At 39.7% G+C, this 72,089-nt stretch overlaps 2 protein-coding genes across 2 annotated transcripts; both read right to left on the bottom strand.

Moving 5' to 3' along the window:
* Positions 1-39,136: 39,136 nt before the first annotated feature.
* On the bottom strand, positions 39,137-40,078 carry LOC138877465 (uncharacterized). Its single transcript, XM_070157076.1, has one exon. It carries the CDS (start codon positions 40,076-40,078, stop codon positions 39,137-39,139), a length of 942 nt encoding a protein of 313 aa, XP_070013177.1.
* A 130-nt stretch (positions 40,079-40,208) lies between these two features.
* On the bottom strand, positions 40,209-43,904 carry LOC138877464 (uncharacterized). Its single transcript, XM_070157074.1, has 2 exons — positions 43,554-43,904; positions 40,209-40,274 (listed from the first exon to the last, which is right to left on the bottom strand). Exons 1-2 carry the CDS (start codon positions 43,902-43,904, stop codon positions 40,209-40,211), a joined length of 417 nt encoding a protein of 138 aa, XP_070013175.1.
* Positions 43,905-72,089: the final 28,185 nt, after the last annotated feature.

The following is a 72,089-nucleotide window of genomic DNA, read 5'->3' as shown; positions in this document are numbered from 1 at the left end:
ACTAGATATGGCCATTATGAGTTCCTGGTGATGTCCTTCGCCTTGATTAACGCCCGATGACATTTATGGATTTGATGAATAGGGTGTTCAGCCATATATTGATTTATTCATCATTGTTTTAATTGATGACATTTTGATTTACTCACGTAGCCTGGGGGAGCACGAGCAACATTTGAGAGTGGTGCTTCAGACATTGCGAGAATAGAAACTATATGCTAAGTTCTCCAAGTTTGAGTTTTGGCTAGAGTCTGCGGCATTCTTGGGACACGTTGTCTTAGGAAAGGGTATTAAGGTGGATCCCAAAAAGATTGAGGTATTTAAGAGTTGTCCACGTCCCACTTCGGTGACTGAGATCAGGAGTTTCCTAGGGTTAGCATGTTATTGTTGCCGGTTTGTGCAGGGCTTTTCATCCATTGCAGCACCTTTGAATTGATTGACCCGGAAGGGTGCTCCATTCCATTGGTTCGATGATTGTGAGACGAGCTTTCAGAAGCTCAAGACAGCTTTAACTATAGCACTGGTTCCAGTGTTGCCTTCCAGTTCGGGGATGTATACTGTGTATTGTGATGCTTCACGCGTTGGTTTGGGTTGTGTATTGATGTAGGAGAGGCGAATTATTGCATATGCTTCATGCCAGTTGAATATTCATGAAAAGAATTACCATGTGCGCGATTGTTCATGCTCTTAAGATATGGAGGCATTATCTGTATGGGGTGTCATGTGAGGTTTATACTAATCATCGCAGCTTACAACACTTGTTCAAGCAAAGGGATCTCAAGTTGAGGTAGCATATATGGCTTGAGTTACTAAAGGATTATTACATCACTATTCTTTATCATCCGGGCAACGAAAATGTGGTCGTGGATGCCTTAAGCAAGAAGGCAGAGAGTATAGGTGTCGCGGCCCCTTTTTCCTCGCGGAGTTCGGGTTTCGACATTTTCGGGACAACTCCTTTCCTTTTGGAAATTAGGTATGCAATTTGATGAGTCGCCACCTAACAAATTAAGGTGCATTAGGGCATCTAGAACAAATAACTCATGTACTAGTTTACATCACCAGAGGTTGGGTAAGGACTCGAAATTACCTTGAGGGGAAGGTGTTAGGCACCCCTTGAGGTCCACAATGGTGGGTCCCGACCAAACTCAATTTATGCGAATTAGTTATAAAGCAATTTAAACAAATAGAGATTATTTTAAAACGAGAATAAAGGGGTTCCTAGGTTTATTAGCATATAGGATCACTTCTGTGCAATATTCGGTAACCTTCCTCAAATAGAGGTGTTACACATAGCATTAGCGCACATGTCATCATATACTTTACTACCCGATTACCCTCCCCTTAGTTATTACCTAAGCGTTCTAACATCGAATATGCATCTTATGTGTGCCCTACCCGTCCCTTACATGTGGCCTTGGAGGTGTTTAGGACCTCTATTTAAGGTGGTTCTAGACTCACCTATGGTGTTTAAAAGGAGAAAACTAAGCGACAAACAAAACAAGTAGGACTAACACATAAAGATCACTTAAGGGGGCTCATATTTACCTCTACAAATAGACAAACAATTGCACGCTATTCAAACAAGCAGTTTTAAATGATTAGGGTCCTATAGGCAGGATATCTAAATGAGCACAAAATATGCAACAGTTTATTAAAACGAGCAGACAAGTACCTATCAGTTACCTACTGATTTTCGTTAGAGCACTTGAACCTATAGGCAGGTTATCTAAGTGACAATTGACTACAGAAAAGCTCAGAATTATTACTTACTCCTATAGGCATGCTTTCTAGTGAAGTTAGTAAAGCATTTATGCAGAATTCCAGTTTTAGCACAAAGGACAGTTATCCTATGAGCGTGAGTTCGACCTTTGGTGATTGCATGTTTATTACCTCCTAAGGAGTTGTGTATTATCTAAGCGATCATAAAAAAATTGATTAGGCCTATAGAAATGGTTTCTGAGTGAACGAATATGAATTTGATTATTGCATCTCCTATAGACATGGTATCTAGGTGCAGTAGTGTGAATATTCAAGGAATATTCAGAATTATTTTTATCCTATAGGCATGACATCTAAAAACATGGATCAGACATGTTGAACAAATTAAATGATATAGGCAGGTTATCTAACACACAGTAACAGAATGTATCGAATGAAATAAACATATAGGCATGTTATCTACTGCACACAATAACAGAACGTATCGAATTAAAAAACACATATAGGCATGTTATCTACTGCACACAGTAACATAACGTATCGAATGAAATAAATATTTGTAGGCATGTTATCTATCGCACACAATAATAGAGTATAACTGAGCAAATAAATAACCTATAGGCAAGATATCTAGCATATAGTAGCGGAAAATATTTGAAAGAAATAGACCCCTATAGGTAGGTTTTCTACCCATTCTCATGCAAACGTTAAACTAAGCCCGATTTTCCCAAATCACTATTGCCCAATCATTATTACAAATAATTATTACAGACCATAAGCGAATAAATAAATTACAAAGTATATAGTTATAGGAAGCCTGCAGCAGGCCCAAATGCAACCGCATTGCCCAGGCCTTCAAACCATAACAACTCCAAGGCTTAGAGATACATAGTAACCATTAGCAAAGCACACAGAACTCAAATCTCTAGTGTGTCAGAGTTCCCAAGGCCTTCGAGAACCCAAGGCAGTGCTCACACTAGAGAACAAATGTTTAGAAATAGTTGAAGAAAGATTAGGGACCGAACCCTAGTATGTTAGAGTTCACAAAGGTCTCACATGGACCCCGAGTAGTGCTTACACTGGGGAGGCCAAGGTCAAGGGGGAAAATTTTCTAAAAGACCTACTTGATTTAGGGAGACAACATAACAGATTTCAGAGCACAGAGTAATGGACAGCAAGATCTAGACATATAAATAGAACTACATTGAAAGATCTAAAAAAAGTTGGCAAGTTAGCAAAGTTTTTCATGCATGGCATTTAATAAGTAAAACCTAAAAGGTGTACATGCTAGTATTAACGACAAATTGTGTTTGCTTACAACCAGTATTTAAACATGATATGCACATATAGCCTAGTTACCTAAAGTTAAACAATCATATGAGATCGAATGAATTAAAGACATGCTGAAAGACAAGTCATCAGGATACATGAGTGACAGAACTAACGAGACTGCATGTAGAAAATAAATTAGAAGGTATTAAGCTAAACACTTAAGAGGATTCATATTATTCAAAAAATCAGTCTCAGAACTAACATTATTAATTAGAGAACTAAAGAGACTCGAAGAAACATGCAATTTGACATAATCATGCTCGAGAAAAATAAACTTTAAACACACAGGATAATAGACACAAGTCACAAATGCATAAGGATAAACTGGCAGAGGTATAACAACTCACCAGTTAAGCGAGAAAAGTGAGAATAACACCACAATAGCTGAGAACCCAGAATATTGGCTTTGGCTTTCAGCCGTACAAAACAAGAGATAGAACGAAATAGCAAAGAAAGTACAAAACTAGAACTTAAGTTTTTCTGTGAGATATAGTGATTCCTGGTCTGATCCTAAAGGGGGATGGGGAGGGATTTATATAGTAGCAGAGATTGAACGAGTAAACAAAGATAACTGTAAAATTAAACACAAATAAGGAAGCAAATAACATACGAAATCACTAAAAGATCGCATTTTAGAAAAATAAGTAAACCCTAATTTTGTTTTGAGGAGAAACAAAGATTGCAGAATGTAAATAAACACAGTAGCATAGCATAGACACAAATACACTAAGAAATCAGAGAATCAGACTAATTTTGGTCCGATATAGAAAGATCTGAGAATCCTAATTTAGAGCAAGTAAGAGAAGTCGACAGAAATAGACCGATCTTCACATAATAAGGTAAATAGAAACAGAAAGATGCCAAAAATAAAGGTTTGAACCAGCTTAAGTTCAAATTAAAAGAGAATCTGAAACCCCAAACTTTAGCGTTAAGTGCGAATCAGTGAGATATGAGAGAATCGATACGAAATAGCGTGTCTGGACTTAAGGTAGTTCAGATTCAAGAGATAAACACTGATCGAGACAGAATCAAAATGGGGTAGTTGTCATGTTTAGGCAAGTACCTACATTATTCCATTGCATAGCACCAAATAAGGAAAATTTCTCGAGATGGTAGGTGATTGGGGAAAGGATCCCATTAGGAACAGGATTTGGGAAGGTTTGAGTGAGGCGGCGGAATTAGGGTTCATCAGAGATGATGGACGAGACCATTCTTGGGCGGCTGTTTGAGAGTGAATGGGAAATTAGGGTTAGGGTGTTAGGTTTAAAGGGGTGTGAGGGATATGGGCTGTTGATCTTAGAGATCAATGATTAGGATTTAAGGAATGTTTGGGTTGGGTTGATTAATGTGTTACCGGGTTGTGGGGGATTCAGTTAATTGATTTGGGCTAGTGCATGGGGTATTGGGTCAAATTTAGGTTCAAAATTAAATAAAAATTGGGCAAAATTTTAAATACCAAATTTTAAAAAATAAATAATTTATAAAAATAATAAATGAGTACCAAAAATATCCTTTGTGCACTAAAATGATTTAAAATAGTTATTTAATATTTTAAAAATATAAAAGATCACTTTATGCATAAATAATGTAATATTACATTAATATGGGCTATTATTGCAAAGATATGCAATTTAGCTTTAAAAATGCAAATGTAATTACAAAAATGTACTAAAAATATTTAAACACTATGTTGGCATAAATAATGAATTTAGATGGTTAAATCATCACAAAAATAGTATGAAGGATAATTATTGGATATTTATATATTAAAGGGGGCATACATAAATTGATTAGGAGCCTTTAAAATTATAAACAAATTATAAAAAATACTTATGCATGCTTGTAACTGCATATGCACTATTTTGAATGTATATATATATATATATATATATATATATGAGAAAAAAATTAGGTATCAACGGTTGCCCCACTTTACCCAGAAAGGATGAAAGAGTTGTTGGGTAAAGAAATGATGACCGATTTTGACTGAATGGGGTGATTTGAAAAATATATGTCGTACTCTGGTCTCTGAGCTACCTACATATCCCTGGTTTTTACAGGAATCATGCCACGTGTAGTTCTGGACCCAACGGTGAATGAGGCCGATGGATTTGTTACAAAAATGATTGCTTCAAAAAAGATTCTTTTGTGAAGGGTAGTATCGGATGGGTTTATGCGGAGTTATGATTATGAGTATGAAGTGTAACGGATGTGTTATAGAGCAAGTATGTGAATAGCCATAAAGTAAGAAGTGGGAATTGATGGTGGTTGGTTATGTTTAAGAACATTTGCGGAATGGGATCGCTGTAAACGGAAACCGGAGCGAAGATTGCTCCCGTTTGAAGAACAATTACCTCTTGGGTTTCCTGCAAAACATAAAACACGATGCATGCAAGTATAGAGATTAGTGCAAAAATTTAAACATGATGAAAATTCCCTTTGGACCATGAAGGTTGTCTTTGGACAGAGAGGATGACGTCCGTATGCGGTGAAATCGGAGGGTCCAATTCCTAGTTATCGAGGCACCTCAGAAGATCATCTCGAAGGCTCGAGGCTACAAGGCTATGGTCAAGTTTCCTCCTTCTAGGTTCGTCGAGGCTCGACCTTGGGACAATGTTGACCATGGCTATGGTAAAAGTGGGGAGTTCCCAAGGTGTGCATCTAGAACCGACCAAGTCTGTCAGACTAGGCCTAGACCCGAACCAGAGCGTCAACTAGCTGTCCCATCTCCATATCTTTGCAATTAATGTATTTTGTGCTAGGTTGGGATTCCCCTCATATATAAAGGGGATCCTTGTCATTTTGTATTCATCTGGTGCTTCACACGAAATACACAAGAACATTCTCTCAGCTCTTTAACATATTCTCTTGATATTATTGCTTCCATTTATTGTCTTCATCATTGTTCTTCATTTATTGCTTATCATTGGCCATAAAGAGCCTTCATTGTTTTTGTTATAACTGTTAGTCATACTTCGATCACCTTCGATAGCTCACAGCCGAGCATCCAAACCAACCTCAAGGCCCCGAATCGATAAGCTCGAGGCCCTGATTGTTAACCCATCGGTTTGATTATCACCTTATTCCTAACTCTTATCTCGCTTCTAAGTCTCACACATAACATCAATCGCTTAACAACTAGCATAAAAATAGATCACGTATTTTTAGAGTCCCATAATCAAATTTAATTGTTATTACCATTTTCACGTTAAACAGTTTGGCGCCCACCGTGGGGCTAAAAATAATAGTGATTATTTTCTTGTTGGTTTTACTACATAACGCAAGTTATCTTTCATGATTTTTCTTGTCCAAGATCTTCGATTTCAGGTCGAAATGTCTAACTCAGTGAATGGAGGTGAAAACAACAATCTTGAGGACCACGGAGAAAACGGTGTGGGTGTTCAAGGTGTTGGTGTGCCACTACGAAACCCTGGGAATGCACCAGAACCAATCTCCGTGGACGCGGTCTCACGAGACGCCCAACACATCGACATAAGCTCCGACACTGATAGGAGCGTGCACCTAGGAGATCAATAAAAGCTTAGAAAACCCCAACTAGGGAAGAATGAGAAGTTAGCCTTCATGTTATTTTTGAAATGTTGCAGGCACAACAACTGGCTATCGCTTAGCTGCAAAGTCACCAGAAAACTCTTAGCACGGTAGCACCAGGGACAACTCCCCTAGCCGAGCAGGTACCGGAGAGATCAAGTAACAACGGGTCGGTAGCCGACCTCGCCATCATGAAGATGCTTGAGGACCTCACCAGAAGGATCGAATCGGGCAAGAAAATGATGAAGGCCAACGATAAGAAGGTCGAGACTTACAACTCCAGGGTCAACCAAATTCCAGGAGCGCCCCCGATCTTGAAATGTGTGGACTTAATAAAGTTCGTACAGAAGCCGTTCCCGCAGGAAGCGGCCCCGAAATCCATACCAAAGAAGTTCAGAATGCCAGACCTTCCAAAATACAATGGAACCTCGGAACCCAACAAGCATGTCACCGTTTACACTTGTGCAGTAAAGGGCAACGACCTAAAAGACGACGAGATCGAGTCCGTCTAGCTAAAGAATTTTGGGGAAACACTCTCTAAAGGAACCATGATGTGGTATCACAACCTAGCTTCTAACTCCATAGACTCATTCGCCATGCTAGCAGATTCTTTCATAAAGGCACATGCCAGTTCCATCAAAGTAGCAATAAGGAAATCTGACGTATTCAAGATAAAGTAGAGGGAGAATGATGCTACGAGAGTTGATGTCTCTCTTTCAAATGGAATGAATGGAACTACCGCCGGTCTCTGATGACTGGGAAGTGCAGGCCTTCACTTAAGGTCTGAATGAATGAACCTCGGTGGCTTCAAAGCAGTTGAAACAGAATTTGGTCGAGTATCCCGCTGTGACCTGTCAGACATCCATAACTGATACCAGTCAAAGATCAGGGTTGAGGACGACCAACTAGGAGCCCCCTCGAGCTCGGTATACCCAAGCAGGCTTCTGGCGAAGGAGCCCAAGCCAAACAAAGAAAGATATCGGCCATACACCAAAGACAAAACGAACGCCCCGAGGTGTAATCCACCTCGCAATGATCGAAGGATAGACCAAGGACAGAATCATCGGGAACTCATCAACACAGCCGGGTTCGATAGAAATACGGGGCCAAAGGAGGCACCTCGCCTATCAGAATACAACTTCAACGTCGATGTGTCAGACATCGTGTTCGCCATCAGCAAAATCAGAGACGCCAGATGGCCCGGGCCTATACAATCAGATCATTCACAAAGGAATCATAACATAGTGTGTGAATTCCACAACACGCACGGCCACAGGACCGAAGATTGCCACCAGCTCCGAGAAGAAGTAGCCAAACTACTCAATAAAGGTCACCTTCGAGAATTCTTAAGCGTCCGGGCCAAAAATCAGTTCCGGGAAAGAGAGGCGACACATGATTTTGGGTGGCATTGTTTCCCCACAGGAGCCCGCAATGAGAAGGACGAAAATATCCATCACCACAGAAAAGCGAACCCGGGGATACATACCAAAGGATGCCCACACGTTCAGCGAAGAGGACACTGAGACCTTGTCTCAACCTCATAATGATGCACTGGTAATCTCTTTCCTTGTAAATATATTTCAAATAAAATTTGTACTCATGGATCTAGGTAGCTCGACCAACATTATCTGGTCGGGGTGATTGTCATTTGTTTTGCTATCCGGGCTTGCTTTGTGACCCCCGCACACGATCTCGACTTGATTTATTTAGCTTTTACTCAGACTTCAAAGCCCCAAATCAGTCAAATTCATCCCAAATTTATTTTTTAAGTCAGATTAGCTTCCTGAAAGGCATAAAGCATGAATTTAATACAATTCATTATTATTTAAGCTCAAACCTTTGTAAAATACAATAATTAAAGTGTTGTTACAATGACTAAAACACGAGTTTTTAGCCTATGATCAAAATGTTACCCTTCTTTTATTTTCAGATCATGCCATAGAGCTGAGTTATAAAAAGTCAGTATGAAATTTACGCCAGATTTTGTTTGCACTAGACGTGCATGTATTACAGTAGAGCTTTAAGGCATAATTTCCACTTATGTGGAAGGGAGCTTATTAAGGCGACAGAAGATGCGATGCGAGATTCAAAGTTTAGTAAGGTTAAGGTGAAGAATATACAAGATACTTAAGTGCAAAAGGTTGTAAATAGTCGAGACATCAGATATAATTTAGGTTCTAGTTTAATATACACATGAAACCTTAGTGAAAATTTTGTAAATCTTTAAGAGTTAACATTCGAGGACGAATGTTCTAAAGGGGGAAGGATGTTACATCCTGTATTTTAATATTAGGATGAGTCATAGTAATCTATATGAGTTCGAAGGGGTTAAGACCATTTATGAGATTATAGAGGATTCGTGACTAGGTTATTATAAGACCCCGTAAGTTTAACAACCTTGATACCGTCATATACATTTGATATGGTATTTTGAGTGGAATATTTTAAAAAAAAATAGTTTGAAAAATATGATTTTATATGGTTGTGATAAGTTTTAGATTAAATACATGACATGTGGGAATTTATAAATGAGGTTTTATTTATTATAAGAATAGATAGTATTTCATCATAAGAAAAGTTATCCCTTTTTTCCGCTTTAAGAATTTATAGTACAAAAAGTATTTTCTTATGGTAAAGATATAAATTATTTTCTTACAAGAAAAGAAAGTTGTCCTTTTGCCTAAGCATACGAGAATTGTTACTCTTTATATGAGATTAGGAAAATTATAAGTTGAGAAAATATATGTATTTTTACATGGCTGTTTTAATAAAAATAATAGTGTATGTATTTATTCTATGTGGTACCACATGACCATGATAGTAGGATGTATAAAGTGTAATAAAAATAACTAAAATTTTAAGTAATTTGAGACAATTCTTAATTATGTGAATAATTTAGTAATTATTGTTTAATGGGGGAATTAACTAGTTAATGAAACTTAGGGGTAATTAGTTAACCATCTTGGATAAGACCAAGAGGCAAAAACGTGGAAGTTAATCCTTTAATATTGAGATGACTCTTAGAGCCATATGAAATGTGGCAAAATTAGAGATGTAAGTGCAGGTTATTAATGGTCATTATGATTCCATTTGTTATTTTTTGGTGTCCTGCAAAATTGAACGGCTGTGAAGCCCTGTAACATGTAAAATGTATTCAATGCAATATAAAAGCATATTGTCTGAAAGATTTGTGCCAAGATTTCTCCTTTTTTCTTGTTCTATAATTTAATAAATTATAGTACTGTACTCATGCTCGACTTTATAATGTTAGGATGCCCAACAGTGTATAGCGTCTCATGCATTTACTTCTTCAGCACTTTTGGTTGCTGCTCGTGGTCCTTTTTCTTATTTAAGCAGAACTATAGTAGAAACTGCTTTCTAGTTTCCACAGACTAAGGTTTGTACATCACGGTGATGGAAGGTATCGAGTTGAAAAAAATGGGTAGTTGCAGGTCGGAAGAAATTTGGAGGTCCCCTTACTTTTAGGTATATCTTGACTCTTGAGGAAGGTGCAGGATGGGGCTACAAAGTAAAGTTAATTATAGACATTACTAAGAGATGGCTGAAAGGCATTCATAAAGAAAAGGAACTAATTGGAAGTGTAGTGACCGTGAAATAAGTTGAAAAGTAAAGTGCAACTTTTCCAAGAATATCATACGGATTTTTTTCCAAATTCAGCTATGTTAAGGCTATCCCTTCTTTCTTTTAGCATGATCCATGTAACAATACATAAACGTAATGTTATTCCATAAGTGTTTCTACTCTTAGCAGTTAAGGATGTCTATGTTATTCATTCTGGTAAAGGGATATTCAAGCATGTCTAAGTATGTATCTAGTCCCTATTGAGGTATATGATAGAAATGTTAATATTTATAATATAGTGATTTATATATAAATTAATTAAATCTCAGATTCTCAATGTTATAGACTTATAGCTAAATTTGAAGTTGGTCTACAAATTTCTGAATTTTAAGTAAAGTGAGTGGAACATCAATACGGGCTTTGTAATTTAAACTACTATGATCTTAATTTATGTACTCCTTGCCCCAATTATATGTCACTCTCTCCATTTCGGATGTCCATAATTGTTTATAATTTCTATACAGCTTGAACTTTGAGGTAATAACTCCACATCAACTAGTTTTTCAAACGTTGCTTCAATACTTTCTTGAGGTATCACGAATATAACATATTGGTCAAATTGATTACTAATTGTGCTTTATGTCTAGTTGTGTACTGTTATCTAAAATGAAATGGAGTGAGTTGTTTCGAATTCACATTACAAGCAAAAAGATTAGACGAAGGAAAAAGTTTACAAAATCTCGAAATCAAAGATTAAACTTTCTTTTGGGTCAAACTAGGATTCCATTTATGATGCATATTCATTTCTTGTTGAGGATAACTAGAAGATTGACCATTTTTAGCTCCTTGTTCTATGTGTTGTGGCAGGCACCACCGGTTGGGCAGTTATGTATCATTATTTACCACCGGTTGGTCAGTCATGCATATTCATTTACCACCGAGCTACGGCCGATCAGGCAGTCATGCATTTACCACCGAGCTACGGCCGGTTGGGCAGTTATATATTTACCACCGTGCTACGGCCGGTCGGGCAGTTACCACCGGTTGGGCAGTTATGTATCATTATTTACCACTGATTGGGCAGTTATGCATTTACCACCGCGCTACGGCCGGTCTGGCAGTTACCACTAATTAGTTGGGAGTCATGCATCATACGATATAGATAATAGTCTTAAAGAGAAGTATTATATATATAGATAATAGTCTCAAAGAGAAGCATTATATATATATGTAAGTATAATAAGTATGAAAATACGGTGGTACTTCAGAGATTCATGTTGATTCTTATATTTTATGGTTACATTTCAGTTCTGCCTTACATACTCAGTACATTATTCGTATTGATGTTCTTTTGTTGGGGACGCTGCATTCATGCCTGTAGGTATAAGTTATCAGTTTGACGAGCCCTCATAGTAGACGAGGTTGGCATTCAGCGAAGGATCGGTAAGACTCCCCCTCATTTGGAGTGCAGCCGAGTCTATGAGTCATCATGTCAGAGTTTTACTACATACTTATGGGTAGGCCGGTACCCTATCCCATTTGATGTCAAATAATCGTAGAGGCTTGGTAGACAGACGTTCATTTTGTACAATTTGTCAGAGGCCTTGACGACCCATATGTATTCATGTTTTAAGAAAGATGGTTCATTGATACAGTGTGTGACCACTTATAACTATACATTGTGAGTTGTGGACATATTGGCCCATGATGGTAACAAAAGGAATGAATGAGTTACAGAGTGGTTTGCTCGGGCCACTACGGCACCGGGTGCCAGCCACGCCTCCCCAGGTTCGGGGTGTGACATGTTTTGTGGCTAAATATATGGTTTGTGGTGGCTAGAAATTGTGAGAATAATTTTATAATATTTTGGCTGCTGTTGTTAAGCTTTTATTGGTGTTAATCAAGTTGATTTAAGAATAAATGATGAAAAACAAGTGATTGACGATAAACATTAAGGTGCTAGACGTATGGGGCCATTTTGGAAGGCATTTTGTGGAAGTTTTGAATTAGAAATTATATAGTATATATAATTATGATGTTTTGAAGGTTGTAAACTAATTTATGGAATAAGAGTTGGATTCAATTTATATCTTGTTATGAGTAAAAACGATCTTGTCGCTCAATATGATTGTTAAGATAATTGGAGAAACTAGTATTGGATTATATTGTTGTTGTTGCTATTGTTGGTTATAGTTGTTGTTGTTGGAATGACCCTTAGTGGTCTTTGGGATGTATTAAAATAGGGGAGTTGCTGACCGATTTTCCTTAAGCCATACGACTAGACAAATACGATGGTACGACATTATATGTTAACGATAATATCATTTCACTTGTTGTAGATGCAAGAAGTTGTGTCGAGCTTGGTTGAGTAATAAGGAAGAGATCATATGGGTATGTTAAGGCTATCTCATATTTCCTTTTGGAATGATCCATATGATGTAACGAAACGAGCAAGCGCGCAAGTTTCACAAATGATTCTATTCTTAGACGTACTAGGGTTTCCTATGTTATTGATTTCCCATATGTCCTACTATCATATCGTCTATTCCAGGCTCTTTGACTATAGAAACCAAGGTAGGTGCATTTCTGGATAGCTCACCAAATCTGATGGCATATTTTTGCACTGTCATAGCACCCTAACACAACTGCTCAAACTCTGTGCGCCATGCATCTCGAAGGGTCTGGGGAAAAAACTCTCTCAAGAACACCTCTAAAAATTGAGTCCATGTAAGTGAAGCTTCATCGATGGAGAAATCCTCCCCGTAATCCCACCACTACTGATACACCGCTCCTGAATATTGGAAGGTAGTAAAAGCAACTCCGCTCGTTTCCATAATACCCATGGCGCGAAGACTATGGTAGCATTTCTCTAGAAAACCCTGTGCATCCTCTGAAGTTATGCCACTGTAAGTAGGAGGATGATACTTCTTGAACCTCTCAAGTTTAAACTGCTCCTTCTTAGATGTCATTGCCCTAACGTTGGGCTAAAATAGAACAACAGGTTGCACTGGCATAACCTCTGGGACCTTATCAACATGGATCCTATGCTCTGGAGTACGGGTCGTAGGAGTCTGAGCTTCTCCCGTAGCTTGAGATATGGAAAGTGCAAGTGCAATCAACTCCTCCTGAGCTAGAGTATCGAACATGCTCAAAAACTATGCTAGGGTCTCCTGAAGTGTAGGGGTGACTACAAGTGCCTCAGGTTCCTTCCCCCAACTAGAGCTACTGGCGGCTCCTCGTTCGTAGCTTCGGCAGGTGCTCTAGCTTCACTATGTGCCCCTCCTCGACCTCTGCCCAGCCTTGGCCTCTTGCGGCTCTAATTGGGGGCGCGGGTGTCTGATCTTCGGATCTAGCAGTGCGTGTCCTCACCATTTGTGAGAGAATAGAAAGACAAAGATTCACATTTTGATGTCAACCAATCACGATGAGGAATCAAAGAAGTGTAAGTTTCCTAATAGTTCTATAGCCTCTCAAAAATAAGTACACACGTCTCTGTACCGATCCGAAGGACTCTACTAAACTTGCTTATGACTCGTAACACCTATGAACCTAGAGCTCTGATACCAACTTGTCACGACCCCCAGTTTATCACCTTAGGTTGTTGTCATGGTACCTAGACTAGGTAAACCTAACATGCATAGAGAAACAACGAAATTAATATTAAAACCTCAAATTAAACCATTACAATATTATAATAAAACTCAACAGTACAATAGCCAACACTTTCCCAAAACCTGGTGGAACAGAGTCATAAGCTCTACAAGAAAGTCCTAATAGTCTTGTAATACAATACTATTTTGGGACAAGAAATAAACAGTAGAAAGTCTAAAAAAAGAAGGTGATTAAGAGGCCTGCGGACGACATGCAGTTATACTTTGAAGTCTCCGGAAGGCAGCTAACAAGTCATTCATTAACGTCTATGATGGTAGGCTATAATCTCATGTTTAGTCGCTTATTGCACTGTAATTTATTGTACTTTAATTGAGTTTGAGCTTTAGTCGCTAGTTTTTTGCACTAATTGTGTGTTTCATGCCTTGTAGGAGTGATTCCAATCAAAGTAGATGTTGTGGAGCTAATTCGAGCTATTTGGAGCTTTGAAGTTTGAGTAAAATCCCTAAGGATTAAGCCGGGATCATATTTAGGGATCAACGGATGCTAGTGCACTTAAAGAAAGAAATGAAGAATCAAGCAGGATGCCACCCAGGTGCACGAGCGTGCACTTTGCGCGTGAGGTAGAACAATGGCTAAAGTTCGCGACCATATGCGCGAGCACGCTCCCAAGTGCACGGCCGCGCATGTCTAACTCTGTAATGTGTCCTATTTCGTGTAGAAAAAGGTGTTTTCACTCGAGCGACCCTACTTAGGGTCTATATATATATGGAAAAATGGTATTTTCTAGACTTTTGATACATCTATGACCTAAGGAGGCTAAGGAGAAGTGGGAGAAGCAAGAGCACAAGGAATCAATCATTCAATCCCAACTGAAGGTACGGGTTTGGATTGTTTTATGTTTTACTTTACTTTAATTAATTTTGATGAATTACTCCATATCTATGGAGTATTTACCTTTAGGGTTTGATGGATTTTGTCTATTGATATTTGTTTGTAGATTGTAACTCATGTTTAGGTATTGAATCGTTTTGGATGTGTTAATTGTTGCATCTATATTTACTAGTTAATGTAATCGAGAGAGGCATAACTTGTGATATTTTTCTGTTATATTTTGTTGGGTAACTTCATTAATTCTTCTTAGTAATCGAAAGAGACTAGTTGAATTGTTGATTAACTTAGTTAGGAGAATAATCGAAAGAGGTTTTCCTAAAGAACAATCCATTACGAATTCTTTTATATCTTCACTAAGCTTAATTTAGTCATATTGTGAGGTTGAAACTTAATCGAGAGAAGAGTTTATGCTGAGCGTGTGAACAAATAATTGAGTGAATTCGAGAGACTCACTTAACATTATAAGTGAATTATCTAGAGTTAGATACCAAACATTTATCTTGTACCTATCCTATCAACCCTATTTTCTCCCATTGATATCTTTCCTTATTCATTACTTGCCTAGAGTGCCATTAGTCAAAAAAAAAAATAGTGTCTTAGTTAATTTTAGTTTTAATCACATAATTCTCAATTGTTGATCATATTGGATATAAATCAATCTATAAAGTACGAAAATAATATTATACTCTATTCCCTGTAGATACGATATTATAATTTACTACATTCAACTAGTGAGTATATTTTAGTGTGTGTTTTGAGCTCGTCAGTCTAACACGGACAAACATACCTAGACCTGTAAAAAATGATGTGCAGAAGCATAGTATGACTAGACCACAATGGTATTCGATAAGTATCAAGCCTAACCTCGATAGAGCAGTGACAAGGTCAGGTCAAGAAACCTACCTGGACATAAAAAACAGAATGAAAATATAATAACGAGAAGTAATGGAAACAGAGAAATGAATGATAACAAAGAAGTCTAATAATGTAAACTAATGACAGAATTGTAAGGAGAAAGACAACAAGAAGTAAGCAATTAATGAGAACCTCAAATAATCAAATACAGACAAAACTGGTATGACAGGGAAACATATAAGCAACAAGAATTTCAATCAATAACTCTTTTCAATATGAAGTGCACAACAAGAATCACAACCGAGGTACAACCTATTATTCACGTTTCACAATTTCAATCACAATCTTTCCTTATATCACCGCGGGAGCCTTACATTTAGTTTTGAAATCATTTTTCATGAAATAGTTGCCCGCGTTTTATCCCACCTTATCACACCACGTGGCTTCTAGTAGTTTACCTACTAGCAACATTCGTATCAAGCCCACCTTATCTCACCGCATGCATATCAACCCCTAGACTTATATCATCTAGAACTCAAGACCTTCCTTTTGAATCAGGACTGCAACCTTATCCTACAATCTCAATCCTACAGGGCGCACCACATCTGTCATTATTACAAAATTCTCATAATCAACTCTGAATGACAAGTAGGATGACACTCCATTAACCAAGAACCATCCACTTAACTCAATCTAGGAGGACACAATAACACGCAACAACCTCCCAAACCTACAGAAGACATCAACCTCAAGTTATGATCAAGCCTATTATGAACTTGTCGGATCTTGCTAGCACCTAGCCAAGCCATTAGAACCAAATCTCTCTAAATAAACAAAGTCACGAAGACTACTAAACCAAAAAGTAACTCAAACCGAAATTTTTGTTCTGAAGAGACCTTCTGCGAATATGAAGTTGTTTCTTTTATCTCTCTAAAATTGCCATGTAGAGTCAATAATGGTATAGAAATACTACAAGTCTCGGCAACATTCAATGCAATATTAGATCTCAGCCACAAACAAATACGAAATCCTTAGATACCACACATGAATCTTGGACCTATTAGAATCATTCTCGAGAGTCATCCATTCTGTTGTTTCTTCGATGCACAATCAATACACACCAAACAACCTATGCTCCACCAGCACATGAATATCCAAAAGAAGAAACCAAGTGATTCCTTTTCCTTGCACACTACATCCACAACGAATATCAAACTCAAATCGTTCCAATATTTTCATATACCCACAAAGTACAATACCATGCCTTCAGCCAAACCTTTATTCGAATCATCCTCGACGTCACCTTTTCCAAGTCATATTTAGTCCATAAGCATCCCTTATTCCAGAAATTAATATAACATATGATTATGCGATCCTACTATCGATAGTAGACTTCCCCACTTGGATCAAAGCCATAGAACACATCATTAGTAACCCATAGTATACTTCCTTTATAACTACCCCAATCTCGCATTGTTAATCAACTGAATACTTCATAAACTCATATAACACAAGTCATAAAATACTCCAAAGGCTCTTCCAAGTGCATATTCATTCTTGTGGAAGTCATGTGAACTCCACCAAGCGATCCGACCTTTGGTAGTAGCACATGCACTCCACTAAATAGAAGGAACAACTCATCATAGATACCTTATAAGGAACACACAACCTTACACCCTTTCACAATAGATAACCCACCTTCTAATCCTCCAACCGACATCTTTCTATGACTCCCTCCATTGTTATAGCTACTATGCAATCAATTAATCCTCATGTGTTCGTACCATCCACCAAATATAAGAAACACTTTATATCACCAATAAACAACTGAATGATCTATTAATGCATCTATATACAAGACTAGACAACAGATCACGATGAAAATCAAGCATCCACAGACCTTTACAGCTCATCTGCAACATCACAAGCCTTCATGCACATCTGAGTCTGAGTGCTCAACATCACATATGGATGAATGGGAAGAAATTGAAGATACAAAATTCAAGTTGAAACAAGATCACACGATAATGAAAGAAAGAAGAGAAGTTCAAAGATGTCTTGTAGCCACGCGAAGATAGGTATAGACGTCAGCATATCGATTCGGAAGACTCTACTAGACACTTTCTCATGACTCGTAGAACCTATGAACCTAGATCATGACACCAACTAGTCGCGACCCAAAACCCCATCACGTCATGATGGCACCTAAATCGACCCGCTAAGTAAACCAAATAGTATAGGTTATAACTATAATAAGAAATCATCAATTTTAATAATAAAAAGAACTGTATAGAATTTGATCAACTATCCTAAAGACTAGTAGTACAAGTTATTATCCACTATGATTAGATCATAATGCTCATTAAAGAATCAATACAACATCTATTTGAAGTTTAAATAAACAGAAATAAAGTCCTAAACCACCATGAACAAAAGGTAACCTGAATCTGGTACACTAATATGTCTCCAATGTTTGAATGACTGAAACATTCTAACATGTTTGCCCTGTGTAACGTATTATGACTGATGTAGATCGCTGGTTTTGATTTTCAGGAAAAATCGGAATGAATTTGAAGGAACAGTCTCAGTTGAAAACTTTGAATTTGAAAGGTTGACTAAGAGTTGACTTATTTGTATATGAGCTCGGATCGAAAATTTTACGATTTGGGTAGTTTCTTTGGGTGATTTATGACTTAGGAGCGTGATCGGAATGCATTTTGGAAGTCTGTGGAAGGATTTGGCTTGAATTGACAAAGTTACTATTTTGGAGAATTCCGGTGGATAGGTGAGATTTTGATCCGAGGGTTGGAATGGAATTCTGAGAGTTGCTGTAGCTTCGTTATGTCATTTGTGATGTGTGTGCAAAAGTTCAGATCATTTGGACATCGTTTGGTCGACTTTTTGATCGAAATCGGATTTCGGAAGTTTTGGAATTCTTAGGCTTGAATCCAAGGGTGATTTGATGTTTTGATGTTGTTTTGAGCATTCCAAAGGTTGTAACAAGTTTGAATTATGTTATGGGGTGTGTTGGCATGTTTGGTCGGGGTCCCATGAGGCTCGGATATGTTTTGGAAGAGTTTTTGGAAGATTTTGCCGTTTTGAGCATAAGCATGTAATGATCCAAAGGTCCATTTTTAGTTCTAGAGATCAAAATTTGATTTGGAGACTTCTGGAATTTTGATAATGAATTATAGGACTAATCTGGAAAGATTGGTCTAATTTCATCAAGTCGCGATTGGGTTTTTGACACGAAATATGAGTTAATTGTTTAACGAGCGAAATGGGTATTGAACTGAGCAAATGAGCTCCGAATTGAGTTTAGACTGAAGGGCTATGTTTGTATTATTATTTGTGACTCATAGGAACAAGAATCATCAAATTCCAAGTTCGTATGATGGAGTTAGAGCCTTTTTAGTGAAAAGAAAAGCTGATGCAATTTTCTGGGCAATTTCTACATTTTCGCAAGTGTGAACAGTAACCGCACCTGCCTGAACAGTATCCGTGTACAGTACCATGTACAGTAAAATATGAACAGTATCCGTGAACAGTACCCGTGTACAGTACATATGAACAGTACCCCGTATACAGTACCCATGAATAGTAAATTGCGTGAACAGTAACCACGAAGTTCTGAAAATGGGACTTCGTCTCATTTTCCATTTTTACCAAATTGGAGCTTGGGGAGAGGCGATTTTCGGGAGATTTTCAGAGAAAACAACGGGGTAAGTGTTCTTAACTTAATTTTGGTTAGATTACCCGAATATATTACTAGTTTTGGCATTTAATTGGTGATATTAGTTGGGAAAATCTTGAAAACCCTCTTGGTTTAATTTGAAGATTTGAGGGTCGAGTTGATGTCGGATTTTAGTAAAATTGGTATGGTTGGACTCGTGGTTGGATGAGGTTTCATATTCCGTAACTTTTGTCGGGTTCCGAGACATGGGCCCCACAGGCGAATTTTGAGTGCAATTTCGGATTTTAATGGAAAATGTAGAATTTCATATGGAATTAATTCTTATAATTTTTATTAACTGAATCGAATTATTGTGGATAGATTAGAGGTATTCGGAGGTCGATTTGAGAGACAAAGGCATCGCGAGCTAGAGGATTAGCCGGTTCGAGGTGAATAATGATTGTAAATGATGTCCTGAGGGTTTGAAACCTCGGATTTGCACATCGTAGTGCTATATTAAGGTGAGACACATGTTGGATGATGAGCGCAGGGTCTTTTACTATAGGGGATTGTGACTTGGTCCATCCTGATTGATGATTTTACCGCATATTTGATTGAAACTTATTTGTTATCATCATGATTTGGGCTGATTGCCATACTTGGGCTTCGTGCCAATTATTTGAATCCTTTGGGAATTTTTATCACTATTTCCTCACTGTTTTGACTTATATTTAAACTCAGTCCTGTTGATAATTATTGTTTTACAAACTCAGCCGCTTTTATGCAGATTTGAAAACTCAAATGATATTTCTAAATGGTATTTTGGGCTGAGAACTACTGTTTTACAAATGCCCGAGGGGCTTATTATGATTTCCGGACTAAGTGAGGCTGAGGGCCATATCTGAGGATATGCTAAGTGATATGAGGCCGAGGGCCTAAGATACTATTTATGCCACTCGGTGGCTTGAGTGATGTGAGGCCGAGTGATATGAGGCCGAGGGACTGAGATACTTTATATGCCACGCGGTGGATTGAGTGATGTGAGGCCGAGGACCTGAGATACTTTATATGCCACGCGGTGGCTTGAGTGATGTGAGGCCGAGTGATATGAGGCCGAGGGCCTGAGATACTTTATATGCCACGCGGTGGCTTGAGTGATATGAGGATATGCTGAGTGATGATGCCACGAGGTGGCTTGATATAGCGCTTGGGCCGTAAGGGGCCCCTCCGGAGTCTGCACACCCACAGTGAGCGCGGGTACCCATTGTTCTGAGTGATTGATACTATGCCCGAGGGGCTGATATGAGTGATTGTGAGGTAGCCCGAGGGGTTGATACTATTCTGAGAGTGAGCCCGAGGGGCTGTTACTGATCTGATATTGAGCCCGAGGGGCTGTTACTGTTCTGATATTGAGCCCGAGGGGCTGGCACTGTTCTAATATTGAGCCCGAGGGGCTAGTTCTTTTGATATTATGCCTGAGGGGATGGTTCTGTTGATATAATGCCCGAGGGGCGGTTTGTTGTACATGTTTTGCCCGAGGAGTTGTTTACATTTCTATCATTTTTGTTACTCACTTGTAAACTACTTGTTTTACTTGTTGGAAAAAGGGATTTTCACTTGATTTCTCACTACTTTACTGTTTAAAGTGATTTTACTGCTTCAGTATGGAATGCCTTGTATTTTTGCGTGATTTCTTGCCTTCAGTCTTTATTTATTATTATTACTCACTGAGTTGGAGTATTCACATTACTCCCTGCACCTTGTGTGCAGATTCAGGTATGTTTTGGCTGATCGGAGGTAGAGTCATCAGGGTTTAGCAAGGTAGCTGCCGGCGTTCGCAGCACTGCTTTTCTCTCTCCTCATTTCATTAGTCTGTATTTGTACACTCCAGGCTTTCAGTTGTATTTATACCCTAGTAGATGCTCGTGACTTGTGACACCCCGGTTAGGGCTGTGTCGGGTTGTGCTTCCGTTAATTATATCATTAAATCATATTTAAGCTATTTATTAATATTTTACTATTTTTGAAAAGGCGATATGGGTTTGTTGGCTGGCCTTGTCTTCACGAGAGGCGCCATCATGACCGGAGCGGGGTTTGGATCGTGACAGGCATGCCAACACCCAATTAATCTGCCCAACATGTCCACATGTGCCCTAATAATAATAATGCAATATACCAAATTACCACAAAAGACATGCTCATAACTTGTCAACAAGGTGCATAAGGACAAGACAATAAATAAATACGGATGAGTGTTCAACATACAAAGCATGACTATGGCTATATGAATAGTAGCAATTAAGTTCAAGTAGCCATTCAAAGGATCAAATATGTGTCACAGAGTGTACACATCAAAATCAAGGCACAACACAAGAACAAGTACGGATGTGTGTTCATAACATATGTATATCTACGTCTGAGGCAAGTATAGCACAAATCTCAAGATTTGATCATCATGCTCAAAATAACGTACCAATAGCCTCACATTATCTCTAGCATAATTGATCGTGCTCGCGTAGTCAATCAATTGAGTAAAATATAGAATCAAGTAGAACAACCGACCAAACAAGGCATAGAGTAATCTAGAATCCACCCAGAGCATGAATACCCATAGCAAATTTATATACGCTCATCAGCTTATATATATCACCCCCGCTTGTACCAAACAATATCAATTATTAAAAAATTCCCTCAACCAAAGACATGCAAGCACTTACCTCATCCGGCTAGACAAAAGCTCACAATCACAATTCCTTGAGAAATCATCTCTAACCAGCTCCAATCTGGTCAAACATCATTCAAGGAAGCCAACCAATGCCCAAGGAAATAGTAATAATCAATAAAGTATCGACCTTTGAAGAATTCCCCAAAAGTAAACCTGGGGACAACGTGCTTGAAACCCAGAACCAATACAAAAATCTGATGAAACATAACCTGTTGAGTCCAAATATGTGATTAGATTCCAAATCTGAGTCCAAATATATACTTAAACTCCCAAATTACACTCTCTTAAAGTGTAGGCAAACATTCCATTTTTTTCATCCAAATTACACTCTCTTAAAGTGTAGGCAAACATTCCATTTTTTTCATCAAAATTCCACGATTAAAGTGTGTAAATCCATGGGAAATCAATTTACATAACCCAATCCAAGCAGAAGTTACTTACCAACGAAATAGTAGTGAAAATATCCTCCAAATATCGCCTCTTACCAAGCTCTAACACCTAAAATAATGAAATATGAGTCAACTCTGGAAATATAATAAGTTGCTAGTAACTCTGCATTTGCAGACAATAACGTCGCACCAGTGACCTCACATCTGCGAGCCCTTGCTCGCATTTGCAAACCTCGCTGAGTCTAACCAATCTCACATCTACGGACCAAGAATCGTATCCGCGGATCCGCATGTGTGCATATACTATCACAAAATCGTGTTCATATCTGTGCTACAAGCTCTACAAAAGTGACCTCTCATCTCAGGTCTCAAACACGCATTTACGAACTAGACATCGCAAGTGCGACCTTGCACCTGCGCCCCCTCATGTGCAGAAGTAACAATATCCTAGACCACCTCTTATTCGTATAAGAGAACTACATTTCACATAAACGACATTGCACTTGCTACTAATCCTGTGCAGGTGCGAAACACCTGTGACGACCCGGCGAATCGTCTCATGAGTTACCACTCCATTTTCCCCATTTCAGCTTTTTTATGATTCGTTATCCTTGTTTTTGTGGTATCGGGTTGGTTGGATCGAGTCCTGAATGAGTTTGGTGAAGTTTGAGACACTTAGTTTCTTTTAAGAAGGCTTAAGTTAGAAAAGACAACCGGATATTGACTTATGTGTTAGAAGGCTCGGAAGTGAGTTCCGATGGTTCGGTTAGCTTCGGGAGGTGATTTGTAACTTAGGAGCGTGATCGAAATGGGTTTTGGATATGTAGAGAAGATTTAGGCTTAAATTGGCGAAGTTGAAATTTTGGTGATTTTCGGTTGATAGGCGAGATTTTGATATAAGGGTCGGAATGGAATTCTGAGAGTTGCAGTAGCTTCGTTGTGTCATTTGGTATGTGTGTGCAAAATTTCAGGTTATTCGGATGAGATTTGATAGACTTTTTGATCAAAAGCATAATTTAAGAGTTCTTGGAGTTCTTAGGCTTGAATCCTATGTTAAATTGATGATTTGATGTTGTTGTGAGCGTTCCGAAGTGTTGAACAAGTTTGAACGATGTCATGGGATGTGTTGGTACAATTGGTTTGAAGTTCAGGGGGTTCCGGGATATGTTAGGCCGAAAATCATAGCTATAGTAGGTCCAGAAGGGTTGCAGGCCTCGGAACCCACCAGCGCGGTCCGCACAAAATGAAGTGTAGCCGCGGTAGGTGCTATGCGGACCGCACAAAATGCAGTGCGGCCGCAGTGGGGAGAATTTCACCGGTCCTACTTTGTAAGCTCATATATTTTGATCTACACGAAATTTTGAGATGATTCAAAAACAAAAGTTGTAGATCTTCGTGTCTAGTTTCCAGAAAATTAAATATATCACAATTTGGACATCTATAGCGAAAGTGATGGCCAATATACTAAAGCCTATCACTGCAGATGAAAACCTGTGCAACCGCAGTCGTTTTTTGTGCGGACCGCACTGGTTTTGTGCCGACCGCGGTCGTTTTTGTGCGGTCCGCAGAGGTGGAAATCTGTGTAGTACTCTATAAATACAAGATTTTGGATTTTATTTAATATTTTGACCTAGAGAGATCGGATTTTGGCGATTTTTCGAAGGTTTTTCAAGAAATTCGTCGGGGGTAAGTGATTCTAACTCAAATTTGGCTAGAATACATGAATCTATCATTGAATTCATCATTTAATTAATGATTTGGGATGGAATTTGGGAAGAAAAGTTGTGGAATCTTCCAAAAATATAAAACGATGATTTGAAGGACCAAATGGTACCAGAATTGGATAATTTTGCTATGGTTAGACTCGTGAGGGTATGAGGATTCTGAAAATACAAATTTTACCCAATTACGAGACATGGGCATGGGGCTCGAGTTTTGGTATTTCAGGAATCGTGCACTTTGTTGATTGTTCTCGCTTGGGATTTGTTCCCTTAGCATATTGTGACGTATTCGTTGTAATTTTGGAGGCCGATTCGAGGGGCAAAGGCGTCGCGAGCTAGAGTTTTAGCCGGTTCGAGGTGAGTAATGATTGTAAATGATGATCTGAGGGTTTGAAACCCCGAATTTGCACATCGTATTGCTATATTGAGGTGTGACACACACCCGATGACGAGCGTGGGATCGTGCACTATTGGGGATTGTGACTTGGTCCGTCCCGATTGATGATTTTACCGCGTATTTGACTGAAACTTATTTGCTATCATCATGATTTGGGCTGATTGCCATATTTGGGCTTCGTTCCAACTATTTGAACCCTTCGGGGATGTTTATTACTATTTTCTCACTGTTTTGACTTATTACTTGAACTCAGTCCCGTTATTTTCCACTATTTTACTACTCGGCCATCTGTACTCAGTTTTGAGACTTAAATGATAATTTAAATAATGTTTTGGTCTGAGAAATATTGTTTTACTATTGTCCGAGGGGCTTGTGATGATTTTGGACTTAGTAAGGCCGAGGTCCTAGTTGTGAGGACACACTGATACTAATATGAGGCCGAGGGCCTGAGATGCATATATATGCCACGAGGTGGCTTGATTGATATGAGGCCGAAGGCCTAGATTTGATGCCACGAGATGGTTTGATATTGCGCTTGGGCCGTAAGGGGCCCCTCCCGGATTCTACACACCCCTGAGCGTGGGTACCCATTGTGATGTGAGATTGATCCCGAGGGGCGAAAATTGTTGATATTGTGCCCGATGGGCAAACTTCTATGTGTTTACTTTATTATAACTATTTGTCAATTACCGGTTTATTTGTTGTAGAAGTACTTTATTTTGATTTTCATTGGTTTACTGCTTACAAATTACCTATTTAATTGCTTCATTATAGAATACCCTGTGTATACGTATTTTCTTACTTTCAGTCATTATTTATCTTTATTACTCACTAGGTCGGAGTACTCACATTACTCCCTACACCTTGCGTGCAGATCCAGGTGCCCCAGAGGCCGAGTGAGAGCTTTTTAGTCGTTCAATAATTGCTGGGGATTTCGAGGTAGCTGCATGGCGTCTGCAGCCCTGATTTCTCCCTTCTATCTTATTACTTTTCCGCATTTCTAAACTATCTATGTAGTAAGTTGTCCAGACATGTATTAAAAGCTCTAGACTTGTGACACCAGATCAGTGTGGGCTGTGTAGTTTCTATATATTGTTGACTTCCGCATGACTATCTTGCTGTTTTAAACACTTATTATGATAATTGGTAATTAAACCGTGTTAGCAAATGATTTATTTAAAATGAAAATGGGTTGTGGTTTATAATTGGTCTGGCTTGCCTAGTAATGTGATAGGCACTATCACAACCGATATTTGGGGTCGTGACAACACCAGTAACAGAACTGCCAAACAAGATCAAATTATTATGAAAAACATCTGAAACACACCTGTTCCCATTGGGACCCTATCCAAACATACCAACCAGTCCCAAAATGTTATACGAGCCTACTCGAGGCCTAAAATCATACAAAATAATATCAAAACAACAAAATCATAACTCAATTCAAGCTTAATGAACTAATCGAACCTCCAACTTTTAAAACTCGTGTCGAACCACATCTAACTAACATGGAATATCTCTATATTTTGCACACAAGTCACAAACTACATATAAACCCTATTCCAAATCCTGGAACAATGATCTGAACCTGATAGCGACAAGGTCAACTATCGGTCAAACTTATGAACCTCCCAAACCTTTAAATTTTCAACTTTTGCCAATTAAGGTCAAAATAACCTAGGAACCTCCAAATTTAAATTCAGACATACGCCTAAATCAAAAACCACCATACGAAAATATTGGAACTATCAAAATATAAATCTGAGATCATTTATACAAAAGTCAAAACCTTGATCAACTCTTATAACTTAAAGCTTCAAATTGAGAATTACTCTTTAAATTTAATCCCTGACCACTCAAAAATCAAAGCAGACCCTGCACACAAGTCAAAAGCTCAATACCTCAAACCATCGAACAAAATGTCAATGCTCAAAATACCGGTCAGGTTGATGTATACCTTCGAACGGGGTGGAAAGAATGACTCGATGTGCGAGGAGTCCCCCTCCTGATGATTTGGGTGGCAAGCCCGTAGCCAATACTGTAAACATTTTGAGAGCACAACATCAATAAATTATGAAATATCTCTCAAGATAGGACTGGATATTTATTAAACTTCAACAAGCGTTATCGATGGCTTCAAATAATTCAAATGGTTGAGTTCGAGCCCCTCCTGGCGTGCCTATAAATCAAACTGCACCAAGAACAAATAAAATCAATTCCGGAGGGGACTTTTGGCTAAACAACCAAGCAGGCGATGCAGGTAATGGATCTGAAAATGAAAACAACACATACGATCCTTTCAAGACCGAACTCATGAGGTTCATGAGAGAAATAAATTCTTGAATTGATCAGAATGCCAAGGAATATTAGGCTCGGATGGATCAAATTTTAGGGGCATCTCTGGTCTTAAAGGGTCAGGACTCGAAAAAGTATATTAGAAGAAGTATATACAATTGCCATTCAAACCTAGTCTAGCTCTAGAGTTGATCCCAAAGAGATTCAATATACCTGATATTCCAAAATACGATAAAATATCAGATCCACATGAACACATTACAACTTACACCATAGTTGTGAAGGAACAATTTGGATCCATGTGAAATCAAATCAGTCTTGCTAAAATAATTTGGCGGACCCTAACGAAAGGGGCTTCACGCTATTGAAGAAGAACTAGTAAAAAGTTAGAGCAGTAAGTGCATGGAAAATCACGTTTTGAAGAAGATTTCAATGGTGCAAAGGCGAATGATCCGTGGAAGTATGAGATTGATGATATCATGTGGTATGACCTTATTGATGATATGTTTCTACATGCAAATGAAGCAAAACTTGTACCTCAATTTTGTAAGGTTAAGAGTTTAAGTGGAGGTATAACTCAAATTGAAAATGAATATCGCCTTTTTAATCACTCTTTTTATGTGAAATTTTGCCACTATGTGATGAAAGCGAGGGACAAGAAAAGTTGATGAACAAATCACATGCTTGATAGAGGATGAATGTTGTTCATATTCCGATTCACTAACTCTTTTTTGTTTAAGTGTTGTTTCTCCTTTCATGCAAAAAATTGAGGAAAAAACTTAGAGGATAATGATGGTGCCTCACATGATGATTAAAATATTATCAAGTAATATTTGAAATTTTATAAAAACCTATTAGGAAAAGAAATTGGTGAAGACATTAGAGCGTTTTCTAATTCCTTATGGTTTGAAAATATCAATGGATAAGTTGCCAATGAAAACAATGAGTCACGTGAAGATTTTGGTGCCATAAATATTGAGGATATTGAGCTGGATGCGGAATATAATGACTCAAATGTGGAGAAGGATGAGTACTCACATGGTTCTAACTTCACAATACATTTACCATGCTTTGAAGAACCTTTTTTGCAGGTTTAGTCCAAGCCACTTTTCTAGGAAATTACTTTTGATCAATACCTTGACTATGGTATATCTAGTGTTGAGGTTTAGTTGTTTAGAAAGAGAAAATATGGTATGTTTTCCTGGTATTCATATGGTTTTGGTCTAGTTGATGATCCTTGAATGTTTAGAGAGCTTATGAATCGTGTCACCTGACTCCGCGAAGACTGATCCATATTCAAGCGTTGTTGCGGCATGCAACCCAATCCAATCATAATACCATCAATAGTTGTGTTTACCTTGAAAAATATGAGTAACAATTAAAGATAATTTGTGGTTTTAAAGATATGTGGTATATTCTAATACTAGTGATTATACAAGTAATATTAAGCTCAAGTAAGAAGAAATGATGAACCAAATCAATATTGTTGGAGCAGTAGGGGACTCGAGTTTGGTTATCCGGGGACCTCGAGGTCAGTTAAGACCAATAAAGTATGAACACTAAAGTAAAGGAAATAAAGCTGAAGAATAATTGTTGAGCACATTAAAAAAGAGTAGAATAAAATGTTCTATTGAAGTGAATAATGTGATATATCTTACAAGATGATTGGGGTCCCCTTTATATAGGAGGAGAAAACCCCAATATTTTACATTCCTCATTCTGGTAAAGAATTCAATTAGTACAGGTGTATAACGACCTAGTACAGACATGTACTATTTTGTACAAATCTTATCCTTTAATCTATGCCCTGATCCACGTGTCCTTGAGAAATTTCTGCTCTTTCTTGATTGACTTCGAGATTGTGCTACCCTCGATGTAGGTTGTGCTAGGCCTTCGATCAGCTTCCGCAAGGTTTGTTCCCCTTAGACAGATCTGACCTCCTCTCCGAGTCGCCCGAATTCGGACCCATAGTTTGATTTAAGACTTCAAATTCAAGCTCCTCGATTTTGACCGTATACAGACAGTCCCCTTGTTTCTTAGAATGGAATGATATGAAATGATTTGGACCTTGATTTTCCCGAACCTCTAGTAATGATGTCAATGTTCGAAGTGACCGAAACGTCCCATCGGCCCACTTCCCCAAAAATATTGAATGCACGCCAGTGTTGGTCGGCCATTAACGCCACTTAACCGTCGCTGCCCCATTATAAATATTAGGCATTTTCCCTTAGTAAAGAACTTTACCTTTCTTCAATTTTTTCCAATCCTCATCTCTTTCTTCAATCACCTGCTTCCTCCGCCTCTTAAACACCGAAAAACACCAAACTCTTGCCGGAAACACTACATCCCTGTGTACCTGCATTCCTTAGCTTACAACCATGGCCAAAACTTCCAAGAAGGTCCCTAAAAAAGATAAAGCATCATCTTCCTATGCCTCCTAGCCGGCCAAACCGGTGGTGCTACAAACACTTGAAAACATCACCCCTGGTGATTGCATCATCAAGAAGGACTTCAGTATCAAGAATCCTCCAGATATCGAGGGCTGATGCGAGCATGTATCCAGATATATTAGCCTGATAACTAAGCAGCTCGTCAATGAAGTAAAGGAGGACTATCAATGGGGAGATGAGGTCGAGGTTCATATCCCGAGGCTTGATGAAAGCATAACTACCCACAAAGAGGGTTTTTTGAATGTTTACACTTACCCTTTCACACTGGCCCCCCTCCATCCAGCGGTGATCGACTTCTGCAAGACAAACGAAGTTAACCTCTACCAAATCCACCCTTCGTTCTGGCATATCGTGATCCTGCTGTGGTATTTCGCTAAGAAGGCCGAGGGTTTGGAATTCACCCTCAGCCACCTAGTTCGGTTGTATTGGCCCTAGTTATTCCGTGGGCTCATCAAGCTACAACGTCAAACCATGATGTCCTTCTTTGCCAGCACCGATAAAACCAAATATCGGGGTTGGATGGGCTGATTTGTTAGAGTCAGGACTTCGGACATCATCCTTGAGGGAAAAATGCCGTTCCCGGAGAGGTAGAACTTTAACCGTAAGTGGAGTCCGTATTTTTTATATCTATTCATGTCCTTTCATTTTCCATAACTTTCTCATCTTTCATTTGGCTGCCGATGTTTGGGCACCCCTAGCGGTGCCTAACCTCGAGGATTAGGTCAGAAAATTAGCTGCCACTTCTTCCTACTACAAGCGTAAGTGGCATGAATTGGCGAAGGGCTAGTGGGAGACCAAGAACCATGGCCTTGGAGATGCATCCGAAATGAGGCCAACCCCGCTTGGGGAAAAAACCAAGTCTTCAAATCCAATGCTCGAGAAGGACAACAAAAGAAAAAGGGTCTCGAAACCCGAAGAGCCTCAAGACAGGAAAACCTTCACTCGAAGGCTGCGTAAAAGGTTTGCACAAACGGGCACAGACTCAACCCATGACTCCCTGGATGGTGAGGAGAATGATGATGAAGAATCAGCGCCGTGTCTCAGACCAGGAAGCCAGTCGAGGCCACCGAGCCTCCCGCACTAGAAAATTAACCTTGTGGTGAGGATGCCAGAGAGAAGAAATGGGCAAGGCCCCTATGTCCCCGGAGGTTGAGATTGTCCCTCCGTCTTCAACTGCTATATCGGAGGGGGTAATCATTGAGTCCCCCAATGCTGATGAGAATGCCCCGAGTGAAGAGCTCAGGGCCGCGACAATAGGTCATTCCCTCTCACTACCAAATTATTCTGGGGGGAATTCAAGGAAGCCAACGCTTTGCATATGCCCGACCCAAATAAGGTCAATGAGGATGATCTCTTTCAGTCTTGCTATGCTAGGATCGAGGATGACGATGACCTCAACGATGCATCCTTTATTTTTGAAGAGGCTCAGCGTCTCCTTATTCCGGTACATACTTACTTTTAACATTGTAAGTTTTTGTTTCTTCCTCTTTCGTCTGATGTGTCTTTATTTCATGTATAGGACATAGCAAACTTTAGGGCTGAGTTGAGAAAATGTGAGGTCGAGCTCAAGAGAGTTTTGAGCGAAGAAAAGGCCTTGAGGCTCCTCTGCAGCTAGAAGGAAGAGGAGCTTAAGGACCTCTAAACCGCTTTGGCTAAAGCTCAAAAAAGCGATTCCGAGCTGGATGAGCAGGTAACTTCGATTTTAACAAAATTTTTGGCCCTGCTTCGGAGGCTAATACTTCGGTATCTCAGCTACAACAAAAGATGAACATGATTGGGCAACTCCTGGGTGAGGTTGATCGAGTTCGGACTGATTGCCATCAGTAGAAGGAGAACATGGATCGACTTGCTACCGAAGAGGAAGTTGTTGAGGCTCAACTGGCCTCGAATGATGCTCAGCTCTGAGGTGTTGAAGCGAAGGGCCTGGCTCAAGCCAGAGAAATCGAGGGTCTGGAGGCCGAACTGGCTAAAGCCCTGACCGAAGCAGCACACGCTAAGGCTGAAGCTGCACAAGCTAATACTGAAGCTAAGAAGACGAAGGTTGCGGCAAATAAATCCATTGCTATATATGTGAGAGAAGTCGCTGCCGTTCAAGCTGAGTTGAGGGAGGCCTCTAATCGAGCAAGACGAAGCAATGAATTGTCTAAGTGTCAAGCCCGGAGGGAGACTCTCGAGGAAATCTATTTACCGTGAAAATGGTAATAACAATAAAATTTGTTAATGGGACTCTAAAAATATGTGATATATTTTTAAGCTAGTTGTTAAGGCACTTGATGCTAGATATGTGAAGCTTAACGACGAAATACGAACTAAAACTGGGTTGTAATCAAATCGAGGAGCTAGCCGTCTGGGCCTCGGGCTAACAGATGAAAGGCCTCGAGGAAGGGAATAATAGTTAGGATATAATTAATTAAGGCTCTTTGTGGCCAATATCAAGCAATAGATAAAGAACACGTATGAAAGCAATAAATGAAGAAGGTAGACTCGAGCGAGTAAGTCAGAGAGAAAAGAGAGAGAGAGAGAGAGAGAGTAGTTATTGGTCTTGTGTAGAATAGTTGGAGCAATAGCCGCCGCTTACAAAGTGATGAGGATCCCCTTTATATAGGAGGGGAATCTCCCCATAGTACAAAATACATTAGTTGTAAAAGCATGGAGATGGGACGGCTAGATGCGACGCCTTGATACAGGCCCTAGGTAGGCTTGCTTTGTCAGACTTAGCCATGTGCCTTGGGAATTCCCCATTTGACTCTAGCCTCAATCTATATCTTCTTTAAGTCGGACCTCGACGAGCTCCTAGGGAGGGAACTCGGTTATAGCTTCGCATCCTCAGGGTTTCGAGGTGTTCTTCTGAAGTGACTCGATAGTAAGAAATTAGGCCCTCTGATTTTGCCACATACAGATAGTCTCTGCATTTCTCAAAATGAAGCGATGGGAAACGATTCTGATACCTGACTCCTCGAGCTTCCGTGATGATGTAATACCGATGACGCAACCTATGGCGCGAGTTTTTATGATAACCGGGAAATCCCATGGACTTGTCTTTTTGAGATCATTCAATTCACTATTGATTCCCATTCTCCAAGGTGAAAGTGCCGCCATCGATTTGGTTTTTCAAGGATGCAGTAATTGCGTCCGCCGATCAGTCTTCCAAAGGCCTCGATGACCATGTCATTATCTCCTATAAATGGGGGTGTTCTGGCATTATTTTTCTATCCAAGTGTCTTCATCTTCTCATTCATCCCTTTCTCCTCGTTGTCTTCATGTTTTGAGTTCACGACCTTAGGTTTGTTTGGCAGCGTTTCGATAGGCCGTGTCGTGGCCTTTTGCTTGAGCTCACCTTTGTCTAGCATGATTATACCGTTCTGTCACTGTTATTGTTGTTGTTACGTCTGTTGTTGTTGTCCCTATTGGATCGAGATGATGATATACAGTGGTCAACTTTCCTCGCTAGTAAGAAGTTCTTCGGACTACATACCGCTGCTCACAAGGGGGCTTGGATTATACACCGCTACTCACCTTCATACCCCGGCTCGACGTGGCATTTTGCCCCCGGCTGGCAGCTTGCATGGCTCAATCCTCCAAAAAGTGGATTCAAATTAGCCGTGCAAGCGAGGCCGATGCTAGCCAGGTTTTCTATCTCTCCGAGGTTCTCTTGGCCAGTGAGGGTCCTCGACCTTTGGTGGGCTATGGCATTTTTTCATCCCTTCCTGCTTCTCTACCTATCCATTGGGGATATCAGTGTGGAAGGCCGGGATGAGGCTTCTGAGGATGCGTGCCTGGAGGCATTTGTTGCAGGAGGTGGACCTTTGAGAGTAGACTAGGTTCTAGGATTTTACCACGTGTGTGTATCCCTTTGCTTTTTTGTTTCTGTGTAAGGACCCCTTGCGGGCTTTTTTAATTGTATGTAAGGACCCCCCGAGGGCTATTGTAAGCCAATATTTTTGAAATATGAAGACATCTTCTTTACTTCTGCTTTTGATATTTGCCATGTTCTTGTACACTCTTGTGTGTTTGCGGGGATTTTGAATGTATGCCTCTGTTGACGATCATCAATATTCTTTCTGGTCTTTGGTTGATAGAAATGGCTCCCTTCCAAGCTCATCATTGTTCCCCGAATCAAGCCTGAAGTGGTCCGGTAAACTCGGATCATCCGAACCCTCGAGCCTCGTGGAGATAGTGCACTGAAGTGAAAGTCAACTTCGGGCACTTGGAGTTTTTACTTTGAGCTTGATGTAGATAACCTTTTAAGGTATCATAGGCGGGTCTCTGAGGAGGGGTTATTCGTACTTAGGTGACTTCTTGAGGTCGATCCCCCATAGAAATAGCTCGAAGTGCTTATTTTTCTCCTTAAGAGGATACCTCGAGGTCAGGTACCACCTCGGAACCCAGGCCTAAATCGCTGGTCCCCAAGGACCTGACTTGGGTGGGCAAATCGTTGTTGTTTTCCCACATATATATGAGGTTTCTCCTGCTTCTTGGAAGATCCCATTACTTTAGGTAGCTACCCTTCCGTTTTGGCATCGAGTGTTTCATTACCTTAGCACTAAGGCGTTCGTGTAGGTTCCCACTTCAGTTTGCTAGTTCCACCATAGCCATGACCGCTACTTCAGGGCTTGCCTGGCATGGAGGGGATAGTTCCACTCCCAGTGCTCAGGATCCACGAGAGTTTACTCTAAACACTATGTTTTCGATAAGAGAGGAGAATCTGGAGATAGTGAGGAGAGACTGCGGATGGGGCGAGGGGGTAGCGTTGCAGGCGCTTTCCCTGGATGAGGGTATTACGGACCCCGTCAATGGATTCCTGAACATGTACTTGTACCCTTTCGCACTAGGCCCCCTTGATAGGGTCGTGCTCGATTCTGTTTAAAGTATTGGGTTACTTTGGCGCAGATACATCCGTCGTTTTGGAGAGTGGTGCTGATGATGAGGTTCTTTGTGGAGAAGGCAGGGCTTGAATTCACGCTCAGTCACCTCGTCAGGCTGTACCTACCCTTTCATCATCGAGGCCTGCTAACCTTGCGGTGCCATTCGTTCACGCCCTTTATTGTTGATGATGAGGAAGATGGAGACCGGGAGTGGATTAGTCGGTTTATCCGGGTCCAGAGGTCGATGTTATAGATGTGGAGTTCATGCCATTCCCAGAGGAATGGATTTATACTCGTGAGTGGAGCGTCTCATGTTTTCTCAAATTTGCTCATAGCGAAAGCTAGTTTAGTAATTGTGTTTCCTTCTTTTCTGCAACAGTTTCATAGGCGCCGGGCGAAGTTACTGATCTGCCCAGCTGGGTCCGGTTATTGGTGACCCATTCGACTTATGACGAAAATCAGTGGCGAGATGTGTCCTGGGGCAAATAGAAATCAAAATACCAAGGTATGTGCATACGCTGCTTTTACCTTGCCCTTCGTATATTTGAGGTGACATTTTCCTTTTTTTATGTACTGACCTTGCCATCCTAGTTATCAAAAGGTCCCCAGGGGCGAGGTTGTGCTCCTCTGGAGAGGGGGAGGAGTTATCATCTTTTGAGCCAAGGTACAACGGTGATAAAAAGGATATGCATTCGCAGTGCGATGGAGCTTTTAGCAGGGCTAAACGGGTCTGAATCTCCGAGGAGAAAACATCTCCCAAGCATGTTGTGCCTGAAGTCTCCGGTTTTGGAGTGGTGGTTCCTTCGAGTGATCATGCTTCGACCGAGGTTGGTTCTTCCATGGTCAAGGGGGCTGGATCAACAGAAGTGTGCTCGGACTTCGAGGAAGTTCGCCGCCTTCACTTCGCGGTGAGTTTTGGCATAGGCCTTCCACATCTCGTGTCTTCCCTTCCTTATCGAGTTTTTCTTCTACAAGCCTTTGAAAGGCTTGGGTCTGAGCTGCTCCGTCATGAGGCTAGGCTCCGGAAAGCTCTGGATGAAGGTAGGTCCCTTAGGCTCCTCTACAAGGAGAAGGAAGTTAAGTTGATGCACTGGTGATATGAGGCGTACCGGAGCTTGAATTACGAGAGCTATTTGATGGAGCAGGTAACTTCTCGTGGTCTGCGTTTCACTTTTTAACCTTTTAGGTTAAATTCTTGCCAGTTTTAGTTGCAGAAAAAGATGGAGGCTCTGGAGCACCTTAGGGGTGAAGCCGACCGAGTTAGGAATGACTGTGGCGAGCTAAGAGCTCAGGTGCAGGCTCAAGCTTCAGAGGAGAAGGGTGCCTTGGCTAAAGTTCCTGCCTTCGAGGCCTAACTCCGTTTGGCTCGTGACAACGCTTTAGTTCAAGCGGATATGATCACAAAGCTCGATTCTGAACTTTTGAAGGTCAGGGCTGAGATCCTTGATGCTCGGACCGAAGCAGCTTTGAGCCGGACTAAGACTGATTAGGAGATGGCGATTCATTTGAAGGTTGCTACTGATGCCCAAACCGAGTTGAAGAGGGCTCTTGATCGTGAAGAGAGGGTCAAGGAATATGTTCATTGTGGGTCCAGAAAAAGGGTATTTGAAGAGATCGGTGCCAGGAGTTTTGTTCTTTCGGAAGAGCTGGTTCGAGCGAGGGCGGATGAGTGTGATGCTCGATTACTTCTACCCGATATTGAGGAGAGTAAAGACGAGGCTGATAGGTCGTAGACCTTGGGGCGAGGCGTAGACTTTGCCACTTCGTATGCAATACCTTCGAGTTTCTAGATGGGGAATGTACCTTTTCACATTTTGTAAATAACAAAGAACTCGAGGTTTTGTTTCTTTTGTACCCCTTTCTGTTTTTGCTCCCGACCAGTTAGACCGGTTTCAGAGTTGGTGAGAATCCTTAGATTTGTGATATGTCCTTGTGGCTTATAAGGCAGGCCCGGAGGCTCTTGCGCGCTCGATTGATACGTCCTTTAGTGTAAGCTGGCGTTAGAGCTCTTATGCTTTGCTCAACTGTTTTGGGTTTAGCCTCCAAGTCGGGTTTCAACTCAAGCATAATCGACCCTCAAGCTTTTGTGTCTGCATGGGCGGGCAGGCAGTAGTTCTTACATTTTGCCCTTGGGCATTTGTGTTTAACTATTTTGGGTTCAGTCTCCGAGTCAGGTATCGACTCGAGCACAATCGACCCTCAAGTTTGTATTTGAGTGGGCTAGCGACGACGACTCTTACGCCTTGTGTTGAAGCGATCTTTTACGTTTGTGGCCCTGAGGCTCATGAAGCTGGCGACGATGGCTCTTACACTATGCCCTTAGGCATGTATAGTTAACTATTTTGGATCCGATCTCCGAATCGGGTTATGACTCGAGCTCATTTTGATCCTCAAGCTTCGAAATTTTAAGCTGGTGATAGTGGCTCTTACGCTTTTGGTCGTTGTGACCTTTTAGTGTATGGCTGTGAGGCTCATTAGGCTGGCGACAATGGCTCTTACGCTTTTGCCCTTAGGCATGTATAGTTAATTATTTTGGATCCGGTCTCTGAATCAGGTTACGACTCGAGCTCACTTTGATCCTTAAGATTTCAAATTTTAAGCTGGCGATAATGGCTCTTACGCTTTTGGTCATTGTGACCTTTTAGTGTGTGGCCCTGAGGCTCGTTAGGCTGGCGACAATTACTCTTACGCTTTTTCCCTTAGGCATATATAGGCTTTGTTTTCCTCTCGTTAAGGACTTTTTGAAATAATTTTGCCTGACCCGTCATCGGTTCGGGAAGAACCTCGATTTCAAGTCATTTGCGAAGATGTTCGAGCACCTTAGAAGGTTTAGCTCATAGGCTAAGTAGCTCAAAGCCTTGTGATTTGGAACTTACATGGTCGAAGCTCGTTTGCTTGTCGAGGGTAGCCTATTTAACCGGTTCTTTTGAAGTAGATTTGAAGTAATTTCATGTGATTTTATAGCGACGGTCGGGCGTCCTTGAGTGGAATTAATTTAGCTTGTGCAGCCGTATTGACCGTAGTCATTTGCGTTTGGCCGGAGCCATTTAGGATCCCGAGTGTGGTAGTTTAGGCATCTACATTGATGGTATGCCCTTTCAGGAGTCTTACAAATGAGACATACAGCCTAAACTTTGGGATCGAGTTTTATGCCTATAGTAAGGTCTTACAAAATTTTCATGCCTGTTGAGGTCTTACAGTTTTTTCATGCCTGTTGATATTATACAGCTTTTTCATGCCTGTTGAGGTCTTACAGTATTTTCATGCCTGTTGAGGTCTTACAATATTTTTGTGCCTGTTGAGGTCCTACTATATTTTCATACCTGTTGAGGTCTTACAATATTTTCATGCCTGTTGAGGTCTTACAGTATTTTCATGCCTTTTGAGGTATTAAAATATTTTCAAGCCTGTTGAGGTTTTACATGTGTAGTTGTTGATACTCGATGTGAGTTTTTATTTGAGACCGAGTCTACCCGCTTGGGGTCTTACAACCCCAGGTTTTTAACGAATGTCGATTGGTGACAGTCTCCGAGTCATCGAGTTTTCTTAGGCTCGGAGGCCGTTGCTTGTGATCTCCGAATTTCCTCATTGAGGGCTTATATTTTTGGAGATTCCGACCCTGAGGCCATGCGAGTATTTAATTGTTGACGCTAGTCTCCGAGTATTTCGGGACGTACTCAATGGAGGGATTCTTGCTGCGAACATGCTGAATTTGTTTTTGGAGTATGAGATGCTTTTGGTGAAAGATATTCTTTTATTATTCGGTACAATAGTACACGTATTCGGTGACGAGATCCCGACAATATGGACACGGTTCATTTGACCGTTTGGCCCGGTACATCACTTTCCTACAGGGACCCCATTTGGCATTTCATGACTTTTCCGAGCGAGTGGCTTCCTGGGGGAATGCCCCCCAACGTTCAAAGTTGACTGCAAAAGAAGTTTAGAGCATTTGTTTATTTCCGTTAGTTAGCACGCAAATGTTGCCTCGTTAAAAACCTTGCGGGTAAAACCCTTCTTTTTGGGATAAAAGCTCGGTCGAAAGAAAAGACTGCAACGGGTGCTTTTAAAACCCTAAGGTCTTCGAACAGGGTTAGCGTTCTGACCACTCCGATCGAGTGGCTGCATAAGGGTTAGTCTGAAATTCGAAATAAGAAAGGGAGATGGTCGTACCTTGAAGTGAGATATGCCGGCAGTGCCTCGAGGATTGATACGCTTCAATCATGAGGGCTGATTTCTTATAATCACCCGAGGTGAGGACACGGTATGGTCCTTTATTTTGTTTCGTCAAGTTTGATCGAGGGTGTGGCCCAATCACCTTTTGGCTTATTCGAGGGTAGAGGTACGAGCATTGGTGCCACGTCGTGTATCGTGAACATTTTTCTTGCCGCATGTTGTTCCCCGTAGACGGTTTTAATTCCGTCCTTTGTTGGGAATTTCATCATCTGGTGAAGGGTGGATGGTACCGCTCTCATGCAGTGTATCCATAACTGTCCGAATAAGGCGTTATACCTCATGTCTCCTTTGATGACATGGAATTTGGCGTCTTGGGTCGAGCCATCGACGATGACTGGAAGGACGATTTCTCCTTTCGTTGTTTCACTTGCCATGTTGAATCCGTTGAGGACTCGAGTGGTGGGCATGATTTGGTCAAGCAATCTGAGCTGCTCTATTACCCTCGACCTGACAATATTGACCGAGCTACCTGGATCCACGAGTACACGTTTTATTTGAAAAGAATTTACAAGGAAGGTAAATGTGAGGGCGTCCTCGGGAATATATCCTCGGGTCCGCTTTTCTATGGTGATGGACAATTTTGTTCTTCTCATTACGGGTTCCTGCGGGGCATCGACGCCCCCCATGATCATATGGATGACATGTTGTGGCTCGTTTGCCTCATTCTTCTTGGTTGCCTCCCTTTCCCGGAACTGATTTTGGCTCGACCGCTAAGGAATTCCCGGAGATGCCCTTTTGTTAAGCAGTCGAGCTACCGCTTCTCATAGCTGATGACAATCCTCGGTCCTGTGGCCGTGTGTGTTATGAAATTTGCATACTAAGTTGTAATTCCTTTGTAAAGGATCCGACTATATAGGCTTGGGCCACTTGGCGTCTCTGATGTCCGACACATCGACGTTGAAGTTGTACTCTGACAAGTGGGGCGCACCTGTTGGCACTACGTTATGATCAAATCTGGCTTTGTCGATGAGCCCTCGAGGATCCTGTCCTTGATCCACTCTCCGATCACTGCGAGGTAGGTTGCCCCTCGGGGCGTTCCTCCTATCTTCGATGTACAGCTGATACCTTTCTTTGTTTGGTTTTGGTTCCTTTGCCAGGAGCCTATTCGGGTATACTAAGCCCGAAGGGGCTCCCAACTGGTCATCCTCGGCCCTGATCTTCGATTGGTACCAGTTGTAGACGTCTGGCCAGGTCGCAACCGAGTACTCAATCATATTCTGTTTCAACTGTTTTGAAGCCACCGAGCTTCGTTCCTTCAAACCTTGAGTGAAAGTCAGCACTGCCCAGTCGTCAAAGACCGGCGGTAGCTCCATCTGTTCCATCTGAAAGCGAGACACGAATTCTCGTAGCATCTCGTTCTCCGTTTGCTTGATTTTGAAAACATCGGACTTCCTCGTCACTACCTTGATGGTACCGGCATGTGCCCTTATGAAGGAGTCTGCTAGCATGGCGAATGAATCTACTGAGTTAGGATCCAAGTTGTGATACCACATCATGGCCCCCTTCGAGAGTGTCTCCCTGAATTTTTTCAATAATACAGACTCAATCTTGTCATTTTTTATATCGTTGTCATTTACCGCACATGTGTAGGCAGTAACATGTTCATTAGGGTCTATGGTCCTGTTGTACTTAGGGAGTTCCAGCATTTTGAACTTCTTTGGAATAGGTTTCGGGGTCGCTTCTTGGGGAACAACCTTTGTATGAACTTCTTCGAATCCACACCCTTGAGGACCAGGGGTGCGCCCAGATCTGGTCGACCCTGGAGTTGTAGGTCTCGACCTTCTTGTCATTGGATGCTATCATTTGCTCGCCCTATTTGATCCTTTTGGTGAGATCCTCATGCATTTTTACGATGGCAGGGTCGGCTATCGATTTGCTATTGCTCGATCTCTCAGGTACCTGTTCGGCTGGGGGAATTGTTTATGGAGCTGCTGTGCTGGGAGTCTTCGGGTGGCTTTGCAACTGAGCGATAGCCAACTGTTGTGCCTGCAACATTTCGAAAATAATATGAAGACTAACCTCCTGTTCTTCCTGAGCTGGGGTCTTTTGGGCTTCCTGTTGGTCGCCATGTCGTATGGTCCTATCGGTGTGTGAGGTTTCGTTGACCTACTGCGCATTCTGCGAATCCGCGTCTACTGGAATCGGTCCAGGTGCGTTATCAGGGTTCTGCGGTGGCGCGCCAATGACTGGAACATCCATACTGTTTTCTCCATGGTTTTCAAGGTTGTCATTTTCAACTTTGTTTACCGAGCCAAACATTTTGACTTGAAATCGAAGATCTTGGACAAGAAAAATTGTGAAAGATAACTTGCACTGTGTAACGAAACCAACAAGAAAATAATCACTATTATTTTTAGCCCCACGATGGGCGCCAAACTGTTTACCGGGAAAATGGTAATAACAATTAAATTTGTTAATGAAGTCTAAAAATACGTGATTTATTTTAATACTAGTTGTTAAGGTATTTGATGCTAGATATGTGAAGCTTAATGACGAAATACGAACTAAAATGGGGTTGTAATCAAACCTAGGAGCTAGCTGTCCGGGCCTCAGGCTAACCGATGAAAGGCGTCGAGGTCCATACCTAGGCTCGAGCTCGAGCTCGAGCTGTCGAGGGTAACCGAGAAGCGAATAACAGTTAGGATATAATTAAAGAAGGCTTTTTATGGCCAATATCAAGCAATAAATGAATAACAAATATGAAAGCAATAAATGAAGAAGGTAGCCTCGAGCGAGTAAGTCAGAGAGAAAAGAGAGAAAGAGAGAGTTGTTATTGATCTTGTGTAGAATAGTTGGAGCAACAACCGCCCCTTACAAAGTGAAGATGATCCCCTTTATATAGGAGGGGAATCTTTCCACAGAACGAAATACATTAATTGTAAAAGCATGGAGATGGACGCCTTGATACAGGCCCTGGTAGGCCGACTTTGTCAGACTTAGCCGTGTGCCTTGGGAATTCCCCATTTGACTCTAGCCTCGATCTGTATCTTCTTTAAGTCGGACCTCGACGAGCTCCGAGGGAGGGAAATCGGTCACAGCTTTGCATCCTCGGGGTTTAGAGGTGTTCTTCTGATGTGACTCGATAGCAAGAAATTAGGACCTTTGATTACGCCGAATACACAATCCATGCTCGGGGGTTCAACCTTGACGAGGAGATAGCCGAAGCGCAGGCACGGGAAACCAATGCTAGGTTTCTTATCTCCTCCGATAATGAGGACGTGGTGAGTGGCTCTGGGGACGAGGAAAGTGAAGAAGATGCTCCCGAAGGGGAAGAGATTCCTGAAGATAAAGCCATTGGAGATGAAGACGGCACTCCCGAGGACATGTCCCCGAAAATAGATTAGGTTTCTTTTTCGTACAAGGACCCCTTGTTGGTGTTGTAATATGCTTTGTAAATTTCCTAGATGAATATAAAGTAGTTTTTTGCTCTATTCTTGATTTGTGTTGACTTTTATTTTGTCCTCGTTTATGAAAAATTCCGATGATTCAAATGCTAAGTCTGAGTATCGGTTTAGAGTCATAATAAGCCCTTAGGCTTTTATTGCCCAAAATATACCCCTTAGGGTTTTATATGATCCCCGAGCAAAACGTAAAATCAAATTAATGCGAGCTCGGGGTAATGGGGCCTTTGGGTTCGAGTTAAACGAGAATGGGGTCTCAGACTCCCACAGGTCTTCGGCCATATATTTCCTTGAAGCTGGCCCTTAGTCTCTTGTATGTTGGCCCTTAGGCTCTTTTTCATAGTTTTCCCTTAGGCTCTTTAAATTGGGCTGTTACGTCCTCTAAAAATGGCTATGTAATTTTTCCTCATTTCGGCTAAAAGACTTAGTGAAATTTTAGTTATGCCTTAGCATGTGTTTTTGAACCCGTTGGTTTTAGGCTCGACGTTTTGGAGCCTTATTAGTCATTTTGTTTGCGTGGACATAATTGAATGCCTCTTAAGGGTTTTTCGAAGTGTGGTGTTATCGAAGCCTTTGGGTTGTTCGAGAGATGATTTATCGAAGCCGTTCGATTTTTCGGGGGCCGAATTTATCAACGCCCCTTATATTTTACTTTTGCCGGGGGTAGCCTGACTTAACAAGTTTTTCAATGTTTGAAGGCCTTTAATTTTATAGTGAATATCGGACGTCTCCGAAACGCATTATTTTGGCCGTAGCCTTTGTGTGACCGTTGTCTTTAGTATGACCGTAGCCTTAGGGTTTGTCACTTGGACTCGTTTCCCGATAACATTATAAACTTGTTCGAAACGTTAGTCCTCGAGTGATTTGGCCTTGGCCTTCGTTTGGAGGGGGTGCCTTTTTGAGGTCTTATGAGTCTGAATTTTTGATGACTCAGATATATTGACTGTCAATGACAGTCCCCAGGTATTTCGGGGTGCTTTGGCCCTTGATCCGCTTCCCGTAGGATTGTAAGTGTAGATCTTGTATGAGATACAAAGTGTTTTTGATATAACTAGAATGCTTCTTTAAATAGCTAACACATGCATACATGTTTTGTCATCAAGGCTCGATTATTCTATATGGATACGGTTCATTTGACCATTTGGCCCATTACAAAGTTCTCCTATCGAGGCCCTCTTAGGCGTGAAATATCTTTTTCAAAGTTATAACCTCCGAGGGTGATTCCCCCTAGTATTCGAGGTTGATCGAAAAGAAGCCTTGAATACTTGTGGAGTGACCCTTAGGTAGCATTAGGTGTTGCCTCATTAAAAACCTTACCGGTAAAACCCATTTGGGATAAAACCCGATCTAAGGAAAAAAGAGTGCAACGCATGCTTTCAAACCCAAGGTCTTCGAGCTCAGCAGTAATATCGCTTGAACATTGATATATTCCAACTATTTGATAGTTGCTCGCCTTCCATTGTGCTAAGTTTGTAGGATCCTTTCCCTATGACTCTGAGGACACGGTACAATCCTTCCCAATTGGGACCTTGCTTCCCTTCGCATGGGTCTCGAGTGTTTAGAGTTACTTTCCTTAGGACTATAAGTCCCCGGCTCTGAAATATCGAAGGTTCGTCCTTCTATTGTAATACCTTTCGATCCTTTATTTTTGCACGGCCATTCGAATTAATGCGGCCTCACGTTTTTCATCTAGTAGCTCGAGAGAAGTGTTCATTGCTTCATGATTTAAGTCTTCGGTGGAATGCTAAAACCTAGCGCTAGGCTCCCCGACTTCGAGTGGGATCAAATCTTCGGACCCATACACCAAAGAAAACGGGGTCTCCCCTATGCTTGACTTCGATGTTATCTGATATGCCTATAGTACCTCGGGCAACACTTGTCTCCATTTCCCCTTTGCATCATCTAATCTTTTCTCCAAGTTTCGAATTATGGTTTTGTTCGTGGACTCGGCCTGACCATTTGCACTCTGGTGGTAAAGTGTTGATAGGATCCTTTTGATTTTATGGTCCTCGAGGAATTTTGTCACTTTGCTACCGATGAACTGTTTCCCATTCTCACATGTTATTTCTGCGGGTATCCCGAACCGACATATGATGTGATCCCATATGAAATCGATGACCTCTTTTTCTCTTACCTTCTCAAAGGCCTGAGCCTCAACCCATTTTGAGAAGTAGTTAGTCATAAACAAAATAAATCTAGCTTTACCTGGCGTCATCGGTAGGGCGCAGACGATGTCCATCCCTCATTTCATGAATGGCCAGGGGATAGAACCGAGTGGAGTTATTCACCGGTTTGATAGATTATTGGTGCAAATCTCTGGCACTTATCACACTTTCGAACAAACTCCTTGGTATCCTTTTCCATGCTATCCCGATAATATCCTGCTCTGATCACCTTGCAAACCAGAGAGTCTGCACCAGAATGATTCCCATAGGAGCCTCCGTGCATTTCTTGTAGTACATAGTCTATGTCCCCGGGTCCCAAGCACACTGCCAGTGGTCCATCGAAGGTTCTCTTTGTACAACGTTCCATTTTCATCGAGCGAGAATTGGATTGCTTTGGCTCGGAGTGTTCGTGACTCCTTTGGGTCCGCGGGGAGCTTCCCATACTTTAAGTAATCGATGTACTTATTCCTCCAATCCCACGTTAAGCTTGTTAAGTTAATCTCTGCATGGCCTTCTTCGATCACTGACTTTGATAGCTGGATGACAGCCCCCAGGATTATATCGTCTTCTTCGACTGATGATCCCAAGTTTTCTAGTTCGTCGGCCTCGCTATTCTGTTCTCGAGGTACATGGTTCAGTGTCCATTCCTTGAAGCGGAGCAGTGTCATTTGAAGTTTTTCCAAGTACCTTTACGTTTTATCATCTCAAACCTCGAGGCTTCCGTTTACATGATTTACCACCAAAAGACTTTTGCCTCGATGACCTCTGCTCCAAGGCCCTTGGCTAGTTCAAGACCTGCAATCATGGTTTCATACCCGGCCTCATTATTAGTTAGTTTAGAAGTCTTGGTAGATGGTCTAATAACACTACCCATAGGTGGTTTCAAAATGATGCCGAGCCGGGACCCTTTCACATTCGAGGCATCGTCTGTGAAGAGGGTCCAAACCCCCGCCGATGTACCCATGTTTAGCAAGAGTTCCTTTTCTACTTCGGGCACGAGGGCAGGCGTGAAGTCGGCCACGAAGTCTGCCAAAATTGGAGACTTGATGGCCGTTCGAGGCTGATATTCGATAACATATCCTCCAAGTTCGATGGCCCACTTGACCAACCTGCCCGATAATTCGGGCTTATGCAAGACATTTTGAAGCGAATATGTAGTCAGTATACATATAGGATGGCATTGAAAATATGGTATTAATTTCCTAGATGCGCTTATTAATGCAAGAGCTAATTTTTCCAAATGTGGGTACCTGGTTTAAGCATCCCCTTGGGTCCGACTAACATAAAAGACAGGAAATTGTGTACCTTGATCTTCTCGAACCAACACGCCACTTACCGCTGCCTCGGACACAGACAAATACAAGTAGAGTGTTTCATCCTCCTTTGAAGTATTGAGCAAGGGTGGGCTCGAGAGATACCGTTTTAATTCTTCCAGGGCTCATTGGCACTCTGGGGTCCATGAGAAGTTGTTCTTCTTTTTGAGTAGGGATAAGAAATGATGGCTCCAATCTGATGACCTCGAGATAAATCGACCTAGGGCAACTATCTGTCCGGTCAGTAGTTGCACGACTTTCACATTATTCACCACAGTGATTTCCTCAATGGATTTGATTTTATCGGGTTTGATCTGGATGCCTCTGTTCGATACCATATACTCAAGAACTTGCCCAAGCCGACTCCAAAAGCGCATTTCACGAGGTTGAGCTTCATGTTATACTTTCTAAGGATGTCGAATGTCGCCTGAAAATAGGTCAAATGGTCCTCTACGCGCAGGGACTTAACTAGCATATCATGAATATAAACATCCATGGATTTGCCTATTTGATGTTCGAACATCTTATTAACTAAACGTTGATATGTGGCTCCTACATTTTTAGACTGAAGGGCGTTACATTATAACAATACGTTCCATACTTGGTGATGAATGAACTTTTCTCCCGGTCCTACAGGTTCATTTGAATTTGGTTGTACCCGGAGTAGGCGTCGAGAAAGGTACGAATCTCAAGGCCGGCCATAACATCAATCAAATGATCGATGTTGGTCAATGGGAAAGAATAATTAGGGCATGCTTTGTTCAAATATTGTAATCTACACACATTCTAAGTTTATTCCTTTTTTTAGGGACTACCACTACGTTAGCTAGCTATTCAGGATATTTTACTTCCTTGATGGATCCTATTTTGGGAATTTTGGTTACCTTTTCTTTGATGAATGTGTGCTTTACCTTGGACTGAGGTTTCCTCTTTTGCTTCACCGGTTTAAATATGGGATCGACACTTAGTCGATGGGTAGTTATCTCCGGTGGGGTCCTTATCATATCTAAATGGGACCAAGTGAAGTAATCAATATTATCGATGGGAAACTGAATAAGAATTTTCCTGAGTTTGGGGGTTAACCCCGTCCCCAGGTATACCTTTTGTTCCGGAAGATGCTCGATTAATATGACCTATTCGAGTTCTTCAATCGTGGATTTCGTAGCATCTGATTCCTTGGGGGCAATGAAGGTTCGGGGGGGTGAGGAAATCTTCTTCTTCGTCCTCAGCCACCTGTTCATCGGACATTTGTCCCTCGGGCTCAGTCGAGGGTACGGGATGTGATTGCTATTTGGCCACCTATTCGTCCTTCGACTTTTCCGATGTGGATGGCGCCTATACCGGTGTCGAATCGTGCACTGAAAACATCTTTTTAGCTGCATGCTGCTCTCCATATACTGTTTTCACGCCATCCTTCGTTGGGAACTTCATCATCTGATGAAGGGTCGATGGCACCACCCTCATGCTATGGATCCAGGACCTTCCGAGCAAAGAATTGTATCTCATGTCACCTTCGATGACATGAAATTTGGTGTCTTGTATGGCTCCGGCCACATTGACTGGGAGAATGATTTCACCCTTCGTCAACTTGCCATGTTGAAGCCATTCAAGACCCAAGATGCCGGTATGATTTGATCGAGCAACCCAAGCTGCTCCACGACCGTGTACCTGATTATATTTTCCAAACTACCTAGATCCACGATAAAAGTGTCATGCCCCGGACTTGGTGGGCGAGACCGGCACCTAGTGCCTCACCTATCCTTGCGTACCAACTTGCAACTAAGGGACTCTGAACATATGATGTCATACATTTGGCCATGGGCCACATTGCAAGACGACAGCGAATGCTGACTAAATATCAATATAAAACTTGGCCGACAAGGCCGTCATATTTATTACAGCTAGTAAGCCGACCAAATATACATACAAGGCTTGAAAGCCTAATATACTGCATTAATTGACGAGATATGTCTACAAGCCTCTACTAATGGATATACTGTGATCGGAAAGGCTCTCTGACCTACTCATGACATATATACGTATATATACAAGATATACATAAAGCTCTAGACCCGGAATCTCCGAAAGGCATGGAGCTTACCGATCAAGCTGAACTCGGGCAACACTTATTGAAGAGGCCTACTCGTTTGTCGGTTTGACCCGCACGCATGAAATGCAGTGCATATAGGAAAGGGACGTCAGTACGAAATAATGTACTGAGTATGTAAGGCAATATACTGAAAGCTGAAACTGAACTGATAATATAATAACTGCAAGTAGTTGTTAGTCAAAGATAATCTGAAGATATGCATACCTGCTGATAATGACTCAATTCTCTCAATATAGTAAGTAAAATAGTTGTTCGACCCTATAAGGCTCGGCATATATATATATATATATATATATATATATATATATATATATATATATATAACTACTCTGTAGTAGTAGGCTCGCTCATATGTGCTCGACCATACTAGGCTCTGTATCTCGAACAACTGGGCTCGCTCATATGCGCTCGGCCACAGTAGGATCGTCATATAACTTACCATCTGATCAGAGATTACCCAATAAGTGCCTGTCCATCGATTATAGCTCGATGGTAATGAAAATATTTTTAATACTATATATATGTAACTTCTCTACTCTCTTGACTAGAAGAATAAAATACTAAAATGAATATGAAGTCCCGCTAAAGAGAATATTGTAACTTGCGAGACTAGCATAATATACGTAAATTTCGGGATATGAATGTAATGACGAGATTTATGCCAAATGAAAGAAGAGCTTAGCCTTAACATACTTGTTTCAAAATTTACGAACTTGAATTAATCAATACCTAGTTATGCTTCACGAGCTGGAGTTCTCTTCATTTTCTAGCACCATATAATCTTTTGAAAAGATTCATCCAATGGAGCCCAGCATATACCTTTTAATTCCATTGAGCTATTTCTACATAAACTTAGTAGATCTTTCTAGATCTTTGGCCATATAATACCAACAAGATTTATAAAGCCATGAATACCATAAGATCAATGTTATCCGAAAATTTGATCTTGCCAAAGGCCATTCGTCCCAACTCTGTGGACAATTGTGGCAAATAATAAATTACAAGAGGATAGAAACTATTGGAACTTACACTTTCTTTGTTTCCAATGTTAGATATGAGTTGAACTGCCAAAGATTCTAAAATTGTTTTATGGATCAGATTCTTATAAGTCTTATTAAGATTTATCTTTAAGTTACTTTAGATATAGCCACCTATCACATTTTAATGAGTCATTCATCCTAGTTAGTGGCCTTGTGCCACATGTCTTTTGGATATAATTAGTTATGTTTTGTCCCTTATTAGTTAACTGGATAATGTTCTGTTACCCGATAATTAATTAATTACTCGCATAATTTAAAAATTACCACAAATTACTTAAAATTCTATTTATTTTTAAAATACTTCATATATACTTTATATATCATACTACCATGATTATATGGTACCTTACATGGTACTAGTTCATAATTATCGGGTATTATCGCCCGACCCGTATTTTATTCCAAATTGACCACTTTCAACGAAACTTATTTTATTAATATGTGTACCCTTTTATCATTCATAACACGTACAATATTTATAATCTCCATATAATCTTTTTCTTGGACTGATGTCAATTACCTTACAACAAATTCAATGCACAATATTAGAGGGTGCAACATCAACGTAACTTAATACTGCAGGGTGTAACATCATTCCCCCCTTTGGAACATTCGTCCTCGAATGTTGACTGATGCTCTTACCATTTTCGTAACTTATAGTTTTTGTGAATTCCTTAATACTCTTTCTGCCACTTAAGTAATTGCTCTGTGAATAAATCCAAAGTCTAGGGTATTCCCCCCTTTAGGCCTCTTTCCCAAGCCAATGACTTGTGATCGAATTCCTTTCAATCTCGTAACTCTTGCTACCTTCGATCATGCAGCTTCTACGATACTGACCTTATAAGTGTGCCTATAAGACTCTCCTCTCCTTTTTCCTCCCATTTTTAGCCAATCCTGAAGTTTTTCGCTTGGTATTTTGTCAAACTTACGAATTCTGCTATATCTTATTTTATAGACGTGGTTATCCATTCGTATGACTTTAATGAATCTACATAGGTCATACTATGCCATAACTCTTACTTTGATTTATCGTTATTGAGGTGTACAACCAACTCCAGGTTACCGTCGTTGCTTATCCTTAAGACTGATGGTCTAATCTCATCTCATAATGTTGAACTTTTATCCATCTATTGTTGATTCACCTTAATGTTGATCCACAATACACCACTGATAACTTGAAACTTCTTACGTAATACTTTACCCTTAGGGATTATGTTACCTTAAGGAATATTCGAAGTGATTCCCATAATCATATTTCATAGTGTCTCAATGTGATTCACCTTTTGGGGGTATCCTAATTTCGTGCTGCCAGCGAAATCTTTTCTCCTTCTCTTCTTTTCTGTCACAATTATGCCCTCATTTTTTTACCAGGTCAGCATTTCATTCCTTCTAAATGCTATTAATCTTAGACTCTTTTGAGTTCATTAAAGCTATAGCGAGCTTTGTATAACATAGAGAAACTATCTGCTTTTCTTGTTTTCATTAAAGCTTGTTTTCATTAAGACTTATCCATTCTCGTCACCTTTTCACTTGCATTTCCTCATCCTTACTCATGCTTCCTTAAAACTTTATCGTTCTACCATACTTTAGCTTATAACTTATACATATCCATCTATAAACTTTCCTTCAACTTGCTTGCACCATAGATTTTCTTATGTTATTCTAGAATGTAAAGACATCACATCATCTCCAACTTTTTTCTATTCTCTTAAATAGATCTCTCAGTACTTAGAAACCATAGGCTGGAAGACATGCCTCCGACGATGCCTTTATCATTCCCGGTTATTGGATCCCCATGCTTATAGCCTTCTATCCGAAGTATGGACTATTCACGATCTTCTGCCTTTGAGTACCTCGTACGTTATTCACCTTTACCTTACTTACCTTAAACTCTCGCATCGTATCTTCTATATCTTACCTGACCTACTTTCCACCTAGGTGTAATTTACATCCATAACTTGAAGCTCTTATTATAATACTCGTACCTCTAGTACATACACAATCCGGTGGGATCTTCGTACTAACTTCTTATGAGGTTGGTACTTCTTCTTACTGGCTTCCTTGTAGAGCCATTATAGATTATAGTTGTTGTGTTATTTCTCCTGAACATCTGACATTAAGAGTGATTCTGTCATGTTCTCAAGCACAACTTCTATAATTTTTCTAGGTCCAATAATCAAACTCCTGATTTACTTGGGTGATGCACCTAGCTGTGCTGTCAGTAATAAGGTAGTCGGCGCCTTTCGATGGATAGGTAATATACCTCCTATTGATAGCTGTATTATATGGGATGTAATTGTATGTGACAAGTCCTCTGACATTTTCGCGCAAAAGGCTACTGAAGGGGCGAATGCTGGAAAAGCAAAAGCAACCCAGAAAGGTAGTTTCCTCTTCCTTCTGATCAGCCTTTACGTAGGCTTAAGCTATCTTCCGATCTGTGTCTCATGGTATCAGTTATTACCTTAGCCTTTCATGGGATTTATGGAATATCCATGATACAATTTTCTAACAATTCAATCCTTTGTCTATGCCTTGGGCTCAATTCTTTCTTTTAACTTATATTGGAGTCTTCTATGGCTGTATGATTATCAACAAATATGCTGCCTAGATAATGCTCCAAAATCTCAAGTGTATCCATAATGTACTAACTCTGGATCATTGATCGAATAATTCCTTTCGTTCCATCTCAGCTTTCTTTAAACGTGTGCAATTACTTTTCCTGATCTTTCTGCCCCTTGATGCGTCCATACTTAGCTTATCTTGGTGCCCACACTTGCTAGAGTTTTCATACAACTCATATGATCTCGAATATTACTTTTAATTCTTACTTCCCGTTCATTAGCCACGGTAGGTGCCACTTTCCTTTGGAATGCTTACAATGTTGTTGCGAGATTGTTGTTACACAACCATTTCCTCTTTAGGTCGTTGTGCTTAGGTTGAATCCTTCTTTCTTATCTCCTCAGTTAGTCTTTCGTTGTAGTACTTAGGGGGAACCCTTGACTCTCGTAAAGCTGTGAGCTTATTACAAACCTTTTTGATGTCCTTATTTGCCTATAATCTAATCATCCATAGTTTCTTACTTCCATGCCCTTGTGCTTGTATGGTTGCTTCTGAATGATATTTTAACTACCTTCCTAGTGGCACTTTCTTTTATCCCCGTAACACTCATACGGTACCTTTAACTACCCCGACGCTTGTTTGAATATACTTCAAGTATTATAATAATATTCTTCGAGGCTGAATTCTCCATGTTGGGTTCTACTATGTTTATCTTACACGATCTGATGACTCATCTATATCCTCCTGTTTAGCCATAATTGGGATCTTCCTGACCAATTACTAACTACTCATTGGCCCATTCTCATATCAATATTCCTTGTAATCTTTCTTGGGTTATTTCCTTTGTCTTAACTTATGTCTCGCACTGGCTCCTTATTTATTAATAACAGCTCGGCAGGAACCTTTACTTCCTTTACCATTCCATAGTCACTATAACCACTTAATTCTGACTTAATGTCACATCACTCCATATTCCCCCCTTTAGGCGTGTACTAAAAGCTGAAGCCATGAGGATCTACCTATAGATGTTTTACCTCTTCATCTTTAGCATCGTTTCTCAACATCAATGGTCCTTACTCACCTCGCGGCAATCCTTCTGTACCAAGGATGACAAATTCCTTTACTCGCGAGGGTGACACTTAGTGTAACTGGAACATACAGTCTCTTAAGCTTAACTTTGCTCATATTGCTTGCTCTAGGGAAGCGTCTCCCTGAATGACCATTTTCTGAATTCATCATGAATCTCCTTCTGTGGACCATTCTATTACCGCCGAAATGAAATCTAAAATTACCATGATGCCGAGTACTTTCCAATCATTCGATCCCTAACTCATAATGCTTCCTTATCTCTCTTCTCATTGCTCTGCTAATATTTCTACATATCCCTTTTCTTGTGAAAACTTTAATACAATATTTTTTCGCTTTTAGCTTTCCTTTGCTCCATCCAGCGGCCCTTCAAGTTGCTTAACGTTCTCTCTTTACTAGGGACGCGAGCCACACTAAGGTAATATTTATCCCTTCAAGGCTTATAGTACGTGTCTTTGCAGTACTCATATCTGGATGCATTATTTTAGAGTGCACCATCTACGTGTCTCATAAAGATATCTATTAGCACATTTTCAATATCCTTCGGAAAATGTCAACTGACGCAATCAATTCATTCATCATATCTTCTTATACTACTTTTGTTAACCCCCATAGGGCATATCTGGAAGGGGTGCGACCAATTGTATATACCTCTGTTACTATTGAATATAACTCAAAAAGCTTATGTTTCTCTGCCTCAATTATAAACGATGTTAACCTTCATTAACTGGGTACCTTGTACCCTTTTTCACCTTTCTCCTTTTACTTGCTGAAACGTGTACTTATCTTCTTAATTTCTCATTGTCCTTCACCATAAATATGGATAGGCATTCTTGCCTTAAGGCTTCGTATCAGGAAGCTTACACCTTTCAGTACACCCATGATCTGCCAAAGACCTCATATTTGCTTATCGTAGGCATCATACAAAAATCCAACACTTCTGACTCTGCTCTTCCACAACTATCTCTCTTTTCAACCTTCTTTCCGGATGTACGCATCATCTTATTTCGAATAAAATATAATTTCAAAACTTGGATTCTTATAAGTGAGCTCTACCAAACAATCTAGAGTAAGAAGAAAGAGTGACAATCCTAAATGCCATGTAGCCTCCTGCTTATAAGTATGGTGAATGACACACCCTTAAACAAGACTCTACTAGATACGGCTTGTAGACTCCCTAGGACATAACTGCTCTATTACCACTTTTGTCATGCCCTGGACTTGGGGGCGAGACCGGCACCTAGTGCCTCACCTATCCTTGCGTACTAACTTGCAACTAAGGGACTTTGAACATATGATGTCATACTTTTGGCCATGGGCCACATTGCAAGACGACATCGAATGCTGACTAAATATCAATATAAAACTTGGCCGACAAGGCCATCATTTTTATTACAGCTGGCAAACCGACCAAATATACATACAAGGCTTGAAAGCCTAATATACTGCACTAACTGAGGAGATATGTCTACAAGCCTCTACTAATGGATATACAGTGATCGGAAAGGCTCTCCGACATACTCATGACATATATACGTATATATATAAGATATACATAAGGCTTTAGACCCGGAATCTCCGAAAGGCATGGAGCTTACCGATCAAGCTGAACTCGGGCAACACTTATTGAAGAGGCCTACTCGTCTGTCTGTTTGACCTGCACGCATGAAATGCAGTGCCTATAGGAAAGGGACGTCAGTACGAAATAATGTACTGAGTATGTAAGGCAATATACTGAAAGCTGAAACTGAACTGATAATATAATAACTGCAAGTAGCTGGAAGTCAAATATAATCTGAAGATATGCTTACCTGCTGATACTGACTCAATTCTCTCAATATAGTGAGTAAAATAGTTGTTCGGCCCTATAAGGCTCGGCATATATATATATATATATATATATATATATATATATATATAACTGCTCTGTCGTAGTAGGATCGCTCATATGTGCTCGACCATACTAGGCTCTGTATCTCGAACAACTGGGCTCGCTCATATGCGCTCGGCCATAGTAGGATCGTCATATAACTTACCATCTGATCAGAGATTGCCCAATAGGGGTCTGCCCATCGATTATAGCTCGATGGTAATGAAAATATTTTTAATACTATATATATGTAACTTCTCTACTCTCTTGACTGGAAGAATGAAATACTCAAATGAATATGAAGTCCCGCTAAAAAGAATATTGTAACTTGCGAGACTAGCAAAATATATGTAAATTTCAGGATATGAATGTAATGATGAGATTTATGCCAAATGAAAGAAGAGCTTAGCCTTAACATACTTGTTTCAAAATTTACGAACTTGAATTAATCAATACCTAGTTATTCTTCACGAGCTGGAGTTCTCTTCATTTTCTAGCACCATATGATCTTTTGAAAAGATTCATCCAATGGAGCCCAGCATATACCTCTTAATTCCATTGAGCTATTTCTATATAAACTTAGTAGATCTTTCTATATCTTTGGCCATATAATACCAACAAGATTTATAAAGCCATGAATACCATAAGATCAATGTTATCCGAAAATTTGATCTTGCCTAAGGCCATTCGTCCCAACTCTGTGGACAATTGTGGCAAATAATAAATTATAAGAGGAAAGAAACTATTGGAACTTACACTTTCTTGGTTTCCAACGTTAGATATGAGTTGAACTGCCAAAGATTCTAAAATGGTTTTATGGATCAGATTCTTATAAGTCTTATTAAGACTTATCTTTAAGTTATTTTAGATATCGCCACCTATCACATTTTAATGAGTCATCCATCCTAGTTAGTGGCCTTGTGCCACATGTCTTTTGGGAATAATTAGTTAAGTTTTGTCCGCTTATTAGTTAACTGGATAATGTTCTGTTACCCGATAATTAATCAATTACTCGCATAATTTAAAAATTACCACAAATTACTTAAAATTCTATTTATTTTTAAAATACTTCATATATACTTTATATATTATACTGCCATGATTATATGGTACCTTACATAGTACTAGTTCATAATTATCGGGTATTATCGCTCGACCCGTATTTTATTCCAAATTGGCCACTTTCAACGAAACTTGTTTTATTAATATGTGTACCCATTTATCCTTCATAACACGTACAATCTTTATAATCTCCATATAATCTTTTCCTTGGACTGATGTCAATTACCTTACAACAAATTCAATGCACAACACTATAGGGTGCAACATCAACGTAACTTAATACTGCGGGGTGTAACAAAAATGCTTAACTTGAACTTTATTTAAAAGGATAGAAATTACCAGTGAATGGTTGTGAGGATAGAAATTGCCAGTGCATCGTTGTGTGGTTGAGATAAAGCACTCATAATTTCAAAATTGGAGGTGCTCCCGATATTTAGTCTACCCTGGAGTTGTAAGTTTCCACCTTTTTATCGTTGTCTTCTATCTTCTTTTCTCCTGACTCGATCCTTTTAGTTAGTTCCTCGAGCATTGTCATGATTGTGGGGTCAACCCCCAAGCGGCTTTCATCAGGTCTTTCCAACACTGGTTCATGCTGTGTGTTTACTGGTTCGGTGGTGTTAGGAGTTTTGTTCTGACTATGAAGCTGAGCAATGGTGACTTGCTGAGCTTGCAGCATCTCGAATACCACCTGGAGGCTGACTCCTCCTTCTTCCAGTCCTCGCGTTTCCTGGCCTCCGGCTCGGGCTTCCTTGTGTGCGTTCCTTACGGGGTCTATGCCTGCATCCGTGTTTAGAGCGTTGTGGGAACTGATATCAACTATCTCCACGTTTGGAACTCCCTCAAGGTTTATGGGTGGTACATCGAGCCCTATACCGCTATTTTCTCCGAGTCCCTCACTGTCATGAACAGGTGCATTTTGTTTGCTAGACATATTTTGGCTTGAAATCAAAAAATCTTTGACAAGAAAAAGTGTGAAGAATAACGTGTGTTATCAAAAAAGTAGCACTAAAATAATTACTATTATCTTTAGCCCCACAGTGGGCGCCAAACTATTTACCTCGATAAATGTGAGTAACAATTAAAGATAATTTGTAGTTTTAAAGATATATGATATATTGTAATACTAGTGATTATACAAGTAATATTAAGCTCAAGTAAGAAGAAATGATAAACCAAATCAATATTGTTGGAGCAGTAGGGGACTCGAGTTTGGTTATTCGGGGACCTCGAGGTCAGTTAATACCAATAAAGTATGAACACTAAAGTAAAGACAATAAAACTGAAGAATAATTGTTGAGCACGCTAAACAAGAGTAGAATAGAATATTCTATTGTAGTGAATAATGTGATATATCTTACAAGATGATTGGGGTCCCCTTTATATACGAGGAGAAAACCACAATATAGTACATTCCTTATTCTGGTAAAGAATTCTATTGATACATGTGTATAACGATCTAGTACGGACATGTACCATTTCGTACAAATCTTATCCTTTAATTTATGCTCTGGTCCACGTGTCCTTGAGAAATTCCCGCTCTTTCTTGATTGGCTTCGAGATTATGCTGCCCTCAATGTAGGCCATGATAGGCCTTCCATCAGCTTCCTCGAGGTATGTTCCCCTTAGCCAGATCTGACCTTCACTCCGAGTCTCCCGGATTTGGACCCATAGCTCTATTTAAGACTTTAAAATCAAGATCCTAGATTTTGACCGTATATAAGTAGTCATGTTTTAAAATCCCACAAAGGTCGTAATGACGCTTAACCTGCTTGCTAGGCAAGTCAACACTTAATAACAATAAGATAAGCCAAATTTTTAAGTTATTAACAGAGTTATGGTATAAATACAACAGGGGAACAAGTCTCAAAATATCATCATGAATACATAACCCGAGACAGGGTCTAAATGCAACCACAACTGTCTCAAGTTACGCCCAAAATTCGGTGTCACAATATCATGAGCATCTAATAAGAGTAAATTGCCTCAACTAGCAACAACATCTATCTAGAAATAAGTATATAGACAGAGAATAGATAAAACAAGGGAGACAGACTCTATGTGTTGTTCATCGAACAAATAGGGCAGCTCACCATGAAGTCTGCAATGCAAGATCATAGATAGCTGGATGGGTATGACTAGTACCTGCCTCTGGATCTGCATAAAATATACAAAAGTGTAGTATGATAACTATGGTACTTAGTAAGTATCAAGTCTTGATATGGAGTAAGATAAAAAAAACACAAATATAGTAGAATACGTAGGATAAAAAATAAGAGCTAGACCTACGATTGATTGAAAAAATAAGAAGCAACTAGACTTATGGAACATAATTACCTCTATGAATTCAATCAATTGTAACATTAAGCTAAGAGAATATTCAAGAGATTAGCAACTCTTTAAAATCCAATTAAGAAATTAAGCATTCACGACTAATCATTCACCAACTAAGACTAATTTAACACTAATGAAAGCATAAATAAAGAAATAAAGAAATTAAATGCATAAAGTCTTAATTGCATTAAATTAAAAAATAAGTAAAGAGTATGAGACTTTCATATCTTCAAGTTTACCATTCGTCGAAGTCTAACCCTAATGGTACCCATGCTTAGCTATTTATACTAGTACTATTTTAGGTTCAAGGAATTCCTAAAGTAGCCCTAAGAGTGATTTAAAATTCAATTTAACCACTTTGGGTAAAATCTACTCTAAGTCCATCCTATTGCCTCAGTTCTAACCTTACTCTGATGCTTCAAGCTTCATAATCAACAATCCAAGCTCTTGCAATTACTCTGTTTGGATTCTTATAAATTGTCTAGATGAAGTAGGTGAGGGTCGGTTGTATCGTCCTCCCCTTGAGAAATATTCGTCCTAGAATTTGCACCATCATGACCTACAATACAAGGACTCAAGTCACTAATATTAAAGACATCAAGAACAAGGATATCATTAGGAATATCAAGCTTATATGCATTATTATTTATCCTTTCAAGAACATGATAGGGGATTTCTCCACTAGGTAGAAGCTTTTTCTTTCTCTTTTGAGGGAATCTTTACTTCCTCAAATGAATCCAAACCCAATCAGTGGGTTCAAATATCATTCTCTTTCTTTTTTGGTTTTCCTAGCAGCTGATTTATCATTTATTTTCTCAAGTTGATGACTTTCCTTCTCATAAATATTCCTCATAGCCTCATCCCTTTTCTTGGCATCCAGACAAACAATCACATCTTGATACAAAGGTGTTAGATCCAACGGGGTGAGGGAATTAAAATTATACAGACATTCAAAAGAAGTCATGCCAATAGAATAATAATAAATATAATTATATGCAAACATAATCAATAGTAAATGCTCCTCCCAAGAAGTAAGCTTCCCATTGACCATGGCCCAAATCATATTACCTAAGGTCCTACTGACCAATTGGGTTTGGCCCTCGATTTGAAGGTGGAAAGAAGTAGAGAATTTCAAAAGTATGACAAGCTTGCTCTAAAAGCCCTTCCAAAAATAACTGAAAAACATGGTGTCCATATCTCTAACAATAGATATCAGGATCCCATGCAACTTAAGCAGATTGTTCACAAACAAATCAAGTACATGTATATCATCATCACTCTTATGGCAAGGTATAAAATGAGCCATCTTAGAAAATCAATCAACAACCACAAAGACACTATCTTTTTCCTTTTTGTCATAGGCAAACCAAGCACAAAATCCATACAAATATTAAGCCATGGCGCTTTGGGAATAGGGAGTGGAGTGTACAAACCATAAGGATTAGACTTAGATAGTGCATGCTTACATTCAACACAACTTCTACAAATATGCGCAAATATCACTTTTCATTTTAGGCCAGTAAAAATGTTCCTCAACAATGTGCAAAAGTCTTATAAATTCCAAAATTTCCCATCAACCCCCACTATGTGCCTCCCTAACTAGCAACTTTCTCCAAGAAGAATGATACAAACAAAGTCTACCTTCCCTAAGCAAAAAATTGCCAACCTTGGAATACTTTCTTTCCTCCCTAAGGTGAGGTAACTTCCTCTTTCTTTCTGCGTGCTCTTCCTTGACAAGACTTTCTTCATCTATATTGGGGACTCTCTTAAAATAGTCATGGTTCTCACACATAGAATATATCTCTCCCAAGTCAACATCACTGGTATAAAGATCCTTCAAACACTCAAATCCTATCACTTACAAGAAAAGTGCTCAATAAAGCATATCTCCTAAAAAGTGCATTCCCCACTACATTCTCCTTACCTTTCTTAAAACGAATCACATAAGGGAACTGCTATAGAAATTCTAACCATCTAGCATGTATAGTCACGAACTTACATTGGCTTCTAAAGTGCCGCAAAGTATCATGATCGATCTTAACAACCAACTCCCTATGCCAAAGGTAGTGTCTCCAAGTAGCCATGGCTCTCACTAAAGCATGCAATTCCTTATCAAAGTTAGATTACTTCAAATAAGATACCTTAAGTTTTTCACTAAAATAGGCCAAAAGGCTTTCCATCTTGCATAAGAATCGCTCTAATGCCTACTTGTCTTGCATCACACTCTTTCTCAAAGGTCTTATCAAACATTGGCAATTGTAAGAGTGAAGCACCAATCAAATATTCTTTCAAGGCATTAAAAGCCTCCTCTTATTCTTGTCCCCAAATAACACTCTAATCTTGCTTGACTATCTAGGTCAAAGGTGCAGTGATAGTACTAACCCCTTTCACAAATCTTCTATAAAAATTGGCTACGCCATGAAAACATCTAACATCTGTGGTGGACTTAGGCCTAGGCCAATTCTTAATTTCCTTTACCTTAGATTCATCAATCTCAACACCTTTCTCACTAACAATAGAGCTAAGAAACGTAACTTTATCAACACAAAAATTACACCTTTTCAAATTACCAAACAGTCTTTATTGACTAAGAATATCAAAAAATTGGCTAAGGTATTCCACATGCTCTTCAAGTGTTTTAGAGTATACTAGAATGTCATCAAAGTAAACATCAATAAAATTGCCTATGAAAGGCTTCATGATATGATTCATCAAACACATGAAAGTACTAGAAGCACTAAAGAGGCCGAATGGCATAACCATCCACTCATATAGACCAAATGAAGGTAGTTTTCCATTAATCACTGGGTTTCATTCTTATTTGGTGATAGCCACAAGTCAATTATTGAAACGATTTGAGAACCACTCAACTCATCAAGAATACCATCAAGGGATAGGATGGCAATACTTTATGTCTATCTTGTTAGTGGCTCTACAATCAATGCACATCCTTCAATTCCCATCCGTCTTTGGCACTAGTATGACCAATACCGCACATGGAATCAACTTCCACAAAAAAATCCCATCTCTAAAATCTCGTCCACTTGCTTTTGAAGTTCCTTTGTAGCTTGCTCCTATAAGAGGCTTGGTTTGGGAGGTTAGATTCGCGCACCAAAATCAATTTGATGCTCAATGCCTCTAAGTGGTGGAAGCTCCTTTGGTAGCTCATCCAAAAAGAAATCTTCAAAACCTCGAAAGAGAGAAGAAATAGAACTAGGTAAGGTAGATAGAATATCATTAGCAATCAAACAATCGTTATTCATAATGAGAAAGGTAGTAGGCTAATGAGCAACTTCCCTTAGAGGCTTGTAGTTGTTGTCAAGGAAGCTCACCCTCTGTTTCTCTCCCTCTTCACCTTTTTCATATAACGATTGGATCTTTATATCAGCCATTTAATTCTCACTTTTACCTTGTATATTTACCCCATTCTCCCTCTGATAAGTTGGTATTTTACCAACTTATCTCTTCTTCGATCTTAGATTTTGCTATGTTTGATTGATAAAATAGTGTATTTAATGTCGTTTACTTCCATTTTACATGTTTAATGTTATTTGTAAGTGATTGGGAAGAAACCGAGTAAAAATAAGTGAAATGGATCTAAAACGTACACAAAAATTCAACCCAGTAAATTTCCCGTCGAGAACGCGAAGGACCGCGAACGCGAAGGACCGCGAACGCGAAGCTTTAGAAGTCAAACCTTCGGGAACGCAAAGGCATGATCGTGAACGTGAAGCTTCAAAAGTCAAACCTTTGCGAACGCGAAGCGTCATGAGTGAAACATTCTTGTACACGAAGGCATGACTGCAAACGTGATAAAGAAATCGGCAGAAAAACTGTGTAGTTTTGGAAATTCACATTTTTTGGTCCCAAACTATTTAACACTCGACCTAGCTCATTTGGACAGTATCTTTGGCTTCCTTTGATAGATCTTTGGATATTTTATGGTCTTCTTAACTAAGAACACAAGTTTCGGAGCTAGGGTTCTTGCACACACACTTGGGACTACAAGATTTAAACACTTTTATTGAGATTTTCTCACCCATTTTTTACTCATTTCTTAATTTCCTTGCATATTGAATATTAAGTATGTATTATTGTTTCCAACACTTGAATCTTGTTAATATAAATATTCAATATTTAATGTTTGTATCAAATATCTTGTTGTGCTTATGTATTGAATGATTTTTATTAATTATGAAATGAGTTAATTGATTCTTTAATTATTCTTGTTCTATAATATTTCAAAGGGATTAGATAACCCTAGGGCTCACCCATTAACTATAAATTAATCTTGAAAAAGATAATTTGGGGTTGAAAAAATTAATTAAGAAGAACTTGAGGCTTAACCCTCATTTAATAGATTCTACCTAGGGATAGGATTGAACTACTTGTAGCCACATCGAGTGCACTTAATCTCCTAATTGATTTAGAGATAATTAAAATAGAAAGTCTTTTTAGTGTTTGGAAGAAGCTAAAATAGGATTAATATCTGAGGCTAATTAACATAAACTCGCTCATATTTATAAAATCGTAAAATATATCGGATCGCTATTTAAGTGTAATACCCCGTTTATCCATGCATATAATCATTTATCATTTTACTTGCTTCCTAGGTTAGTTTAAATTTTCTCAAATATTTATAATATTTTATCGAAAATACCTATTAGTGTTTGGCTTAGCATAATAAGCGATAATTCGCTTACATGCCTAATCGCCTACATATTATCCTTTGTGAAATTCAGTCCCGACTCATAGTTGGGTATATTATATTGCATGCGATCGTGTCCGCTTAATCTTTGCAGAGTGGATTTGGACGTCATCACCCTCTCTTTCTCATTTTTTTTCTCTCGAAGTCTTTCACTGTCACGACCTAAAATCCCACTGGAGCTGTCATGTCGCCTAACACCGCTTACTAGGCAAGCCAACTATAAAATATACAAAAATAAACTTCAACAACAGTAAGATATAGTCTTAAAAATTGAACAACATAAATAATTTGAGTCAGAATATCGATACAACTAATAACCATCCCAAAATTTGGTATCATCGAGTGCATGAATTCTATAGAATACTAAATACAAAGTCTGTACCAAATATACAATATTTTCCGGAAGAATAAACAGTAATAACTTGATATAAAAGATGGGACTTTAAAGCCTACAAACGGAACAACATTGCTACCTCGAAATTTCAAACAAGTCCTGACACGACTCACTACAACCACCATGATCAACAACACATGGATATGCACATGAAATATAGGGTATAGCATGAGTAGAATCGACCTCATATACTCAGTAAGTAATATGCCTAACCTCGGTTTGAAAGTAGTAACGAGATTGGCAAGGTCTAGTACTCACTTTCAACAACCAACAACAATAATAACAATAAAATAATAGCAAGATAAAAGCAGCTCACAGGTTCAACTCTATCACATTAAGAAGAAAATAGGTATGCTTACCAAATATATCAGTCAAAACATCAACTTTAAAGACATCAAATATCAAATAACTAGAGAAAAATACAACTTCAAGCCAACATGACAAGTATTCATACCAAATGAATAACACTAGAGTATAATCATCAAGTAAACACAATCTCAGCACATACATAGTGCCTAACACAAATAACCCCACAATCATACTCTAAGCATGCTCATGGTTCCTGGATCAAAGCCCGTGAATTATCACACACACACACACTCAACTTTGTCGGGGTGCCTTGCATAATCCTCTCACTAAGCACATATCATGTGACTGCACTCACATGGCCCAAAGTAATATGGATTATCACCTGACACTAGAGGGGAGGATCCTAGCCCAAGTGCCAATCAGATCAAAAGTCAACGATCAATATCACTCAGCCTAATACAGGGCCTTGACACAAGCGTCATCTCACAATTATTATTAAACATCTCTATGGCCCAAGGTCAGTCATCAATCTCTTCAAGTCTCAATATGCCAACATCTCACAGTGCCATTATCAAAATATCACACGGGATATACCAACGTGCCACAACTCAGCTCAAATTAGTGCCACACACACAAAGCCACTATTAACAAGCGAGATAACATATAAACATACATATAGACATAGATATAACACAGGAATAGAACATCATTACTAAAGAAATATGATTACGGCTAAGGCAAATAGCGCAACATAGGAAAAGTAGCCCTATCAGTCTCAAACAGATAAATAGATAACCCTGATATGATTTCTAGCATGCATAATAGCCCATGTAGTTAACAAATGTAGAACACATGGAATCAAAGAAAGCATGATATCAAAACAAAGCATATAATAGCCTAGAATATATCCGAATCATGAATAATTATGGTGCGCGCATATGTACTCATCACCTCAAACATGCATCAACCCCAACATATAGCAAACATCATATCCTACGAAGCAATACCCTCAAGTCAAGCCTAGGAAATATACTTACCTCAAATGCAAGAGAACCAATATTCCAAAAATCCCTTGACTCTCAAATCGGCCACCGAACAGGTTAAATCTAGCCAAAAGTATCTCAATAACGTCAAACAAGGCTATAGGAACTGATTCCAAACAATAAAGTTTTTATCATTACTCAATTATGCAAAGTCAACCAAAAAGTCAACCTGGGGTCACATCCAAGGCCCCGATAAAAATTATAAATCCCGATTACTCATTCGAATTCGAGTCCAAATATACAAGTTTTATCCAAATTCTACTCAATTCGGAGTTCAAGTCTTAATTATTCACTCTCCAAAATCTAACATAAAAACCCCCAAATTTCTCTTCGAAATTCCATAATCAATGTGTAATAAACTATGGGTAAACAAGATATAATATCCAAATCAAGTAGGAATCACTTATCCTATTAGAACAAAATTAACATATGAACCTATTGGAACCTTCAAATTACCACTCCGGGGTCATCCACATAGAAGTCAATCATTGGTTAACTCTTACAATTTAAGCTTCCAACAATAAAACTAAGTGTTCTAATTCACTCCCAATCCTTTCTAAAACCAAACCAACCATCCCTACAAGTCACAAATCAACAAACAAACATACGAGTAATATCAAATAGAAAAATGAGGGCTCAAATACAAAAACAATTACTAGTCAGGTCGATACATACACTCATCACTCTTCTCCTTATTTTGTTTACTTTTCATCTGTTATCTCAAATACCTCATTATCTTGTAATCTCACTCACTTGAAATGAGGTTAAGGGACGAAGAGTGAACTTTTGGCCATCCTTGATAAGTGAATACTTGTTTATTCTCCCATTATGCTTTGCATACTGATCATATTACCAAGGTCATCCCAAAAGTAGATAACAAGGTTGCATAGAAACAACATCACACCATAACTCATCTTCATATCTTCCAATCTTGAATTTTATGCACACCGTTTTGGTGAATCTAAGGTCCCCACACTCATGTAGCCATTGGAGTCTATAAGGTGAAGGATTCTTCTTGGTTGGCTAATTCATTTGTTCAAGCAAGGAGGAACTTACTACGTTAGTACAACTTCCGCTATTAATGACGAGAGAGCTAAGGCTTCCCAAAATATTGCATCTTCCATGCAAAAGGTTTTCCATTATAACTTGATTTTCTCTAGCTATGGCTAAATTTTTTTTGTTACCGAGTAAGATCTCGGTCTATCATCTTCTTGTTCTTCTAATTTGACACACTTGTTTGATGTTCACTATTTTCATTCTCTGCTCACTAGCTTCGGTTATATAGCTTATACATGGTAATGATAGTTCTTCTATTTGGATAATATTTCACGTAGTGACCAAGTCCTTGACATTTATGACATCTCACATTGCTAAGTGACTAGTTTTAAACATTGGAAGTTCCTTTTTTCACTTTTATCTTGCTTTTGTCCACTTGAACCTTGGAGTCATACTTAGAATCCTCGATGCTGCCCAATTGTTTGTTGTTTTCCTAGGCTTGTCATTCTTGTTCCAAGTGGAGGAACTAGTAACCTTTGACTTGTAGCTTTTGTTTTACTTGCGCCTTTCTACCTTCAAAGCCATCAAGTAGGCATCTTCCATTCTTTCAAACTTGGAAAGCTCCAAAGGATCACCAATTTCCTTGTGAACATATTTCAAAAATCTAGTTATGACTACTTGGTCATCATCATCAACATCAATCCTCAATCTTGTGGTCTCCATCTCTTCATGGTACTCTTCAACACTCTTGATCCCTTGGTATGAAAAGCTTATTGAGCAACTCATGTTGATAGTAATCGGGCACATATTTTGCCCTCGAAGCATTCTTCAAATCTCTCTAAGTAGTTATTGGAGATTAATTATATCTAGCCCTTCTTCTGAACTCCTTTTCCCACCATGGCGATGCATTCTCTTCAAATTTAGTAATGGCATATTTCACTTTTTTAGCATCAATTATGTTGTAGATGTCAAAGTATCTTTCCACTTTGAGTAACCATTCAAGATACTCTCTCAAGTCAGTAGTTCCGTTAAAAGGTGAAAGAACTAGTTTGGAAACTTGTAGACCCTATTATTTTCTAGACCTCCTCTTGGACATCTATGATAAGATTGGTCCTCAAGTGGGTCTCCCTCTTCAAAGTAGTTTATATTCCTATATTTTTCTTGTGCAAACCTTTGACCATGCCCTCTACATTTTCTTCTTACTCGACCTCCTCTTCTTCTTCTTCTTCCCATTCCTCTCTTGTGGCCTCTTCCTCGTTGGTATACTTCATTCCACATATATTCTTCATTGAAATCTTGTTGGATGTTATCCAACTCATTCTAGGTATCCTTTTTATCATGTTGAAAAAGTAAATTTTGAATCATCTAAGGCTCTTGAGGTGGTATTGGCAGTTGGGAAGGGAGATTGTCTCTCTTTGGTAGTACTTGAGGCATATATGGTGGGAGTAGATTCATCGAGGATCTAGGTTGAGTCATTTGTGGTGGTGGTAGTTTGGGTATGTGTGCTTGAGGTCTAAATGGTGGTTGGTGTGATTGTGGATCACTTGGGGTGGTGGAAAGTATCCTTGGTGGAGTTGTGGTACTTGTGGTGGTTGCGTGTACAATTGTACTCTAGGTAGTGGTGGATTTCTATAAGGTTGTAGTTGAGGCACTTGTGGTGGTTGATGTTTGGTTGGAGGTTGTAGTTGGTGTTGGTAGTGAGTAGGTGGTCGATAGTTTGATGGAGGAAAATAAGGTCCCTTTGGTGATTGTGGTCACCTAGGTAAATTTTGTGCAATTTGGATAGGTTGATTATGTTACAAATTTTCCCTTTGAAGTATTTTTCGCACTTGTGAAGGGTAGGGTGCAGTACTACTCTCCCTTCGTTGTTGCCTCAAGTGAGATTCCTCCACCACAGAATTCAACCTTGCATCCGTTTGGTATTTTTATATGGTAAGATTAGTAACCTTCTCACTTAAGCCATAAAGAATCATTACGTCTTCATGTATTGGAGTCTCACTCCTTGGATCACAATTAGGACTAAAAGCTTATCTGTATTCTATGATACCTACAAAACAAGCAAAGAAGTTAGTAACAAAGTCCTCACCAACTCACTTAATGTCGCTCTACTCTCGTGTATCATACTTTGCACCAATTGGCTTTTATGTGTTCAAAGTCCTATCCACTTGCCTTTTTTCGCTCAAGTAGTGAATCTCCAAATTTCTTGCAAACTTAAGTTCTAAGGTTTCACAACAAGTTCCAATCGTCGTCGGGGCGAAGTGGAGGTTGTGTGTTCACAAAGACGGACAATTTAAAACAAATGGACTTGAACCAAGCAATTCACATCGAGTAAAAGATAAGAGCACGGAATAATTGGCATGAAATAAAATTAAGCATGCAAAGAAACTAGAATTAAACTTAATAAGAACAATTATCAACTTTATCTAGTCCAAGAGTTTAACTAATGAAAGATGAGAATTCAAATAGAAACAGTAGCAAATGACTTAGACTACGCTGAACACAAGTTACAAAATTGATCAAATTTGTCAATATTCTGGAATAAAAAGAATCTTCTAGGCAAGAACTCTTCTAGGGATGCTATGCAAATAGTTAAGCAAACGACTCCTGATGTTTCTCAGTCAACTACCCTCAAAGTGCATCCCAATTATGAATCCCAACTGGCAGAATTCCTTTCAACTGGACAGAAATCTCCAGCGTTCCAGAAATGCAGGAAAACTTGTGCAATTGATGCTCATAAACTTGAGACAATTCTTCACCCTTCAGCAGCCGTACATCTCCAAAAAAAATAAGCTCAGAACAGTGTAGAATGTTGCTGAAACAGTGCAGAAAAATACTACTGCAGTGCAGTAGATCTATAGTCAAAATACTGCTCCAAACTCTAGCTAACTAGTGCAACTTTTGCTGTGAAACCATTACAGCAACTGAGGTTTATACTACGGATTTTTCTTAGCTCTATTAGTAGTCCAAAGCTGCAGGTTCAAAAGTGCAAAAGCAAGGCAGATTTTTTTTGCTGTTGATGAACTCTGTAAATTCTGATTTCTCTCACATTAATTCGAACTTAGCTGCGAACTTATAGCTCAAACTATGTAGTAATTACAGCTGAATAGTACAGTAATTGTTAATTACTGCTCAAACTGATCACAAAAACAGCTTAACTTTGGTTACACAAAGCATTCAGCCAAGCATTTACTTCAATCAAATGAACTGCACCTATGCATGCACAATTGCAGATCTTCAATAACTAGCTGGATTCTATAACTAAAATGCTCAAATGAAACTGAAGCTGGAAACTGGTGCAACAATGCTGTAAATTTTCAGTCCTCTGATTTGCAGTGTTTATTAATTCAATTCTCAACTTGTTGTAGCAACATTTATTGATGGAAACTGAATTAGATTATCAAACTTGAAGTAAACAAGAACTTGATAGCAGCTATGATAAAGTCCAGTTTAATAAAAACTCTCCAAATTATAACAGAATAACAATGATAAGGCTTTCAAACTAATAACAAACTTCAGCTCAAAATTCAGAAACCAAACTAACGATCGACATCCTTCAATAGGAGTCAAAGCTTTATAAAGAAATTATTTTCAAAATTGCAAGATGAGATACACAATGAAACCAGCAGTCCCACTTCTCAATCAATTACGGGTCAATCGGGAGCAATGTCTACCCTGATTACCCAATGAGAGAACAAAGGAGGAGCACATATCCACGAGATTGTAATTAACACCAAAGACCCTTCATAACGTGATTTGGGAAGAGTGAATGATATATCTAACATCAGACATGGTAAAGCGACGCACTCAGACCGAGTATAACTTTTAGACCTCAGGAGACACGGTGGACAGTTATGGACAACGAATATGGGGCTATAATACTCATCCTCAACCAGATATTACGGCGCGAATCTCGTTCAGAATTGATTATGAATCAACAATTACAGAAAAAAGAAGATTTTTACCTCTTTTAGATTTATACTGGGACTGAAATTCTCCTACTATATAAAGGGAAGTTTTATATTTAGTCTGACACGTTGTAACACACAATTGAAAGCAATAAAACTTTACTTTTATCTTCTAGCTACTGCAAAAGGCATTACTTACTTGTTTTTTTTTCCAGTCGCGACTGGGCTTGAACTAAGGGTCCAATAGAGGATGAGCTCAATGTTCAATCTAAGATCAGGCTTGGTCATAACATTGCAACTGGTTTGATCGTTTATTTCGTCTTTAATTTATTTATCTGTTATTCTTAATTATCCGTATTGAATTAAACCATATATCCTTTAAATTGCGTATAAATTTAATTGTTAAATTTTGGGGTAAAAGATTTAGCGCCAACCGTGGGGCTAAGTATAATAGTGGTAATTTTGTATGAATCTCCATAACAAAGACTATTTGACGCTTGTTCTTTGAAATCTTAATTCCAGGTCCACCTGAAAATGTCAAACTCTTAGTCTGCTTACTTGAACGTTGACACTGAGTCAGGTCATCACTGGGAAAATAATAATATGGTGCCCGGTAAGATATGCTTCATGGCGATCCCAATAGTGCCCCGGCTATCGACTCGGTCGATGCTAACTTGCAGGTGGCCATCAACATCAATTTGCCAACCAATCCCGAAAATAGTATTCGCGGGGGACGCAGATCAACAGCTCAAGAAGTGCCAGAAAGTGAAGGTGAAGGGGTAAGTCTACGGCTGATTTTCAAAATGTTGCAGGCTCAACAAGCGGCAATAGCACAACTACAGAATTAAAGTCGCGCCCCTTACAGGATCGAGCCTGAACAATCTCGGGAATGCACTCGAAGAGACGAGCAAATTATCGAGAGATTAGATGAAGCCAAGGTCGGGGTAACTTCATAGGTAATGAAGATGCTCGAATCATTAAAAAACAGGTGGAGTCAGGCGAGAAAAAGATTGAGGCCAATGATAAAATGGTGGAAACATACAACTCCAGGATCGATCAGATCCTGGTAGCATGCCCGCTACTGAAGGGACCGGACTCCAAAAAATTTATCCAGATACCCTTTCCTCCAAGTTCGATGCCAAAGCCGATCCCAAAGGGGTTTCGTATGCCTGACATACACAAATATAATGGGACCACAATTCTAAATAAGCATGTGACCTCCAATACATGCATGATCAAAGGGCACGATTCGGAAGATGATGAGATAGTGTGTCTGTTGCTAAAAACGTTTGGGGAAACTTTGTCCAAGGGGAGCAATGATATGGTATCACAACTTGCCTCCAAATTCCATTGACTCGTTTGCTACGCTTGCAAATACTTTTAAAAAGGCCCATGCCGGGGACATCAAGGTCGAGACCAGAAAGTCAGAAATTTTTAAGGTTAAACAAAGGGATAACGAGATAGTCAGGGAGTCTGCATCAAGATTCCCGATGGAACAGATAGACCTACCACCAGTTCTAGATGATTGATCCGTTCAAGCATTCACTTAGGCGCTCAACCTTCGATGTTCCGAGGCCTCTCAATAGCTAAAACGAAATTTGGTAGAGTACCCGATAGTAACCTGGGCCGACGTCCAAAACAAGTACCAATCGAAGATCAAGGTCGAGGACGACCAACTCGGGGCCCCTTTTGGATTTGTTTACCCCATCAAAACTGATGATAGATCTAAGAGAGCCAAGACCAGTCTGAGATTGTTATCAACCTACAGTTTTGGATGTCGCCTAGCAAGGAACAAGAAGAGAAGCGATCAAAGGCCTAGTGGTCGGGGCTTGATGAGCAAGAATGGGTTCGACAAGTCGCTAGGAAGTATGGAGGCACCAAGATATTGGAATATAACTTCAACGTAGATGTTGCAAGCATCGTGTCGGCCAAAGGTCGCATCAAAGAGACCATGTTTCCCCGGCCATTATAGTCCGACGCAGCCCAGAGAGATCCTTACATGATGTGCAAGTATCACGACACTCACGGTCATAGGACCAAAGATCGCCAACAGCTAAGAGAAGAAGTTGCTCGGCTGTTTAACAATGTACACCTCCGAGAATTCCTAAGTGAAAGAGCCAAAAACCACTTCAGAAATAGGGACGCCAACAAACAGGTCGAACAAGATGAGGTCAGCATGTTATCAACATGATCAATTGGGTAGTCGAAGTCCCCCAAGGTCCAATGATAAAAAGTGCACTAAAGTATCTATTATGAGGGGAAAATGCACATGGGATTATGTTCCGTAGGGAGCCATTTTGTTCAGCGATGAAGATGTAGAGGGCATCGTACATCCTTACAACGATGCACTAATAACATTTGTACTTATCAATAAATCTCAGGTTAAATATAGTAAGTAAAATAGTTGGCTGGCCCAATAAGGCTGGACATGTGTAATTGCTCTACCGTAGTAGGCTCGCTCATTGGCTCTCAGTCATACTGGCTCTATATCTCGGCCATTCAGGGCTCGGGCATAGGCGCTTGGGCATAGTAGGCTCGATAGATAACTTACCATCTGATCAGAGGTTGCCTAATATGGGCCTACCTAATGATTATAGCTTTATGGTGATGAAAATACTATTGTACTACCCAATTGGGGCCTGCCCACCAATTATAGCTTGATGGTGGAGCAAATATTGTAATAGTGTGTGTGTGTGTATACATATATATATATATATATATATATATATATAGACCCCCACTCTCTTGACTGAAATAAGACAATACTTAATTGAATATAAAGTAAGGGAGAATACTGTAGCTTATGAGACTTGGATAATGTACATAAATTCAAGAGTATGTACTTCTTTTGTGTCTCGTTATTAAACACATGTAGTTACAAGATCATGCCAAATTCAAGGACGGGTCTAGAATTAACATACCTTATCACAATATGTCCAACAACCACGTTGAACTCGTCTCTTCGCACCTTAATCTACAACAACAATAATAATACTATCATTAAGTTATGGAAGGTACAAGTATCGCTAATGAACAACAAGCTTATTTTATAATAAAACGGGCAACATCCCCCCTATAATCTTTACTTCCTCCCAATCCATCATAACACCAACAACAACAAAAACGACACAATAATGCCAACAAGTATATATCTTTTCAAACTTATCTCCATCACAAAATACCACAAAATAGGCCACATACCCTAATCACCTCATACACAAAATGACAACCATAGTAGTGTCAAACAACCTGAAAATGAAATGATGAACAACCATCCCAACATTCCACCGATATGTGGTGTTTCTCCAAACGCTTTCTCCTCCAAAACTCCATAAAATAGTAGTAGAACAGACAACCCAACAACAACACGAAACAACCCATAAAATAGTCCACTGCAAGTTGAATAACTCGAACTCACAACTTTCGATCACCGTCCCTTTAGTTCTTACAATTATTGAATGAATTTCTATACTTATACAGCAAACGCAATGGATTAAAGAGGGTAGTAT

The sequence above is a fragment of the Nicotiana sylvestris genome, chromosome 9, assembly GCF_000393655.2.
Source record: "Nicotiana sylvestris chromosome 9, ASM39365v2, whole genome shotgun sequence".
NCBI classification, from domain to species: Eukaryota; Viridiplantae; Streptophyta; class Magnoliopsida; order Solanales; family Solanaceae; genus Nicotiana; species Nicotiana sylvestris.
This window is presented reverse-complemented; position numbering and strand designations above follow the sequence as displayed.

Coding starts and splice junctions, on each gene's coding strand:
- LOC138877465 (XM_070157076.1), bottom strand. CDS start 40,078: ATGACAAGAAGGTCGAGACCTACAACTCCAGGGTCGACCAGATCTGGG.
- LOC138877464 (XM_070157074.1), bottom strand. CDS start 43,904: ATGACGCCAGGTAAAGCTAGATTTATTTTGTTTATGACTAACTACTTC. Junction 40,275..43,553: donor GGAGACAAGTGTTGCCCGAG/GTACTATAGGCA, acceptor GAAATGTTGCAG/GCACAACAGTTGGCTATCGC.